Source organism: Netta rufina, assembly GCF_964035555.1.
Source record: "Netta rufina genome assembly, chromosome: 4".
Classification (NCBI taxonomy): Eukaryota; Metazoa; Chordata; class Aves; order Anseriformes; family Anatidae; genus Netta; species Netta rufina.
In genome coordinates this window covers 62,439,053-62,511,141 of record NC_140127.1, presented here as the reverse complement: position 1 = coordinate 62,511,141, position 72,089 = coordinate 62,439,053, and the positions used below count along the sequence as shown (strand labels likewise).

At 42.0% G+C, this 72,089-nt stretch overlaps 2 protein-coding genes across 4 annotated transcripts; both read right to left on the bottom strand.

Moving 5' to 3' along the window:
• Positions 1-5,651: 5,651 nt before the first annotated feature.
• NKX3-2 (NK3 homeobox 2) lies at positions 5,652-6,837 on the bottom strand (the record flags this gene model as incomplete). Its single annotated transcript, XM_084285553.1, has 2 exons — positions 5,652-6,130; positions 6,426-6,837. 2 exons carry the CDS (start codon positions 6,835-6,837, stop codon positions 5,652-5,654), a joined length of 891 nt encoding a protein of 296 aa, XP_084141679.1.
• Positions 6,838-23,689: 16,852 nt separating this feature from the next.
• BOD1L1 (biorientation of chromosomes in cell division 1 like 1) lies at positions 23,690-58,649 on the bottom strand. Of its 3 annotated transcripts, none has more exons than XM_084285559.1 (25): positions 58,126-58,649; positions 57,791-57,915; positions 56,326-56,516; positions 54,548-55,159; positions 53,965-54,114; positions 52,542-52,711; positions 51,943-52,066; positions 51,477-51,621; positions 50,280-50,355; positions 43,250-49,391; positions 42,263-42,330; positions 40,999-41,068; positions 38,433-38,479; positions 37,310-37,397; positions 36,144-36,223; positions 35,430-35,514; positions 34,374-34,450; positions 33,648-33,723; positions 33,533-33,567; positions 31,797-31,836; positions 28,824-28,858; positions 28,624-28,708; positions 28,024-28,177; positions 26,250-26,393; positions 23,690-25,062 (listed from the first exon to the last, which is right to left on the bottom strand). In XM_084285559.1, the coding sequence occupies exons 1-25, from the start codon at positions 58,348-58,350 to the stop codon at positions 24,954-24,956; spliced, it is 9,153 nt and encodes a 3,050-aa protein (XP_084141685.1). In that variant the 5' UTR covers positions 58,351-58,649; the 3' UTR covers positions 23,690-24,953. The 3 variants fall into 3 exon arrangements, with proteins under 3 accessions (XP_084141685.1, XP_084141686.1, XP_084141687.1); XM_084285560.1 differs by having other exon boundaries at positions 34,374-34,447; XM_084285561.1 differs by having other exon boundaries at positions 38,433-38,476.
• Between the last annotated feature and the right edge of the window lie 13,440 nt (positions 58,650-72,089).

Here is a 72,089-nt window from a genome sequence, read left to right as displayed (position 1 = left end):
CAGCGGGGAGCTCAACACCGACAGCGAGCGGGGTCGTCAAGCAGCCACCTCCCTCCGGAGCAGAAAGGCAGGGCTCGCCTCTGAACCAGCTTTTTTTTTTTTTTTTTTTTTTTTTTTTTCCTGAGCCATCATCGCTTGCAGGATTTGCTTTCCCCACAGAGCAATCGAGGAAACAAAGCCGCAACCCGCGCCGCCCAGCAGCCGCCTGCTGCCCCATGAGTTCTCGTCCCAGTTTAGCCCCAAATAACCCCCCCCTACAAACCCCGCCGCCCCTCTGCCCCTGTCCAGCCGAGCCCCCGCTCGCCCGCTGCTGCCGTCCGGCCCCGAGAAGCTGCAGGACAGGCACTTGTGCTTTTTCCCAGCCTTGCCACCGTTTTTCAGCTCGGGGCTTGTGTCCCAGGAGAGCCCTGTTCCCTGTTCTCTGGCCGTCCTCGCTCGCGGAGGGGGGGGGGGGAGCACTGGGCTGCTGTGCAGTCGGCCGTGCAAGAAAAGGCTGCGTGGAGCCTTCCGAGCCCCCGCCTTGGGTTCTTTTTAAAATAAATAAGAGCAATAATAATAGTTGAAAAAATGTTTGAATTATCCACGAGCCCTAATACATAGGTTTATATTCTATCACCAGCGGTGTCCCTAACCGGCGGAGATTCTGGGGAGCCCAAACGCCGGCCTCTTTTGCTACCGAGCCTCACTTGAGGCTAAAAGCCACGGGCGCACCTGAGAGCCCAAGGGATGTGAAAGCCGCATCTCCGCAGTCCCCGCTCTTATTTCCAATGAGCCCACTGCTAGTGGCACTGCTCTCCAGGATCCCTTTTGGGACCAGCCATGGGGTCACACCTCTCGGCGAGGAGGCTGGGATCCTTCTTCCCCAGCCTCTCCACGGACTCTGGGCAGCCAAGAGCTCCCAGCTCCAGGACTAAAGCTCCCCTGGGCTTTCTGCTCGGTCCCTAGGGCCCCGGCCGAGCCCTGGGCAGGGTGGGAGGGGGCAGCCCTGCCCCCCCACCTGCCCTACACCGGAATGGTGCCGGATCGCGCCGGGCACCGCCACTGTCGCCCCCCGGCCGTGCCCTCCCTCTCGGCTCCGTGGGCTCCTCCCAACAGCTCCAGGCTCCTTCCTTTTTGCAAAGAAAATACCATAAATGCCAATACTTAAAATAAAACTAAATAAAGGAATAAATAAAAGAGCAAATCCCACCTGCGGGGGACATTCCGCCCGCTCCTCGCCAAGGCACCGGCAGCCGTCGGGGGGAAATGCGGCACCCGGGGTGCGCAGGGCCCTTCAGACATCTCCAGCCGAGCCGGGAGGGGGGGATCCAGGTAGAGCCCCCTCGCCCACCGGCCTCTCTGCTAGCCCCCGGGGGTGGGGGAGCTCTGCCGAGGCTGGAGAGCGCTGCCCCGGCGCAGTGCGGTGCGGGGTCCCGGCGCCCTGTGGCTCAGCAGGGGACGCGCTGCTTTTGCTCCCTGGCTGCTGGTGCCGCTCCCCCTGCAACAGGCAATGGCAGGACACAGCCCGCATTTCATTTTTGGGAGACTTTTGGACAGGAGAAAGGGACTCGTCAAGGCTGGCAGTGGTGGCGGCCCCGGGGATGGGACGAGGAAGAAGCGCTCAGGATTTGTGACATCACCTCGGCCAAAACCAAGCCCCCCGCTGCCACAACCGCTGTCACCACCTCTGGACTCCCCTGAACGCAGGGCTCTGGCTTTGTACCCTCCAATCTCCCTCCAAGGGCTCGGCTCTGCCCGGCGCCGGGGCTCCCGCTCATCCCCGTCTGGGCCGCCCCGGTGCCCAACGTCCCCGCTCCCTTCTCGGGCAGAGTCCCCAGCGCTGCTCGCCCGCTCGGGCACCTTCAACCCCGTCTCACGGAGCCGCTTGATCCTCGCACCTTCGCAGCTGCAAGGCGGTGGCGAAGGGTCCCTCCCGGCCGGGCACCCCGCCACCCTCGACGGCAGGCGTGTGGCCGCCCTCGGGGCTCCTCTCTCCCCTCCGACGGGAGAAGCGGAGCGGAACGGGGCCTGCAAAACCCCTCTCCGGCCGAGAACAGGCCCTTAACCCCCAGGCCACCTTTGCCCTCCGCTGCCGGTTGCCGCCGGGAGGCCGGGCAGGTGCCGCGCCGTCGGGAGCAGGCAGCGGGCACGGCGGGCATCCGAGCACCCGAGCCCGGAACCTCCTTCTTCTGCACTGATTTCTACCTGAGAAGCGCGTGTGAGAAGGGAAACCTACGTGGTTTCCTGTTTTATTGCCCTGCGAGCGAGCAGGAGGGATCTAAATATAGGCAGCCTTCTGGGCGCAGAGCTGGTCTCTGCGCCTGTGCGAGCGTTTCATACACAAACACGAGCGCCTGTGGAGACATATGCAAAGATATACACAATTTACATTACATTTCAACAATCGAATTTCTCGTAGCTGCGGTAGTTTCTCTCTCTCCCTGTTGCGACTGTTTTTTTCTGACCGTAGCCTGCCGGTGGCCGGATGGAAAAGTGTTCCCACGGCTCCCGCACCGATCCGGGCTCGGGGAGAGAGGCTGGGACATATCGATAGGGAGGTTACTGTCGTGGTGCAGCAGTGGATGTGCTCTAGAGCCGAGTATGTGGTCGGGGGGTGGGATGGAGAGAGCATGCTAAAGCCCGGGTTTTGCTGTGAACTGAACCGTCGAAAATCCGGACTGATTCCTTTGGCCTTGGTAGAGTTACGCGCAGTTTACTGGGGGGTTTGTCATTAAGAAAAGAGAAAAAGACTCGGAGCGATTGCTTTATATTTCAAAGTGTAAAATTATCGGTAGAAGCAGGAATAGAAAAGCCTCCAAACTCACGTAAAATTGCATTAAATTATCAGTTAACCCTCCTCGATGTAAAACACTGATGTTCCGCCAATACCGGATTTTGCCAACGCCAAACGATTGCAGTAACGAAACCGAAATATTCGATATCGAACCTCATCCTATCTTCCTGGCTAACTTCGCCCGGATCACCTTGTTCAGCGATCTCTGCCTCGAACAAAACGCATCTTAATTTTACTAGATTCAAAGAAAAATAGCTTGCGGCTTTGTCCCGCGACTGTTACCCACTGCCACAACCCGAAGGGCCCTGGGGAAGTTCTCCTGACCGACGCTTTCTTTTCACATCAGGCGATTCCCTGCAGTGCTCCATCCGTCAGCGAGCACGGAGAAAAATAACAAAACCCGGTCACCTACGGGAAAGGCTTCGAAATAATCCCCCCTCTCCATCCCGGAGCCCCAGAGGGGCAGTGAGCAGCTTCTTCGAAAGCCCCCCCCGGTCGCGACAGAAATTTCGTGTCCCCCCCCGGCCCCTCCGCTCTTGCAAATTGTCCCCTCGGAGCCATCCCTGCTCCAGCCACCTACAGCTTTCGTTTTCCCAGGAGGGAAAGCGGTGGGAAAGGCGGGAGAAGATGGTTAAAAAAAATAAAAAATAAAATAAAAACAAAAATGGAAAGAAGGAAAAAAATATGTATTTCAGGATCGGGGCTAATAAATATCGTTCCTCCCGCATCCGTCAAGATTTTCGCTGTAAACCACCCTTCCCTCAGCTCCAACCCACCCGGTGGGGCACAGCTAAAACCCCAAACTCAGAGCAGAGCCCTCCGTGCCACAGACACCGACAGCTTTAGGATCGATCCGCTCGCCCCCGGCCCCTCTACCCCTGCCCACGCCGCGGGGAGCCTGTCTGGGAGAGAGCCGCAGCCCGCAGCGCTGCTCTCAGAGCCTGGGCAGAGAGAAATAACAATTGGGGGGGGCGAGGCGGCTGCCGAGGAAGCTGCCCGGAGGCCTCCTGGGGCTGCTCGAAGGACTCGAGGCTCGGCAGCAGGGCGGTGGGGCTGCAAATCCGCCCGGGGCTGCTCGCTGCGGGGAGCCGGGGGTGTGCCCGGGAGAGGGGCAAGGCAAAATCGGGTGGAAAAACGAGGGGCTGCGCATCCCTGCCCTGCCCGTCCCGTCCCCCTGGGGGGGAAGCTGCCCCAAGCAGAACGCTGCCGGCCCCGGGATCCTTGTAGGGCCGGCTCCGGCTCACTGTAGGGCCGGCCCCGGGAAATCCTCTCCAAAGCTGGAGGCTGCCCCAAGCGGCTGTCGTGGCCGTGCGGCCTCGGGCCGCTGGGACGAGCCCGGCTGCAGGTTCCAGCAGAGAGGGAATAACCCGCAGACGCGGAGGAATAATAATTATGATCACTATCCGCTTCCCCCAGGAGCTGCCTGGGTTTTCGAGGGATGCGGGCAAGCCCCTTGCACGGGAAAACCGACGTGGCGGTCCCGGGGTGCCCGCACCGCGCCGCATCCTCCCCGGGATACGCTCGGGAGCCTCCTCTCCGGGAGCTGGGGGGTTCTGGGGGCTCCCCTCTGACCCGGACAGACCGAACAGCATCGTGTCCTGCACGCCCGAGCCCCCGGGGGGGATCCGGAGCCACTGCCGGTGCCCTTGGAGCAGGGCACGGAGGGAAAGGGGCAGAGCTGAGAGGGAAAAAGCTGCCGGGGAAATCCGTGCCAGCCCTCAGAAACGACACACGCGGCAGAGCGAGGTGTTAAACTAAAGTTTATAAATTAAAAAAAAAAAAAAAGTACAGCGGGTAGCTTACAAACATTCACAATTCATTTGAAGTAAATACTCTAGTTGAGTGCACAGTGCCATTAAAAGAGAAAGGGAGGAAAAAAAAATAAAGAAAAAAAAAGCGATGAGTTACCTTGAATGAAAGAAAGTGTAATTACATTGCTGAGCAGATCAGAAATCCCCGCCCCTGAAGGAGAGGGCTGCAGAAGAACTGTGAAAGGCACTGTTGGTATTAAAATTTCCCGTTACATCGATTTTTTTTTTTTAAAGCCTGACTAGAAATATTCACATTGAATATAAAAATAATAATAACAACAACTTTAATACAACTGGAAAGTGCGAAAAATCCGTAACTCCTCCCTCCCCGAACACGGAAAGATCTCAGGAAAACAAAACAAAACAAAAGAAAAAAAAAAAAAGAAGTCTGGAGTTGCGATATAAGTCTCACCCTTTTGTGACATATTTATCCTTTGCCAGGGATCATGGAGTACAGGAATAACATGGGCAACAAGAGCAGGGGGGATCTGAAAGAGGCTTCCTTACATTCAGCACCATACAAGGCACACTCAGTTTGCAACGAGTCGGAAGACCAAGGACTCAAACAGACGTCAAAAAAAAGCTTCCTTACAATCCACCGAGGGAGTCCTTGATCTCCTCTTTGGAGCTGCATTTGGTTTCGTGGCGTTTTGTTGTTGATGGTGTTTTTTTTTTTTTTCCTTTCCTTTTTTCTCTCTCTCTCTCTTTCTCTCTCCCACACAAGATCGAGTCTCTACCGATCCGAAGCGAAATCAAACAAACAAAAAAACAAAAAAGTCTACACCAAATACACTGACAACATGGATACCATGAACTAGTCGTGCCGAATTGCAAGAGTCCTCGGCTGCCGGGGTGGGGACGGGGCGAGGGGGTGGCCGAGAAGTCCTACGCTGGGAGAGGAGCGGGTGAGGGACCGTCCAAATAATATTAATAATAAAAATAACAATAAAATAATAATAAATACTGTCCAAGGCACCGAGAGCTGCGGCGGGGGCTGTGGATGGGAAGCAGGGGGAGTGGGAGACGGGCTCCCCGGGGTGCTGCGGGGGGCGCACGCTGGGTGCCCCTCACTGGGTGCCGGCGGCTGCGGCGCAGGTGGACAGTGCCCAGCCGGGCAGGCAGTAGTAGGGATAGTAATAGGAGGGCTGGAGGGAGAGCAGCGAGGGCGGCCGCAGCACCTCGCCGGGGTGGTACTGTCTCTGGTCGTCGCGCACCAGCACCTTGACGGCCACCTTCTTGGCGGCGGGCGCGGCGGCCAGCAGGTCTGCGGCCATCTGCCGCCTCTTGGTCTTGTAGCGCCGGTTCTGGAACCAGATCTTCACCTGCGTCTCGGTCAGCTTCAGCGAGGCGGCCAGGTCGGCCCGCTCGGGCCCCGACAGGTAGCGCTGGTGGTTGAAGCGCCGCTCCAGCTCGAAGACCTGCGCGTGGGAGAAGGCGGCCCGGGAGCGCTTCTTGCGAGGCTTCGGCGCCGCCGCCGCCTCGTCCTCCGCCGGCAGCAGCTTCCCGCACTTGCCCGCTCCGTCCTCCTCCTCCGGCGGGCTGCGATCTGCGGGCAGGGCGACAGCACGGCGGTCACGGCGGGCAGCCACCGGGACGCCCCCATCCCCCGGTCCCCCGCGCCCCGGGAGCCGCTGCTGGGGTCGCCGGCTCCGGCCCGACGGCACCGGGGGCCCGACGGCACCGGGGGTTTTTCGGCCTTCTGGGCTCGAAGGGGGGCTCGGCCCCTCTCCGACCCCTTCCCCTCCATCCCTCCGGTCCGGGCCCTCGGCACAAGAGCCCCGCGGCCGCCTCCCACCGGCGACCCAGCGGAGAGCGACCCCTCCTCCCGGCCCGGCCCGTACCTGAGACGGCCGCCGACATCTCGCTGTCACTGAGCCCGGCGTTGTCCCGCTCCGCTGCCTCCGGGGGCTGAGCCTCCGCCGCCGCCGGCCTCCCCCCGCCGCCCGCCGCCTCGGCGGGGCGGCCGCTGCCCCCGGCGCCCTCCTCCTCGGAGCGCCGCTCGCCCTCGGGCTCCTCGCTCAGCGCCGAGTCCGAGTCCCAGCTCGCCGGCGTCCTCGGGGCGGCAGCGGGCGGCCGGGCAGCACCGGCCCCGGCCCCGGCGGGGAGCGGCGGCCCCTCGGCAGCCCCGCAGAGCCTCCATCCCCCGGGCGGCCCCGGCGGCCGCCCCGCCGCGTGTCGGGCGCGCTCCTCCTTCTTGTTGAGGATGGCCTGGATGGAGAAAGGCGTCAGGGCGTTGCCGCCGCGCACGGCCATGGCCCGGCGGGGCGACAGCGAGCAGCGACGGCGCCGCGCCTTCAGCTGGGCGACCGCATCGCCGCCGCCGCCGGCCGCTCCGGTGCCGCTGCCGGTGCCGGGCCTTGGTGCGCCGCCGGGAGGCCGGGCAGCAGCGGGGGCAGCAGCGGGGGCAGCCTCTCTGCGCCGCTACCGGCCCGCCCGCCCATAGGGACGGGGCCGCCGGGGCCGCCGCCGCCGCGCTCCGCCGCGGGTCCCTGGCGGCGCGGGCGCTGCCTCCGCCCCGCTCTGTCCCGCCCCCGCCCGCCCTCTGCTTTTTCTCCCGCCGGCGCCGCCGGCCCTCGCCGCCGCGCGACGGCGCCGGCCCCGCGCCTTCCCATTGGGCGGCGGGCGCGCAGGCCGCGCGCCGATTGGCTCCCCGCCGCGGGGAGACGCGCGCCGCGGGGGTTAACCCCTTGCGGCCCGCGTCGGGGCCGGGTGTGTGTGTGTGGGGGGGGGGTGCAGCGGGACGGGGCCGCGCCGTCGGGGGGATGCTGCTGGGCGGGAGGACGGCACCCAGGGATTTTGGGGCAAGGGGGAGCGGAGCAGAGCGAGTCCGCACGGTGCCCCCGGGCTCGGCTTCGCCCCTCGAAGCGCACCCACACGCCCTTGACCTGCTCCTGCCCGGCCGTGCGCCCACCTCCAGCACCGTCCGGCCCCGCTGGAATCGGTTCTCAACGACTTTGGCGAGAGAGAAATGTTTTCCCACATCGTTCTTAGCGGAAAAAAAAATAAATGAAGACAATAGATAACCCCGCCTCGGTACGCAGCGCCTCGCCGGAGATGGTCTTCGCCTGGCTCAAGGAGCAGAGGGCTCGTCCTTCCCTGCCGGTAACCCTGGGGGGGCTCCTTTCTTTTTCCCGTTTTCCCACCCAGGTATTTCCCCTGGAAGCTGCCGGCTCTGCCGTCTGTGCCACGATGCAGCCGGAAAACATCCGAGGGGATTTTTTAAGAGATGGAGGGAAATAAGAGGGGAGCCTTGATCGATCCTCTTATGTGTAGGAAGGTGCCTTGTGCGGGTAGTCTAAGGGGTGATGGAGAGACGAGGGGTGAAATTTGGGGCGTCAGAGGGGACGTGTGGGTGCACAGGGGTGAGAACGAGGAGAAGGGCAGGCGGGGCAGGTGGGGGAGCAGGGCCGGGGGGAGGTTTTGGGGCACGGAGGGGACGGGGAATAGTGGGGTGCGCTCCTTCGTCCAGGCTCCGCTCAGGTGTAGGGGCAGAGCCGCTATGGGGCCGGGGAGCGGCGAGGAGGAGGAGGAGGAGGAGAAGGAGGAGGATGAGCCATCTTGCAGCCCCCCCAAGCCCCTGCTTTACGGGGCTTCGCGTCCAAGCTCTTGGAAATACCTGCGGTTAGCTCACAGTGGTTGCGATTCTTCGCTGATTTACCGAGCCTCCCTCCCCGCCGCCCCTTCTCTTTTTATCTTTCTCTTTTTATTTTTTTTTTTTTTAATTTTATTTTTCACTCCTTATCCCCACCACCACGACCTCCCTCAGCCTCCCCGGGCTATCTCTGCGCCCTCTTCCCGGACCAGAAAAAAAAAAAAAAAAAAAAAAAAAAAAGAGAGAGAGAAGGACATTTCGGGGGAGGAAACGTCTGGGGAGCGAGCAGCGGCGGGGGGAGGCCGGCGGGGGGCTGCGGAGCCCGGGGGCCTGCTGGGTGGTCCCACCGAGCCCCCCCCGACCCTCCGGGAAGAGGGGCAGCGGGACGGACGGACGGATGGACAGACAGACCGCCGGGGGGATGCACAGCCCGCCCGGCTGCGGCGGAGGGGAATCCGAGCATGAAGCCTCCCCTCTCTGCCCCATCCCTGCCTCTCCCCGGGGGGGACCCTCCTTGGAGACCCCCCCGAGATACAGCCGAAGCCCTGCAGGGGACCCGGCTCCCCGCACGCCTTCCGCAGCGCCCGGGGCCGCCTGCGGGCGGGCTGCCCCATCTAGAGGCGTCCCGGCCGCACTGCCCGCCGCCGCTGCCCCTGCCCTCGGCCCCTTTTCCTATTATTATTATTTTTTAATTTATTATTATTAATGCAATCAGCTGGGCCATCCTTCTTTTCAGGTGCGATGCAACCCGCTCGCTGAAGCACTGCCAGGATGCCACGACGCTTCAGGAAAGAGTCGACGGCACACACGCAGAGGAAAAAAACGGCTGCAAAACCTCTCTCAAGGGCACTCACCCTATATATAATATATAAAAAAGGTCTCCCGGGTGGGATTGCCTCCCACGGGGAGAAGGCGATGCTCCAGCTTTTCCTCCAGGGTAGGATTTGCTCCTGCCGGGCAGACTCGCTTCTGTCCCTGCCACCCGCCCCAAAAACCTTCCTCAGTTTCATGGCCCAGGGCTGCCCCACAGTTGGGACACAGTACCTTTGCTGTATTTATTCAGATTTTTTTTTTTTCTTCACCAGACTCGTCCCTATTTTACCTCCCGACGTGCTTACAGAAATACAGAGCCTCCTGCCGGGTCTCGCAGGGGCGCGGGTGGAAGATGGCCATGGCACAAACGGGGATTCCTCCTGCAAGGGGGTTTCACCCCCCTCCGACCCTGCTGCTGGCGGGGAAGATGTGGTTCGTGGCTTTCACCTCGGCCGTGCCTCTCCCTGGCTGCGCACCAAACGAATGTAAAGGTGCCCTGGCCAGCTCGCTGGTTTTGCAGGAAAATCTCAGGTCGTCTGCTTTTGAACGGGTTTCGACCCAATTTCTTAAATAATAACAGCCTATTTCCAGGCAGAGGTAACCGCAGCTGTAACTGCGTGCCTCTGAGACAAGCCCCAGGCAGGATTTGTCCATATGTGCCCAGGAGACCTCGCGTAAGCCTCTCCTGCAGCACTCAGCCCCCAAATCGTTTTGTAAATTACGTCAGGAGCCTGCTGAGGTGTCGAGAGTGAGATGTTTATGGACTGCAGGGACAGAAGGATATGCCACCTACAATTTGGTGAAGAAAAAAAAATGATTTTTGGAACCCAACCGAATATTAAGCCCGGAGAATGTGCAAATATAACGCTGACAGCGAAGGGTTTAATTTTACCGACTTGACAAACTCTTAGCAAATTAGCTCAGAGGGTTTTAATAGCTGGCAGGCAATCCCCTTCTTCTCCCATAGTCCTTTTATGGGGAAAAGCCCGTGTCCTTTAGGGCTGGGAGGCTGCGATGCGAGCATTCCTGTAGCCTCTTACAGCCGAACGGGAATAAATGCTCGGGGCTTGGGTCGTGTGCGCGGGGTGACACAGTTCGGCCCACTGTTATCGCTCAGAGCTGCTGTTCCGGGGAAAACCGGCCCAGATACCCTTCTTGCTGCTTCACCTTTAGGATAAAAAGCCAGGGTTTGGCACGCCCGGCACCGAGCAAGGAAGCAAAGCTGCCAGCGTTTCGCTGTCAGCACCGCGTGGCAGCATTTCTCCCGAGCTATCCCTCCTTGCAAGACCCCCAGAAGGAAAAAACCGTACGGATTATTTAATCCTCGAGATCCCCAAAAAAAGAGAAGATGCCTTGTCGATGCCCAGTGCCGTGCCAGGAGGCCACCGCCAGCTGCACATACCGGGAGCAGCTCGCAGCTGTCTGCAGGCAAGACCATCTCCTGAAGTCAGTCCTCTCCTAGACTCTTTCCTTGTTTTTACGCCGATTTTCCTACTACTCAAGTAAATGGTCATATATTCCTCGCCTTCTGACGTAGTTAAATGCAGCCCGGGCAGGATTAAATTGATTTAGTAATAAAAAACAAGCCGTCGTATCCAAATGGCCGGATTCGTCTTGTAGGCATTAATTATAGCTTTTGAATTTTTCTGGGAAATAAACGCCGTGATTTTTTGTTCCTGTATTTAGCTTCTCATCCGTTTTAATAAAGTTAAATTCAATATGTATATTCAAATTATATTATATTCAATAAAAGTGGAATTTACTTGCACTCTGATAGAAAAATAGATGCAGAATGACACGCACAAGTCACGCATGAGTCACCATCCAGTGTCTGGTCCATCTATTTGTTTTGATTTTTTTTTTTTTTGCTTACTATTTGCTGGAGCATTTTAATGAATATTTACCAAGTCACACTAGATGCATTTGTGGTGTGCAAGTCTTTAGGCTTTTAAGAACACTCAAAGTACAATTAATCATTTGATGTTTATTGGGTGCAACATCACGTGAAGTTCAGGTTTCCTTTACCATTGCTCCTCAATGTAGAACTAAGTAATAATTTTTCCCATATTTTTATTTGTTGAATTCACCTCTCACATATGACGGACTTTTGTTAATTAAATTAGCGGGGCAACATTTAAACAATTCTTGTTTCTTCTGGTACGTAAATCAAACAAACCTGGACGCCTCTCAGGATACTGGAACTGTTTATAATTATAAGGTTATTACCAATCTTTGTCTAAGGGTCATGTCTTTATTGGTAGCAAGTCAATAATATTTTAATATTATTTTTTCTATCCTTTTTTTATTCTGCACCAATTAAAGTTAATATCTGAGACTGTTTGGGGCTTATACATTATACATTTATACAAAGCACCAATTACTCAAAAAAAAATAGTTTAAGATAAACGATTCCCTCTTTTCACACCATTTTCATTCAGTTAAAAGCCTAAGCTATGGGGACAGATTTTTTTATTATTATTATTATTTTTATTTATTTATTTTCATTTTGTGGTCAGATTCTTGCTTGTAATCAGACTCAGCTTGCAGTGCTGGCTGTTGTGGTGCCTGCTCTGAGGAGTAGATCAGACTCGGGAGCCTGGATTCCAATAGAGAACTTGGGTGCCCAAACATTACGTGTTGCAGAGGTGAGAATCACTTTTCTGTCGTCCTGTTTTTGATCCAGGTCCATGCAGTTACCTTCCAGAATTAATTTTTATTTTATTTTATTTTATTTTATTTTTTTTTTCTGGAGAGAGGGGTACAGTCTCCTATCAAGAGCATCTTTTGTAAACACTGATCTCTGTCAAAATGAGGCAAAAGGAGGAGCCCTGGCGAGTCCTGACACTTTATGCTGCCATGGCCTGGTGCACCCTTGGTGCCTGATGCCCTTGAGCCACCTCACCTTGCAGGAGGATTTGGGCAGGCAGGCTGTGCTATTCTACTCCTGGGCAAGCATCTGCAGCCCCCAGCCCCATGATGAGCACCAGCAGCACCTCTGGGAGTGCACCAATCCCTTTGCCGAGCAGAGGGTGAAGCCAGGTTTTTCAGACCAAACATCTCACCCTGCAGTGTCTCAGTTCTCCAAAGGGATCCCAGCCTGCCTGAGGGATTTCTGACACCTCTGGCTGAAAGCAGGACACCCAGCTTGACACGCCGTGCAGCAGGGGGAGACGGGCAGCTCACTCACGCAGTGATCCACACCCCATAACCCACCATGGAGCAGCAAGGTCAAGCTGTTGGAGCACAGAGACCTTGGATCCAGTGTTTGGTTCATGAAGTTAGGGCAATTAGCAGCTCCACGGTGGGAGTTGTTTCCACTGGCAATCATTTTGTATGAACAGTGACTGTACATTTCATTTAAACACAGCTTTTACATTAAATCATGGATTTCTTTGGCTGGCTCAGTGATAATACAAATACTTACATAAACTTCATAAACGAATTAATGGCACTGGTTTGTTCAGGTCATATGCAAATTTAATTGGCTGCCAGAAAATTAGCGAACATGACACAAATTGTCAGCAGGCAGTACAGTTATTATCCGTATTTTCTGTGTGAATCTTAGAGAATAGAGACTTTGAACATGTCAATTATGGATGACTGCAAATATGCATGTTTCCTTGTCCTTATGAAGCTCATTCTACCCTCTCAGAATTCCTTGCTCCATTTGTTTCTTAGTGCTTTCTCAACTGAAATTAGAGATTTTGGGCTTCAAGCTGTCTCCTGCTGGGCGTTATTATGGCGTTGAGTGACCATAGCATGAGTGGGTCCTCCGGGTGTTGCTGCCATAGGAGTAACAGTTTCTATAATTTATTAGCCAGGGACATTTGGGGCTTTACCTAACAGAAGAAAAAAATGCTAAGACATGTGACAAAGAATAAAAATGAGCAATATGACAAAACCAGTTCACACCCAATTCATTATGAACTGAATTCAATGACTGAGTGTAAATGAAATGGTTGAAGAAGTCCCCAGCACTACAGGGGGGCTATGCCTAAGTGGGACCAGACATGTGGGTAGACAAAATGTCAGCTGTGAATCCCTTGGAAAACCAAGAAAGTCCTTTTATTTATCCAGGAGGTTTTTTAATAACAAAAGGACACAGAAATCTGCCTGAGAATGAAGCAGGGAAGGCAGAGGAGTGCTGGCTGGAAGGACATTTTGGTAATACTTTCAAGATGGAAAGTTGTGATTTCCTGCGCTATGGATGAGGTTATTTTTGGCAGGAAGAGTGAGAGCTTTCTGCTTTCCCTGCTTGGGAAAGAGGGCAGTATGTGGTGTGGCATTCTGGTGCTTTATAGCATTGTCTGTTTTTTATGAGAGCTGATTAAAAACCCACGCTTTTCTCTACATGCTCTCGCTGTTCCAACCCCACATAAGACCATCAGAGATTGCTGCCTGTAGGAAGCGTTAAAACCCTGTCTTCAGCCAAAAATGCTGCTATCATCTGTCCTTTCATATCTCTGGAGGACTTCTGATGAGTTTGTGTTTCTTTCACACAGTGTATATATACTTTGTGCAACACTTCTGTGTCAAAGGGACTCTGACCAGAGAAGGGTAATGCAGGGGCAGTGCATTCATCACTCAGTCCCTATGCTCTTTTGTGTCAGATGTGCTTCGTTTGCAGGAAATGCATCTCCTAACAAAACAAAGTTGTTCTTCATAGCTCCAAAACAGACCACTGCCATAGTCTTCTGCAAAATACACAACAACATCTTTGCAGTCTAACCTCTTTGTACCATCATGATTGCTCCTCTTTGTGAGGAGGAATAATATGAACACTATTAGTTGTGCCCATGGTGATGTTCATACTTTGCCCATAGTTATAGTGGAGGGAGCAGAAACCATCTGGAGGTAAAGGATCTTCTCATTACAACACCATATTGCCCACAGGATTTAATTCAGCTATTTTATTGACCCCTCCAGTTATAAGAAACTTCTGTGGTCGTGAGGTGTTCTGACTTTCTGAAGCCCTGGGAACTGCTGGCAGATGCTGGGACAGTGGCAGGAGGCCTGGAGAGGAGACTTGACAGACTGGGGAGGCTATGGCAGCACGCGGCATGGAAGAGTTTCCAACTCCCAGCCTGAAATGCCTTGTTCCTGGGTCTGCATTTGGCCAGGTGCACTGCTATGTCTCCTAGAGCTTCTTTCTCAGTCATGGTGGTTTCTGAGAAGCAGGCCTGGGCAGGTCGTGTAACTGCTTTGGTACAAGGTAACAGGTGCTTTTACAGAGAGCATATTAAATGTCAGAACACCTGGGCAGGAAGATAATGATGCAGCAAGACCCTTTTGGTGAGGAGAAGACAAGGCTACCAGCTGTGGAGCTGAAAAGTAGCCTGCCATCCACAACCAGTGTCACGACAGGAATGTGTGTGTGTTTTTATTTCAGCAGCCATAGTGCTCTGGGCAGGGTGTGTGGTAGTGGCTTTTGTGGTGAATATCACAGCCCCATGCTCTTGTATTTTCAAAAAGTGTTATTCCAAGCCCTGTGACAAGACCAGCTTATGAAAATACTGTCCTAAGCTAGCTTTGATACTGTGTGCCTTATCACGTGTCCTAGCACCCAGACCCCAACTGACATACCAAAATCCCCCATGCTTTTCCTCCAAGATGCAAAGGGAGTGTTTGATGGCTTCCTTCTAGAATGGGCTGTAGTCTTCCCTCTTGCCTTTCTATCTGCTAGCTCTGCTGGTGCTGGACATTGGCTCCAGCCCAGTTCTTGCTTGCAGGGTCCTGGGAACCTGGAAGGTGATTCTGGTCGCATCAGAATTATATGAGAAGTAGGGATGGCTAATGAACTGGGGATTATAATTGCTCTGCCTGATATTTCCACAACTTCTCTTATCACCCTACCTTTGAACAGCTATTAAGAGTGAACGTAAAGTCTTTTTAGCCCATATCTAACCTGTTTGGATGTCAGTAGGTCCATGTACCAGTGATTCAGTACAAGCCAGCTGCTTTACAAAGCCGGCTGATCAAGTCATGTGTCCCTTGAATCTCAGTGTCTTGCTGAGCCAGACCCCTGTGATCCTCTTTTTTGTTCTTTTTTTTCAAAGCACCGAGGCACAGAGGAAGAACTTCTGCCCACGCTACTGACAGGACTTTCTCCAAGCAGCGCAGAACATCTGCTGCCTGTCACCAAAGCAGTCCAGGCTTCTGAATTCTCTGATATCTGTGGATTACTGGATGATCGCATGCCTCCTCCTTCACATCTATCTGCACCCCAGGCTTGTGGGTCTGCATATGTTCTGCTTCCACAGGGTTTGGGATCTGTGCGAAAGCCCGGCTGCTCCCATAGCTCAGGTAAGTGTTACACTTGCTTATCAGGAAGTTGGCAAGCATTGCTCCAGGTATGCAAGAGGAGACCAGTCGGGCTTGTTGCCTTAGAAGTCATGCAGTAGTGATGATAAATAATATTTATCTGGTTTCTTTTTTTTTCTTCTTTTTTTTTTTTTTTTTTTTTGAATAAAGAGCAGCTTGGGTGAAAATGCAGAAGCTTGATGTTTGGGGGAATAGGACTGGGCTGTTTCACCTGTCTGTGGCTTCCCAGGACTCTTGCGGCTGGTTGCAGAGCTGTGGGTAAGGGCATGACATGCTCGTCCAGCTGGGAGCAGCCACCAGTCTGCCACCTTCAGGAGGGCCACCAGGGCCTTCTCCTATATAATGAGGCCAGCAAGTGAGCATTGGGCCAGGACTTGTGGCCCAATGAGAGCTTCTGTTTTGTGGAGTACGAGTAGCGCCAGGCCTGTTTAAAGCTTGGGGTCTTAGCAAAGCCTCTTGCTGAAGCTAGTGAAAGAGCAGTAATTGTCCCTTCCAATAACAACCATCAAAATGAGAGAGGCTACTCATAAAAGTTCTCGTTTGTGGCAAGAAGAATGGCAGGAAGGGAAAATTGAGCAGAAAAAAAAAGGACTTTTAAGAAAAATAAAAGAAGGACAAGGGCAGAGGGAGTGATCAGGACCTGCCTGGCCTGAGAGAAGGTAACAAGCTGATGACAGGAAGCAAAAAAAAAGCGGAGAGGACAAGAAGGGAGAACTGAGAGGGGCCTGTGTGAGACATGGAGGGGTTGAGCAAAGGAGGGAGAACAGATGAGAAGTGAGGGTGGAAAAAGAGAGGGATGGGAAGATCTGGGCAAGGAAACGGTGACTGGAGAAGAAAGCTATTGCCAAACCCCCAAACCCAACTTGCCACACTTGAGGGAACGTGCTGAATGTGTTGCTCCTCCAGAAGCCCGAAGTGCCGATAAATGCAGAGCCGTGATAGATACGGGATTCGCTATGCTTACATTGCACCTCGAAACGTGGTGGGGGATGGAGTGGGACCCCACAGCCCGCTGTGCCCTGTACTACGCTCACGTGAACGGGGTTACAAGTGGCTGTGCTCCTGCAGAAGCACTTCTCCTGCGGGTGCAGGGCGGTGGGCTTGGAGGGCTCCGTGTTGGTGTGGAGCAGGGCCCCGGTACGGCCAGGGGGGGCTCCCCTCGGCCCGGCCTCCCCCCCGCACCGGGGCCGGGGGCGGCGGGCGCTGCTGCCGGCGGGCACCCGTTGCCACCTAGCGGCTGCCTGCGGCCATCCGTGCCTGGGAAGCACCTTTCCGGGGGTTATTTATTTATTTATGTATTTATATTTCCCCACCAAGCCGCGATTTTGCCGCAGCAGGCTGTGAGTGCGGCTGTTGAGGCCGTGCGGGGCCGGGCTCCCCGTCCCATCGTTGGGCCGGCAATGGGAGCCCTTGTGTGTGTCCTTCCCAACACAGCACCCGGGGACATGCTGGGCACCAAGGGACATGGTCCCACTCCACATTCACTGCGATAAAGGATCCCGGAGGCTCCCATCGGAGGAGAAATCCCCCCAAAATCCCAGCCCTGCAGTTTCTGCCCTGGCAGAAAGACAACACTTCCAAGGTATCCAGTGGGACAGGGATTCTCACCTTTCACTTGTAAGGACTTTGGCCTCTAAACTGTTAGAATATGCTTAAAATTTTCCCTATTATGTCAAAATACATTCACCTTTACCAAGTCCCAGGCAGATGAAGACACAGCGTTTTAGACATTGGACAAACAGAGCCAATGTTGGCCTAACGCATACATCGTGGATCTTGGCTCTACACCATCCCTCATCTTTGGTCAATGAACGCTGAAGAGCTTGTGCAGATGGACAGCTTTGGTTCTGATGCCCTTGGTTGGAAACACAACTGATTGGAGCTCTTCCCCTTTTTTAAAGGCTGCTGATCACATTCCTGTTCTTCCTATCTTTCAGAATAAAAAGAGGTGATAAAAGCTGAGACAAATTTTAAGAAAGGTGTGAGAATAGGGAGAGGAGCAAAGGAATAAGAGATGGCAAAGATGCCTGCTCACTGGCATTATCTTCAAACAATCCCATTATCATAGAAAATCGAATTGACAAGACCCAAGAATTGCTTAGAAAAGTGAAATAAAATAAAATATTATTTTCTTAAAAGAGAGACTGCTGTGGGGGAATGGAGAAGTTTCCTACCTCTGTCTTACGGCTTATCTCTACACTACATCCACTGCTGTGGTAGCATTTGCTTGTCTTTGTATTCACTCGTGATGGATTATTCTATTTTGGATTATTGCCATTGTGGTATATAATCACAGCAGCAAATATTATCCCTTTGTACTTTAAGTACTTTGCACTTGCACCCAGATCCCTTTGCTGTTGTCAGAAGCAGAACCTCCCTAATTCTGAAAACACAATAAAATTGTCTGAACGTCTATTACAAAGTTGTAACGGTGACTGGACAGTGTTTTGTTCGTGCAAGAAAAATGAAGCTAGCAATGTGTCTGTAACAGTAAAGCTTTGTGGATGTGTTATATGGCACAGCTGCCTTTTTCCTTTTTTGAAGGGGCTCCTGGGTCTGTTAGCTCCAGGCTAAAGCAAACGAATGTATATCCACAAAGCCTGACTGCAGGGCAAAAACCAGGAGATTTCATATTTCAAGCTGGTCCTCCTTTTCTCTTTCATTTTTTCTTCAGTGGAGAAAGAAGTCATAGGAGACACTGAAAGTGGCTAACAACTTTTGAAAGCAGAGAAGTAACAAAACCAGATTAGGCAAAGGAAAAAGTTCCAAGGGGTAGCGCCCTGCTGGAGAGAGAGATGGTCACAGAGCAAACAAAAAAGGCATAAATTACAACAGGGAGCTGCAGGTTAGAAAAAATATTTGAAGTCTAACCCAGGAAAAGGCTTCTGCGTGCCAGCCAGTGCTGCACCACGCAGGGGGAGGCTGGAGGTGAGGGCTGAATAGAGTGTTGAGTTCAGAAGTAGATGAAAGATGCTTCACCTTCAGTGTATTTATTTATTTATTTGTCTATTTTAAGTGGCCTTATATTGCCTATTTACTTAGCCTGAAAAATCCTGTCTGAATAGAGTTAAGTAAGCACTGTATTACTGAGCAATTCTTAGCACTTGTTTATAGAAAAAGCAGAGTGAAGCTCTCGTTGTCTGAAAGGAAAGTTGCATTCCAGTTCTCTGCTTGCTTTGGGCACCGAAGCAGGAATGACTATTTAATTTTAACCTCTTTAAGTTTATATAATGGAATTGGTGCTGGGGTATCTTTCTCCTGTATTCCTTAACATTCTCATGTACTCCCTAGCATTTATTTTCATGAATGTTAATTGACAGACATTATGGCATAGCATGTGTGACAGGTCACAATAAAATCTAGAAAAGGAAGGAATGGAATTAGAGGGTTAAGCTGTCTAGCTGACAATAAAATCAATTGCTTTGATATTTCTCTGTTATTCTCAATTACATCCCCAGTACACACACAGGCACAGTCAGTGCTCCTGCTGACCTGTTGTGTGATCAGCAAAGGAGCTGTGTTTAAAATGTGGCTCAGTCTGGGAGTTGTTTGCTAATAAGAGCTGTCGATGGGCAGAGATGCACATTGACAGTACGGCTGGGTCTTACATTCACTGTAATTCTCAGCAGGGTTATGCAAGTGCCAGTGAGCACTCAACAAAGAAAAGCTAACAGCAAGCATGGGGGTGGCACTGTAGCTACGGGTCCCCCCAAACTCACTTGCTGTACTCGACTTCCTAGTCTCTGTCTGCTCTACCTGTCATACCCTGCCTAAGATTTTTGTATCGTACTAATAAAGATCAAGATCTCAGGGCTAGCAGAGACTGGCAGAATAACCCGGTCTGTCCTCCTGCACAGTCAAGGTCACCAGTTGCCTCTCATCATTTCTACCTCATGCCCACACTCAAGTTGCAAGTTTCAGTGGTTGTGAGATGTTGCCAAAAGAAGTACATCAAAAAGTCTGTAACATCTCCCCCTTGCTGTTCCCACCATAACTCTGGGGGCCTGTGGCTATTAGAGGGCTTGCACAAATATTGTGGTACCTTTCTCAGCAGTAGATACCTGCTGGACACCACACCACCTCAGCAGGCAATTTGGACAAACAACACTTCAAAGCCTGTTCTAACACCTAACTTGGGGTGGACGGAGATGCTTCACCCTGCTCGAGAGTCACAGACGTGAAACTTACCTTGGAGATAAAAGCCTAGGCATTGCTTTGTGACAAACATCCTATGAGATGGTGGAACATGCATGCCTTTGAGACCCATTTCCTCAAATCCTCTGGAAGGGAACAGTCATCTGGAACATGGACAGTGAGACCTGGTCTCTAGCTCCTGCTTCAAGTACTGACATGTCATTGGACATTAAGTATCTTAACAGGAGACAGAGTAGTACACACTTTGATACTGTACAGCCTCACCTTCCATGACATGAGGGCTTAAGTCCTCCAATGCTCTCACTGCAGCACAAAAAAAAAACTTTGTGCCTTTGTAAGGAAGACCAATGAAGGTCCACCCTTGGTGAAACCTAAGCAGATGGAAGTTATCATCCAGCACTACAGGCACGTCCTACATGTTTCCTACAGGCCAGTGCCGTCACCTTCCAGCACAGCTTGTTCAGTGTTGTAGGTCACATCTGAGGCACCTACCTCTCCTAATACAGAAAGCTTTGAGGCTTTGCTTGGATTCCTAACTTCCTTAGGAAGCCAGTTGGCTTAAATTCAGATGTTTCAACACTAGATCCAATTTCAGGTTTGAGCACAACCCTACATTTTACATCAGTTTTAGCAATGGGACTTTAGTTCCTAAAGAACCTTGAAAAATCTTTTCCCACATCAGAATTTAAAGCATCCTACTAGGGGGGAACCCACTGTGACCCTGCAAGTCATCCCAGTGCTGAATTACCCACACTGCCAAGAAGAGACATGGCAGGTTACAGCCAGACTAAGTTTGTCTTCAGCTTTCAGCAATTGTGTAATCTCTTCTTGAAACATGGATCATTTGGAACATGACACATTGGAACAAGGAACCCTTACTAGGTTGGGTAGATAATACACACTTCCTACAAGAAGCCCCTGTGCATTGTTACTAGGGGAGCATACAACCCACAAAATAGCTCACTGTCCATTTATGCACCAATTATTTGACACAGAGCTACTGTAAATACATGCTAGAGCTAACTAATGGTGCACTTAGATGACCAACTGCAACTGCACCCAAACCTATAATACAGAGGAATGGTGATTCCACACCCCTATTGGCCACATGGCCATCTTTGTGCAGGCAGTAGTATCTGCACTAAACCAACAGCTGGTTTAGTAAACAGACCACATTAAAAAATAACCTGCAGTTTTGTAGAGCAAATTTCAGGCTTCCTTATCCAGCAGTCTGTGGCTGTACAATTCGGTGCTGCCATGGAAGAAAGTACCGTCCATGGGGCAGAAGAAGACAGAAGATGAGAGGTGCATTCTAGTGGCAGCCTGACTACTCCGACCATTAAACCACACCTTTGGCTAATTAATTGCACACTCAGTTCTAAAAATCTACTCCTGCTCTAGTAAGTTGTTCCCATTTCAAACTATATTTTTCTTCCACATTTGTTTGGCAAGCGTTATATTCCTAGCTTTAAATCTTTAAACTAGTTATCTAAGGACTCCCTCAGAGATGTTTATATTTTTATTATGCTTTCCTTTTTTCTTTTTTTTTTTTTCTTTTTTTTTTTTTTTCCCCCCCATAAAGCCAGTAAGGGTAAAGAGCTTAAGAGCTGAGATTTGAAAGAGAATGGATTTAAGTCAGAAATAACCTTTAGAGGAATTTTGGTGAAACACTGGAATCTGGAAATAAAGACTAGAATGTAGATGGAATTTCCTTGGTGTTTAAACTTTGATGTTTTAGTAGAAAAAACACCCTGCTTGAAGCAGACCCAGAGTTTTTGAGAAGCTGATGGAAGTAATGGAGTGTGACGTACACAGCTGGGACAAGGAATCTCTTGGAAGAAACAGGCATGGTATCTTTAAGATGTTGCCAAAACCTGCAGAAGGCTGACACAGGCAATTTCCTCTGAACTGCAGCTACAAGCAAGTGAAATAGATGGAAAGCTGTTGAAGTCACGAAGATAAGAGTCTTCTGAGCTGGTATACAAAATGACTAAGCAGCAATATCGATAATCCCCAAAGGTAATATTACGAATTGCCAGGATTAAGAGCTTTGATTAATTATATGGAGTATATGAATATGCATTCAGCTTACTTCATTAAGATGTCTACATCAGATCTTAAAAATGAAAACATTTCACATGGAATGACTTCAATGGGAAGAGAGCTAAAATCCACCAGTTAAATTCACTCTTTACAATATAAACAGGTAGAGCTCCAAGGAAATCAAACACTGCTTTAGAAGGAAATGTGGCAGTCGCTCAGCACATCCCAGCTTCGGGGCAGTGACTCACTCAGCACCACAGAGGTCCCACTACCTCCTCCAAAAGCAAGGAGCGGTAAAAGTCTGGAGTGGCAAATGATCTTTTCCCATTGCACAACTCAAGGCAGGTATCAGAATTTGACCACTTTTAGTATTGAGACACATGAGCCTGTGTTGGACTTGCGTCAAGTGGACATCTGTTGATACTGTCACCATGGCCAGAAACATTTGCTGCTCTGGATTGCAAAGTTTTAGGGTAAAAAGTTTTACTGAGGTTCTGTAGGGAATTCCTCAGCCTCTGAGGGAATGGAGCCAGAGCTACAGATCTGAACATGTGATGCCTCTAGAACATACAGAGATAAGAAACAGTGAATGTCTGTACTTTGGGTTGATGTAGCAGATTAAAAAAACAAAACAAAGCAAACCACAACTAAGGAGAGATGTTACTAGAGATGCTGTTGGAATAGAAAAATCGAGGCATTCACAGATCTGCCAGCATCAATAAAAAGTTTGCTCCAGCTGCTGAGTGCACCTACTGACTTTGGATCAGGTTCCAGATGGAAATGTCACCAGCTGCAAGAGTTACTAGCTTGCCAAACCCTATCAAAAAATGACAACTGCAACTGACCTTTTACTGATGATCCTTTAGGTGGTTAAAACAAGCAAACTAATTCCACCCCAAATCTACACAAGTGATTAAAAAACTATATAGTAGGTGAATCCATAACATTTTAGGTTTAAGGCAGTAGAGAGATGTAAAGAACTTTTAAGTAGCTTGCACTAAAAAAAAAAAAAAAAGAAGAGATACCGACAGCTAGCCAGCAGTCCATCATGAAGCAAGTGGAGTTTGCCAAAGTTAAAATAGTTGGGGGAATTTGCACTTTCTTCCTCCTCTAGAGATTAAGTAAAAGCAGCCCTCTTGCAGGAAGAGAACTCCTTTAATGCCTTCAGACTATGAAATAATGTAATGAATGATCAAAGATATACTCCACAGACGAGAGGATTTTCCTAAATATTGACCTAAATATATAGTGTGGGGAAGGACAGTAAGAAAGCTTCTAGGTTAGCCCTGAAAGGCTGTCATTGATCTTCAAGGTTGTATTTCTCTGCTCAGATTCTCTTGCTCTGTCAGGCAAAAGACAGTCAAGAGGCTCTGACACTTTTAAGCAGGAGCTTCATACCCATAAGCCACAAGAACAGATGTGCTTGTGAAAAAGGCAAATGTAACCTGCATTGTGGCAGAAGTATTACCAGCAGAGAGAGAGCGAGCAGCAGACATTCAGTGTAGTGGGAGGTTTGCTAGGAACCTCACGAGCAGCCTCACTGCTGAATTCAGGTGTAAGGAAACAATATCAGGAAGAGATACAGAGAACTCCAGCTATGATCAAAAGCCTAGAAAGAACTGATCGGAAAAAAGAGGAAAAAAAAAAAAAAAAAAAAGATTACAAACAGCTCAGCTTGTTTAGACATACAGAATGAAGGCTGAGAAGAAGCCTACAACTTTAATTTATGTATGCTGCAGGGGGAAAAGGGAAGAAAAGGAAGACATTCAACTCCTGTGAAGAAGTGGGTATACATTACACTTAGCATACATTAATGTATACATCACTGTTAGTCATGTACAGGGATATATTAGTAATATGTTAGCAAGGTATATATTTCAGCAGAGTTGAGGTGGAGATCAAAAGAAGTTAACTTTCAGAGCAGAGGGGTTTTGTATTTCAGACTCAAGTTTGCTTTGGGGAAAAAAAGTAAAAAAAAAAAAAAAAAAAAAATGTGCACCTGCCTCTATAGTGTACTAGGCCTGGTAAACTGTCCCTACCTGAAGGTCCTACCTGTAGGACACCAATCAGGTACAGCATTACTTACAGACATGGCTCCAACCAAACATATTCGCAAAAACAAGTTTTCAAAGTGATGTGATTAAAAGATAATAAAATATGGCAACTCAGGTTTTTGGCAAACATTTTATAATTTTATATAAAAATCTCAGTAAGAAACCAAGCAGAATATCTGACGGAAACATCTGCCTTACAACAAGTTCAAAAAAAAACAACCCACAAAAGAGAAAAAAAATAAAGGAAAATTCCAACCCCCCAGAATCCTTTGTAATTATAAACCAGAATATGAACAGAACACTTAAAATAATCTCAGATTGTTTGGCAACTCATCACATCATTACAAGAGACACATTTGATCATAAGAAAAGTTTAACTTTATATACAACTTCACTTGAACATTTGCTCTTACCAGAGTTAATATACATTAAAAAAAGATTCTGGCAATAATACCAGGTTCTATTTTTAATACCTGTGTATAAAACGTAACATAAAATGCTGAAGCTCTATCGTTAGGAGAAGTGACATTTGATTTCAATGGGTTCTTCCTTGTTAAAAGAGACAAATACTGAAAGAACAGGTGTTTACTTGCAAAATAAAACAATTTGTTTCGTTTCAGGGTAGAGCTGGCTGACTGAATAAATGTAACCTAGTACAATTTATTTCTTGAGGTTGATAGTAAATTCACGAGTGAAAATATAATCCAGTAAGATTACATTTTAAGTTTTATACTTTGTCACAAATGTGAACCGAAAGGAGCCAAGCCCCTTTCACTATGCTAAACTACTTCAATGCATGCGAGAAAAATACTTTACCAACTGTCTGAGCATATTTTAGAGAACTTCAGGTTTTAGACAACCCCAGTAGAGTGGAGGGAAAGTTTCCTACTGACATCTGCATAGAATGTAAAATATATAATTAAAAAAACCTAAGGTATATACTAAAGTTTACAGACCAATGCTTTCCATATAATAAATAAAATGTCCATCATTGATTAGATTCATACACAGAGTAAAATACAACCTATTTTTACAAGTTTATGTACAAAGTGTATTAGTAGGCCAAGGGTGCCTCGTGGGTTGGAAGCATCTGCATTAGCATGTCACATTGGGTATCCCCAACTTTCCAAGTCAGTGATAAAATATATAACTACTTTGTTTTTCATTCAGATACAAAGTAAACTTATTTTTCATCTGAAATAAATGTACATAATATTCTGTATAAACAATAGTTTATAAAGCTGTTTAAAATGTAACTTAGAAGTACTGCATCGATTAACTTAGAGCTCTGAAACAAGCACGTGCAAATCCCTTTGCTTTAAAAAAAATAGAAGCACAGATTTTTTTCTCTTCCTTTTGACTCTTCCACAAAGAGTACTAGTTGGTAAAGATTATCGTTTAGCTTTCTTTACCGGTGTCTCCTCTGTTTTCTGCTGGCCTTTTCTCCGTACTGCTGTTGGGCTGCCTTCCCTTTTACGCTTGGTAGACTGCACCTTTAACCTAAAAAAACATCATAATTATTTTAGCAATGGTAGGACCTGAAAAACAAGAAGGGTGGTCAGGCACAATCCTGGACAGAACTTAACTGCCCATCTCTGATGAATTATCAGGATATATTGTTTAAAAGCTTACTAATATAACATTACAGTTTTAGTTGCACAGACCCGAGGGAGTCCCTGCACAATCCCATCACATCTTAGCAGGGTACTGCATACTAGTTCTATATGTTGGAGAGTGCTCCAAATGGAGAATCTAGGGCTCCTTCCTCTTCTCTTTTGGACTGACTGGTGGATTACAACAGAATATATAACAAACTACACTATCTGCTACCATCTCACAAAGATAGAAGAATAGTAATAATGGCTCAAGCCTTGCATACACAATAGGGAATAAAGGGCTGACACCACGTATCCTTATCTCTGTTGAAGCATCTATATATAAGCCCACCATATTTCAGCGGCAACCAATTATAAGTGCAGCTTAAACTCTTGGCCATTCATAACCATCAGGTGAACTGCGACACCTATCAGTGCATGATACACATCTGCCACTGTTCTTGATGTTTGGTTTGAAAACATAACTCATACGCTTCATAGTGGAAGACAATTGAATGTATTTGGCATATAGCCTGTTTTACAGGTAAACTACAAGATGAATAGCAATGTTTGTTGCTCCCTTTGGATTGTACACAGTGATCTCAACTTCAAAAAAAGTGCACCAGGGAAGGAGGGAAAGGGAAGTATTTTCAGAACTTGGTATAAGGCCTCAAAGTTTCTTCTTTCTTACCAGTTGTTCTTAGAAATATCTTCAAAGTTTTAGATCCATGACATAGCATGTTGCTTTAACCTGAACTACAGCTGCCCTCCCCTCTCCCCCACCCCATTCAGGAAAGAACCAGAGCTCAAGTTAAAATATTGCTTAACAGCATATTCAAATTCTCCCAAGAGGTTTCCAAGGACACACACACACACACACAAGATCTAGTCTTGCAAATGTTAAAGAAAGGAAGAAAAAAGGAAAAATGTAAACAGAATAAAAAATCCTTTGAAAGCTTTTATATAAAACAAAAGACCAGAACTGAGCAACATTAAGACTGCAGTTCAGATTTTGAACCAGTATGTTACATACAAAGAAAGGATCGATATAGTGAATACCCAAACTAAAGTGGCTTTAACTTTCATACTTACTGTGTCAATGGAGGAGATTTAGTAATTTTTGTATCACTTGGAGATCTTTTTTTCACTGCTAGCTTCTGTTGTTTTCTGGGAGAAACTGAACTTGGACTGCTGCCTTTAGAAGTTGCACGTGTGGTTGGCTTGCTGGGCTGCTTTCTGTAATACAAAAGAATGATGAATGTATATATAACAAAATACTTTTACCAAGTCACTTTCTTCTTGCATTCCAAGTGTGGAAAATTAAGACCGCACAGCATTTGCAACAAGTAAATCAAAATTGTTGAAAGAAACTGAAAAAACATTTGCATGATTTGAGACAAAGTACCAACCAGAGACATGTACTTTTGTACCAAAACATAGAATCAAAAAGACTGCTTTACTGACAATATTTAACAAATAACCAAGTAAAAAACCCTAGTTTCAAATCTACAGTAATTCTGGTACATAAATGCCCATGTACGAAAAAAAAATCTTTGAGTACCAGCATAACAATAAAAGAAGCAAGGGGAACAAGCTGTGAAAGGAAAGGTAATTATCTTATCCAGTGTAGAGAAAGAACTCATATTAGCCTTGATACCCATCAGTTCAAAACACGAAAAGGTGGTTACTGAAATAACAAAAATATCGATAAATTAAAGGAAAGTGTTTCCAAAAGCAATCAAAATGAAAACACTGATATCTAAACATTTATTACAATTTTAGAGTTAACTGTTAAGTGAGATAAAAATAAGTCCTTTTACCTTTACCACAACAGAACTGTTGCTTGCAAAGCAGTAATCTTCACAGGTTTATATTAAAAAAGAAAAGACCACGTAACTACTACCTAAAATTATAAATTCAAGGGAGTTTACTCTGTGAACAGTGCTTCAAGTAAGCCCCAAAGGCTAACACCTAATACAAAATACTCGGGAAAGACATAAATCTGGTGGATTTACAGAAATCTCACCATGAGCACAAAACAATGCCTGGAATCCAATTTGTTCTGGAAGGTATCTATGCAGATTAGAACTTCCCAAAACTGGCATGCTTCTATGATTCCACAAAGCAAAGTCAAGAGGATGACCTCTATATAATTAAGTTTGCCAACAGAAAGGTACATATACTAAAGAATGACTTCTTGAAAGCATTCTTGGTACACCAATCTTTTGCAGTAAGATTATTTTCCCGAGCTTGGAGATCGCTAACAGATAAATTAAGTCCTACAGTACTGCTGATTCATGTATTTAACTTGGGTCACATTTGGAAATAGAAATGGACATTGAAAAATGTATTTCTGCCTTGTTCAACTCTGAATACCAAACAGTAAAAATGGCAGATTCATATCAGAGGTCCCTTTTTACCTTTTGGAGTTAAGTGCTTTCAGACACATCTTCTGAGACATCCCTAGGACGAAGATTGCCAGCAGGATCAGTTCTCATCTAGCAAATTCAAGTGTGTCTTTTGTGGCCCTAATAGTTTCTTGTCTCCTAGTAACACTGAATCAAGGCAAAAAACCTTGCCCCTCCTGATTTGTTATTCACTATTAGAATGAGAGCTACCCTCTGCCATACTAAGACCTGACTCCACTTCCAAATAAGACTTTCCATTCTTCATTATCAGAAGAAACAAGAGGCTCTTTCCCCTTACTATGAAACCTCCCCTTTTGTATCTACATCCCTAGAGAAATGGCACTGGAATTAGATATGGAATTATTTGGTAAGTTCAAATCAATTAAAAAACAAAAACAAAATCTACAACTGAGAACAATGTAGAAACAAGAATCTGCTATCAGTGTCTCTACAGTTACCTTTGAGCCTCTAATCTTGTGGCTGGTCTAGTTGTGGACCCAGAATGCATTTCATCATCTTCCTCCTCCTCTTCTTCCTCCCCTTCCTCCTGCTCTCTTACTTCCTCTTCAGAAGATGTTAATTTTCGACGTTTTCTTTCTGGCTCCAGCGTTTCTGCCCATGTAAAATTTTACACATGTGCTATAATTTTCCAAAAGCCCTCCAAAAGGATATGGACACTTAGTTTAGAAAAGGTATTCTATTCACAAATCCCATTTTAAGTAAGTATTTTTCCATTTCCTTTATGCTTCAACATTTTTAATTCACACTTGTTTGACTTAATCTTGCTAACACATTCACAACAGTTTACTTATGCAGCTCATAGCCAGAATTCATAGAAAATTCATGAGGCTTTATAGAAGCATCTGGGATGTAGCAATTTTGACATGAGATTACAGCAATTTACACATATTTACATAATATTTACACTAGCTGTAACTCAATGATTTTTCCTCAAGAAAGGAAAATTGAATAAAGCTTATCTTGTTGCTATCAGTATACAGAAAAGCACAGTAATATCTCCTCATTCTGTTAGGAATAGCATGGTTTCATGTTTTTACCAGTTTCCTCTGACTGAACCAGAGAACGCCTGGGCTTTCTCCCTCTTTTACGCACAGTCATATCTGCTTTCCCAGCTTCATCTTCCTGAAGAAATAAAATACAATCAAGTAAGGCAAGAACAATTTAATTTAAATAGAAGACAGACATTTTTCATTACATACTGCTTACAGACTTACAAAATTAAAATGCTTGCACTTACATTTGTTGTTTCTTTCTTATTTGATAAGTCTGTACCTAAAAAGAAAGAACAAAACTGAATCCTGAACTTCAAATCTTTTGCTACTCAGTTAAAAACCACAAACTTCTTTTGAACTCTGTCAACTTTGCTTAAACAACACGATGTCAGAAAACATTTAAAGTCTCTAAATTAGAATTTGGCTTGGCTTTGTTGTATTTTGTTATACACAGACTGGGACAATGATTTATTAATATTTTTTTTTTAAGCAGTAAGGCTTTTATAAGACTGATACTATATTTATTACTTTGTTGCATATGCTTTTTTTTTTTTTTTTAATTTTAATGGAAAAACTGAAGTTACTTATCCCTTTTAATTACTGTCAATCAGTTACAGCACCACAGAAAAATTTAGCATGGAAGGGGCCTCTGGAGGTCATCTAGTCCAGCCTCCTGTTCAACGCACAGCTAAACTGAAAACCTGATCTTACTGCTCAAGATCTTGTTCAATGCAATTCTGAAAGTCTCTAAGACCACAGACTACATATATAGTCCCTCTGGGCAACCTTGTTCTAGTGCTCAACTACACCCATGGTGAAGCACCAAGATGGCTGTAGCTCAAAAAGGCAACACTGAAAACCTGTATATATAATACCTAATAGCTAGCAAACAAATTAGGTGACCTCCTCTGTTGAAGTGGCCCAGCTTTTCAACTCAGTGCTTCTTACAGACTGGCTTGTGCATGTTAAAATACATTTACAAACCCTATGAACTGTGTTGTCCCAATCTGCCCTCTCTCTATGGTATATGGCTACTGCTTCTACTCTAACTCTGTGGTAAGAAAAATAATTTTATGAATTTTGAGGTTTGCCAAATGGAATTATCTGCAATACTGCATGGGTAAAAATCCACAGCTGTGGAAGGAGAGTAGCAGCCTAAACAAAAGCATGTTTTTATACCTTTTTTTTAATGCCATAAAATTGCCTTTTTTTTCCTCCAAGAAAGCTTAAAAAAAAAAAAAAAAGAGACCACAAACTCTAAATCCATCACTAATTAGACCAGATGCGTAAGAACAGAAGAATGTCAACTCAGGATCAAAACCAGATCTCAAAGCAGAAACATATTCTAAAATTCACACAATTTTTTTTTTTTTTGAGTTGTGCTGTTAAAGTTATGAGGAAAAGCTTTTACACAGAAGCAAACAAAATGAATTGCAAAGATGTGTAACTATTTGATGAAGAAGCATAATAAAACATAGGACTCTCCACTGCATTAACTGTTTTACATAAACTAAGTCTAATATATAAAAAACATTTTGTAATTATTTTGTAATTCTGTTGTGTACTGAAGACAGATATTTAAAATTCTGGTAAGTTTTGGCAAGTTTACAGCAAAATATTTCGTGATTGAAGAAGATTTCATTTAACTACAAGACGCTCTTTTTAAAAAAAAAAAAAAGAAACAATCTTCCCTTTAGGGTGACAAAATGTGGTACTTTTACCTCAAAGTAAGTATAAAAATGATTAGCAATAACAAAAAATCCTACCAACTTTACAGCAGCAAGCATTAATTAGTGCAAAATAATTTTAGTTTCAAGTTCAGCATCAGTTACTTCTCCTTATTCAAGAAGAGTTTTCCAGAGAAGCTTTTCTGCTGCTGAGCATGTACAGAGGAAAAGCACACTAAGGAAGGACGTTGCGTTCAGAAACCAGTTGTCTCCAACTGTACGAGTTGTCCTGACTGAAAACGACTTCTCTGCTTCCCACGAATCCATCTCTGTCGCAAAACCTTGTACAGAACATCCCAAAATTACCAGACTAAATGGACTGCACAAAGGGATTCCACTGTTTTCCTTTCCCTGCCAAAGGTTTTCCAATCCTCACGTGAATGCTAACATATGATGAAAAGTTTCACAAGATATTTCATCCACTTCATACACTTTATATTGCCTGTGACATCAACAGCCTTTTACCTCAAAAACAAAATGTTACTTAACACACTAAATTAAGTTTTAAGTACACAGTCCAAGTGTCTGTCCTTTTTAATAAAAAGCAAGCCAAAATGTAGTTTTACACCTTTCTCACATTCTTGTCTGTTCTTTTTGCAGTTGACAGAAACCAAGTACCACACACCAGCTAGCCCTCCAGAGACAATTCCGAAGCATATGGATTAAAGCTGACATTTAAGAAATGCAGTGAAAATAGGAAATAGTCCATATGTACAGTGCAGCAAGATTAATGTCTCTGTAGAAACCTAGGCTTTTGGAAAGTCCTGAAGGTTTGTTTTGAAGATCTGCTTTCTCAGGTTTCTTGCATGAATGTTTGTATTTGTCTACAAACTTTTTTTTGATTATCTGCTTCATGAATAAATTATTAAAAATATTCAGAAAAACTGCAACATTTTACTTCTTACATTGCAGGTGTTTGAATAGGGAAGGGAAATATAAAAATATCTCACTTTATATTTGACTTTAGTTTGAAACACTAGAAGCATATTACCAAGTAAAGTTAAGTGATCATCTTAGAAAATGTTTACTTTTTTTTTTTTAAGAAAAGGAAAAGAAGTACTCCTTCAAGCTGCCACTGACCTTTTCAGACTCTTATTGACAGATAATGTAATTAACTGAACGTAACTTCTTTTTTTTTTTTTTTTCCTACAAGCATTCTAAAACAGTTAATGTGAAAACTTATTTTGATATTCATTGTATGATAGAAAATAAGTAGAAACAGCACCATGTGCCACACACAAATGCTTGGGTAATATTCAGCAATGCATTACTCAACACTTGAAGCTGTAGGTGCACTGCTGAAATTAATTCTCGACATGCTGTTCTTTTCTTAAATTAAAGCCTCAGTAGGAATTAGGGATAAGTCTTCACTGTCCTGTTTACTCAGGTATTTTCACAAGTTGATAATACTGACTGCGAGAGATGATGTTTAAGAAGGACCCATTTGATGGTCTTGAGCACCCCCTTGCATTTCTTCTATGATTTGCTTACCTGTTTGAGGACTTTTCCCTTTACTTGCTGGAGGCTGCAGCTAGAATTTATAACAAACAAACAACACACAAAAAACACACACACAAAAACAGGAAAATCCAGGTTTGTATTACATAAACATAGAAATTTCCATTCATTAGTAAAACATAACTGCAAATCCAGAAAACACAAACATTCTAACCAATATGCAGAAAGTTTGTACCTAATTGCCCACAAACAAATGAAATGACAGTAGTTTCAGTAACCAGATGTGGTAATTTACACTGGAAGTCATTACAGTGAAATATATTTATGAAAACTTAATTCTCAATGATACATAGAAAAGTTTAGTGCAGTCACTTTATGTAATCACACACAGATTTGCAAGTTGTAGTCACCAGAATTTTGTATTTACTCAGAACACAGAAAAAGCTATATAAAATTACATAATCTCCTATGATGAATGTCAACAAAATCCAGTTGCTTTCACTGTTACATGACTACACTAAGATGTCTATACCATCTTTGAAGTAGCAACAGATTCTCAATGCAACCTTGGAAAAACTGCCTTGCAAAGCCAGTTATTCACTTTACAGAACCATTATCTCAAATGGATGGCAAGTAGCTGTTCCTCCTGCAGCCAGCCTGTAACTGACTGACACATCTATAGGTCATCACCTGGAGGTGCAAGACAGTTCAACGGTTGAACTAGAACAAGACAACTCAGTTCCAGTACTGAATATGCTAGGGTATATATATCCCAGAGGGGATTTAAAATTAGTTTTAATTCTCATTTGAAATCAAAACAACACTTCAAATTACTTTTCATTAAATTGATATTGAAAAATAATGATTAGGAACAAGATTTACTATAATTTTGAAACAAAGTTTTACCAGGCCTGTAAAAGGGACAGGACCCTGAAAGGGCTGCCTGAAACACTGCATGGACAGGACAAGCAGAGATGAGAACACCTGCTAAATTCCCCAAACTTCTGACAACCATCCCAGTTCCTGCCTCACCAGGCAAGCAGGCAGAACACACCAGCTTCACTAAGTGTTAATTTTTATTTTTTTATTTTATTTATGTTTTTTTAATCATCTCTTTCCAAGCAATATTTCTATCCTCAATCCATTACTACCCTGTGCTGTAATCCAACTGGACTGCAGAAACACTTTGAACAGAAAAGTTGGCAGTGGCTGCACGTCATGTGGGTCAAGAAATCAAGATATTGCTGAGCTTTAGTAGACTAATGTTTCAGGAGCTCTTAGATTACTATCAGCACGTCTCTGTATTCTGAGTTTACTGTACACATTGTAATGTAGATAACACAACTGGATTGCACAATACTTTAAGATATTAATAGTTAATATATGCTATTATTAAAACAGGCTCATGTAGAGAAGAAAAACTGAAGTTTTCTTTAGGCCAAAATAACCCTCAGCACAAATCAAAAGGCATGTAAGCAGGATGAAGTTCTGATCACATGCACAAGTATACTGCTAGACAGTGTAACATTTATATTATTTACGTTGTACTGTTTAATCCTGTTATTTAACATGTTCAGACATAAAAGTATATTTTGCTTACCAAACTCAGTTATATCAGGATATACTTTTCATAGTTTTTGTATGCTTAGACTGAAATCAATTATCAAGTTTTCCATAAAATGTTTCTGAAATACCATTAACTATTAAACAGAATAATGGTTCTTGAGCTAATATGTTTAAATGCACCCAAACAAAATAAAGGCACTTACATTCCCACTGCTCATATCAGCTTTTGACTCCCCACCTGAGGGAAGAAATATGAATTCAGAACTTGAACATTACTATTTTCATTATTTTCCCACACAGGTGTTATGAATTACTTACCACCAGGCTGCGCAGCTTCAAGAGGGTATTTACGAGGCCTTCCTCTTTTCCGTTTCACTATGACAGGCTGATTTTCCTATGAAAAATAAAGGACAAAAGTATTTTAGTTACTGTAACTGACATTCAGCATTTGATCAATATAATATAAAGACTGCTGCTAACACAATGTGCTAGCTGCAGAAGTAAAGCTTGTCTGTTTAAAAATATAGGCGAGGCAGGTTCTGTAAGAGATGCTGCTGTTTATAAAATCCATAGCTGAAAGGAAACAAGACAACTCCTGATTGTATTAAATTTTCTGTGGCTGTAAGGAAGTGGTATTTAACAGTCCTAATTATCCCAGTATACAGGTTGGTAAAGTTCTTTATAAACCTATACATACATACATACATATATATATATATATATGTATATAAACACACACACCTTTATATACCTATATACAGAGGGTCTTTAGTTAAAAAAACAAAAACTTTTAAGTTTAAACTATGAAGGACATCTACAAGTAATAAATACAGGCTGAAAACCTCTAGCAACAGACTCTTCCATTTACAAGAAAGGAGTGTACAATCCCTCAGTCTAGAGGTGTCCTGTTTTCTTTTCACAGCTATTTATGGTGTTGGTGAAGTTGGTGAAAATTTTAATATTGCTGTCAGCAAAATGCGAAGTACTTGTTTTCAGCGTGAACCTATATTATCCCAATTAGTTATCACGAATAACACCACTCACCTCTACAGAATTTTCATTTGATTCTAGACCCTGCTTCATCTTTTCAGACATTTCCTGCTCGATGCTGGATTCATCTTCTCACAAACACACAGGAAAAAAAAAAGAGAAACTGTGCATTTTTGTTTTGTTAGACAAAGAAAAAGGTACAAGCCAGTCTCTGGACTAAAAGCATTCCGTTGCCCCAAATTCAGCTTCCCTATCAACACTCATTGGAAATCAACACTTTGCCTTGAAGCAACAATATGTTGAACTGCCAAAATGCTTCCCTAACACTAGATGAGTTAGAAGTGACTTTTAATTTAAGGTGAAAAAAGTTCAACAAACCACTGTATAATTTTCTTCCACATCCCATGAAATTGGAAGCTGTATACAGCATAGTGAGGATATAAGCTCCCTGCAAAAACAGCTTCAGATTTTTTTTTAAAACATGCTCACTGGAGAGACAAAACTATTAGCTCAAACTGGTATTAGGAAAGGTACATCATTCACACAAAGGCAGACTCTAGTTACATCAAAGTCACTATTAGCCCTGTGGACACACTATTTTTATTACTTTTTTAAAAAGCGTTATTTAATGTGTCAATTACAACAGTGTAGCTTGTAAGCTCTTTCCTTGTTGTTTTTTCTTTGTAAACAGACAGGACTGTTTTTGATTGTGAACGTGTTCCACCCCCCCCGCCCCAATAAACCCTTACTTACTTTTGGTTAGAGTTGGAAGAAGCTATTCTTTTCACATGTTCTGAACATGCTGTTCCCCCTGTCCAACTATGTATTTGCAATTGGCTTCCCTAGTCAGGCTGTATACTGAAGTGGATGCGCAATATCCCTGTAACTCCTTATCTGGGTCAGGCTATCATCACCAGGAACATGAGATCTGCACTCACCATTAAAAGAACTGAGAATAATGTAGTATTTGATAGCACTAATATTCTCTAGTTGCTTTCTGTTCTATATGCAAGTATTTGACTGGGACTGAATTTCTCATTGCTCCCAGAATCATTCAGATGAAAGTAGCATTCAGTATGGGTTAAATTGCAAAGACTGTATTTTCATTACCTTTTACTTCCACAGCATTTCTAGGAAGTGTATGCGTTGCATCAATTTCTTTGGACACTTCTGCTGTATCACCTGAAGTAACTTCCTGCATTGTTTTGAAACAAAGAAAAAAGCAACTTACTACAAATTAAAGAAATTGTCAGTTACCTGGATTTAAAAATAAACAAAAAAAAACCAGCTATTTTGTAATCTCTTAAAAATGTTGATGCTGAGAGCCTTCATTAAAATCAATGGGCAAGATAATCCAAAATATTCTGTATGTACTCTTACAATGAACACCCGTTTTTCCTTAAGTTCCTATTCTGACCTGGAGGGGATTTGTGCAAATACAGGACTTGGGTCAAGGACTTGCTGATCTCAGATCAGTACAAACATAAAGATGCTGAACTGACTGGAGAGCTGGCCTCCCACAGTGCTCCATGGGATCCTAAGTTCTTAACTATTGGGCAAATTGTTTCATCACAGATCAAAAATATTTGGTCACTACACTGTGTACAACAACAGAAACCTCTGCAATTTTTTTTTTCAGTTGACCCCATGAAAGAATATAGAATTAGTATTCTATATTCATTTTGCGTTCAACACAATGCAAAATTAATTATCATTTAATAATGGAAATACCTCCTAAAGTAAACTGCTATAGAAATAAAAACTTAGACTTAAGTCTTATTTACATTACAATTACAGAACATTAAAAAGTGTTCTTGAAAATACCTTGGTGTTAATAGGTTTTGTTTCAGAACACTGACTTTGTTCATCATCTTTTCTCACATCCTGAGCAATCGGCTCGTTGCCTGAAAAACAAACAACAGTTCAAGCATTAAAAAAAAAAAGTATTTGTCAGATTTTGATGTTGCTTTTACACCAGCAATACCATTAGTGCTATTGGAATAATATTAAAAAGCAGCATCTTATTTACAGAACTATGAACAGGAAGTTATGCTGATCTCTCTTTGAACAGGAACACAAAATAATTACAACAAAGAATTCCATGTTTCTTATTTTTTTGAAGTATGAGCTCAAAATTGAAATTTTACTGATACCATATCAAAAAATTAAACATCAACCATAACTTCAATCCAACCAGAGAAATCTGTTAATGAAACGTGGGACACTATCATAAATACTGCCTGGCTTCAAATTGCTTCCTTCATCAAATCAACGTTCTTAAAAGCAGAAAGAAAACAGTTATCAAAGAAATGACATAATTAGTTAGCCTAATGTACCTTTTTTTATTGTTTTGTTGCAAAAAAAAAAATCAAAAAAATTTAGTAAGCTTTTTTTGAAGTAAGTTTTTGCTTCAGTTGAAGGCAGAGTTTAAATAGCTATTACTGTCTCATTAAATAGCTATTATCATCTCATTATTATGTCAACAAAATGGCTGAACAAATGTATTAGCTTAGAAATATTTATGCCGTTCAATGGACTAATTTCCTTCTCAACTTTTGCTTCTAGACACACAAAAAGGTTACTCTAGAACTTTGGTTTTCCCAGTCTAACAGAAAGAAACAATGTCCATTGAATGGCCAGGTATTTCCTTGATGATCAGCTCTCCTTAGCTTTATTTTCCTTCCATTTTTTTTTTGTTTAAGGATAAAGTCAGCAATTATTTTATAGATTAAAGAAAGTTTGTTCCCCTATGATCAAAAAAGCTACAATACTCTTCTGTATACTACTGAATTTGCTACCCTATTATTTTAAAGTATATGAAGCTATTTCAAATATGTTGAGCTGTTTTGGAAAGATGTATTTTTTTTGGATTTTGTAATTCCCCATTCCAGTCTTTCCTTCAAGAGAGAATTTTATGGCCTGATCACAGCAGGACTTTATTTTGCAACAGAAAAGCTTTACACATATTTGTGCATTTCTGTATCACTTACATTTTCCTTTATCTACTGTTCCTGAAGATTTACATTGTATTCCTTTAGATCTATGTTCTTCAGTTATCTTGGTATCCATGTTTTCCACCTATGCATAAAATACAAAGAAAGACAACTCTTTACCTTCTTTTCCATCTTTTTTCCTCTCCCATAAAGTTTATAAACATAGAAGGGATACAGTTATTCCTATTCACTACTTTTAAATACAATATCCATTAACATGGTAAGTAGTGGAATTACAAAACCTGTCTCTTTCTACAGCACAAAGAATGTTACTACTATTATGAAAGCACTTCTGGCTTGCAGTATTTGCACATTTTTTAATCGATCCTTTTAATTAAAAAAATGCTTAGTTTTAATTAGGCATCCTACTATGTGTTTTAAAAGCAATGTATCATAGCAATATACTCAAAATATATTTGGATTTGAACGAAGGACACTCTCCAACAAGCAGAAACAAAATCCGTATCTCATTAGAACCAAAACATGATCAAACAACATCGTAATATATATATATTATATATAGTATAATAATATGTTTTATATATATTACTATATATAATATATTACAAAGTTTAAAAAAAAAGTTGAATATTCAAGTTCAAGAAACTATAGACACATTTTTTAACCTGTCACCTATGTAAACTGTCTTGCTACTGCTCCATAAGAAACACTTCAAAATCTTCTCAATTATCCTTATTATAATTACAGGTTCCACGTTCTTGTGAGATCACAGTGGACTGCACTAAAAGAGCAGCTTTCTAGTCCCAATCAAAGGCCCCACTATAATCCCTATTTTGCCCTCTTTTCTCAAGAAGAGGAACAAGCTTCTACCTTCTAACAGTTAAGAACACTCTTGAAATATCCGTAAAACGTTAAACAACAATAAAAGATTTATTTAATTGTAAATTCAAAAGAGTAATGAGGCATCAACCTACACAGCTGCACAGTCTCCATATATACACATATATAGGCTCTGCATATACAAGAAATAATATTTTTGTTTAGAGAATATTTAATGTAAATAGAAGTTTTAATGTAAATAGAAGTAATGCAAGCAAGAAGAAAGCAGCATAAACTGATAGTAAACTTTTTTAAAACAAAACAAAACAAAAAAACTTACATGAATAGTTTCTCTTCCTGTAGCAATATTCCTCTGCTGCAAATCTACTAAAAATAATAAAAAAATAGAAAAAAGTTTAGCAGCAAAATATCTTCATATCTTCTATTTCACCTCTCTGAAAGGGCTCTAAATAAATACGTGACACTATATAACTTGCTTTCAGTGTTGAAAATACCATTTACCCAAGCACCTTACCCTTTAACAGTATATCACCAAACAAAAATAAAGCAAATGGATTTCTAAAGCATAGATAGATGAGAATCATGTTAAGACTAAAATACAGGCATTCACGAGGCTGTGTTCTGTGAAACATACAGGAACCTTGAAGTCGCAAATACACTTCTGACATTTGAATGAGTCAGTCACCAACATCGCAGACCTAGATGCTACATCATGGGATGAAGTAAGCTATGCTGAAAACTAAGCTGTAACATCAGGCTTGGCAGAGAACTAAAGTCTGCACAATTGTAGCAGTGAGACAGCGCACATACGGAAGCTGTTTGATTGCTAGACTGTGCTGTACTCCAGAGCCAAACCTTACATATCACAAAAATGTGGAAAATAATTACGTATTATGGAAACTAATGAGTCCTTCGCAATTTGGAAAAATTCCATACCTTTCAAAGTCACTTCATATAGATATAAGTAGAGAAAAAAAAAAAAGCTGCTCTGTGAGAGGGTTCAAAAAAAAACCAAAAAAAGAACCACCTTTATATCTGATTCACATAGGCAAATGAATTAGTATTTTTATTTTAAAAAGCTGCTAACACTTTCCAGCCAGCTTTTCTTTCAGCTAGAACATAAACTCACGATCCAATAAAGCCATTTTTACATAAAACTCTATACAGTTTGTAGCTGATTTCTTAAACCTGTAAGTTTTAGGAACAATTTATGCACAGCTATACTGTTTAGTTGCACAATATCTTCCAATTTTTAAAGCAGTGTCAAATGAAGAGCTAGATCCTACCCACTCAAACAGCAATGATTTGTTTACATTCCAAGGAAGCTTGGACTACTAAACTACTGTGTCTGCTGTTCATACTGATGACAGGACACACATTTGTCTTTTAAACAACTTCCTTTTACGTACGTTGAGCTATATGTATATATATATATACATAAAAGAGAGATTATTGTGTGTGTGGGGAAAAAGCAAAAAAAATCTCTACCAAGAGCTACAAAGCATTATTCTTTCTTCAGTGTGTGTCATATCCAACATGATTTACACAACAAATGGATTTGTGTTAAACATTTTACATGGAACAAGATTATTGCAGCCAGTTCAATGTGCACATTTTAAAATTTAAGTAGTGTCTGTCTGGGTGACTGCGTGATGTGAAGTGGCACAGATCTGGTGTCCTGAAGACCACATTCTTCTAAGCCATTCTTGGGATTTACACTTTCTTTCTTGTGAGTTGAGCATGTCTCTTAATACCTGGATGAATACACTACACCATTAAAGCAGGTATATGAATTTGACCTACCCCAAGAATAAAAAGGAATCTAAGGCTTCACAAGGCAAATTTTTATGGTAAATTTTTATGCATATACAAGTAAGCTTTATAGAGCACCCTTTCAGTTTATGCTTTCAGCTGCAATTTCCATAAGAGGAAATGCATCTTTAACCTCTCTGGACTCTATACAGCAATATCACTGGTACCTCCTGGAATTCATTTTAGTTTTGCTTGTTACTCCATTAACTGAAGATTAACTCTCATCTGGTAGTGTTGTAAACATCTTTGTAAAGCATCTGGAGCATGCAATCCATCAGGATGGGAACAAAGTTGGGGTGTGTTTCTGCTTTAATAGGAAAGCCAAACAACTGCAACACATTTGAAAATGTGTTTCTAGGAATGAGGGATTTTTTTTCCCCCTGCATTTAAGACTAATTTAATACATTGAAAAGGAATTACTGAGCACAGATCTAGAGTTGACTGAGATTTCTAGCTAGGTGACTACCTACTTATGAATACTATTCAAATTTTAGTGGATGGATAGATTTCAGTGGTTAGCCAGAAACGTTTTAATCTGATGGAAGGCAAAACAGACTAAAAAAATTCCCATTATTATATATATATATATATATATATATATATATATATATATTTTTTAACTTTCTGTAAACTCTCCGTGGCTTAGTCATACATTACTTAATTGACATCATATCCCCAAGGGGCTGTCATGACACCAGAAACAAGGTTGTTCTAATTTCAGAAAGAAAGCCACTCGTTGCGGAAGTTTCTGTTCCTGAGCATCAAACATTATTTTATTTATTGAGTGCTAACATTCTATTGAAATCCACATTTTTTTTTAATTTTTTTTTAAACTTTAAGTGCTTTCCACCTTTCTTTTAATGTATTATATTGGAAGAAAAGGCTGATCCTCCCGCTCTCTCCTGTAAACCAAATGCAAAGCCACATGAGCTCCTAAGAAGCATTTAGTGACGATTTCCACAGGCTTTGCTTCAAGACCTCTAGACAAAGTCTATATCAAATCTACAAAATTCCCCTTATGAGTAATAATCAAACCAGTATGAAAAGTAATGTACTATCAGCATAAACATCACCTTTTTGTAGCTCTTTAACATGAAGATCCACACATACTTCTTCACTCCTTGGACTTTCAGGTTGTTGCGGCTAAATGCAAAATCAGAGAAAACAAAATATTACAGGCATCCAGCACAATTTTGTTTTGCTCCCCTACCTCACGTAGTAATTACTATTGCCTTTTGACTGATAAGCCTTCAATAGCTAAGACAGCAGTACAAATATTAATAGGAGACACTGCCAGAGCTCAGTTACATTACTGTTGAACACTGCGGTGCCATGAGCTTGACATTAGAGTTAACAATGGTATTATAAGAATGGATTAGTTTAACAAGGAGATCCCAAAAGAAATCTCAGGAAGGTGCAAATTCTTATTCCAAAAGGAGCTCTGGTCATGACAAGTACTCCAAAAACATACACACATATACAGAAAAATACATATCTAACCAAGTTGAGTGAACGTTTTCCAACTCATGCCTGTTTTCTTTGTTTCTTTTTTTTTTTTTTTTTTTTTTTTTTTAATAAAAGCTGCAGATCAGCTGTATATTACAAATGCATGGGTAAGTACACTTATGCAGCATGCAGTCAGATCCCAACACTGTAAACTCAGGTACACTGTCATGTGAACATAACCATACTGCCTGTAGGACCACCATCTTACACTGGTAAACAGTACAGCAGGCGGTACTGAACTCAACTCTGTAAATCCCACCAGACTGAAGCTGATGTGGATTTTCACAAAGTGCATTTCAATGCATTGAAACCATTGCTCAGAAACACTTAACTTGTCTGCCCTGTGCCTGGTGGCCTTTCCAGAAATGCTTGCAAGTCTCTGAGCCATGCTCTGAACCAAGGGATACAATAAAATGAACAGCACTGTATGCTTACTATTTTAAAACACTAATTGACTGCCACCTGTGAGTGTTAAGGCATATATGAATACTTTACAAGGTATACATGAATACTTTACAAGTAATATCAGAAACAACAACATACAGTATAACTAGTTCTGAAGGAAACGCAAACTCGGATGTCACTGTCATGGAAGGAATACGGCTGAGGAAGGGAATTGGTTCTACCACAGAGTAACATGGACATCACACAATTTATATGCCAACTGCTTAGAAGAGCAGCTAAATATTCCAAAAAAGTGACCTTCTAAATGTTTTGAGGTTCAAATGCAATCCTTGCTGCACAGAAATCAAATATTTAGTAAGGAAACCCTAGAAAATTTATGTAGTCATACAAGAAACGGCCAAAAAAAAAACAACAAAAAACACATACCTCTTCAGTTTTCAAGTTAGTTTCAAGTTCGACTTCTTCTGCCAACTTTGGTAAAGCTGCATTATTGCCTAATGAAATACAAATACGTTAAAATTATTAATTACATTATGCCATAGTTACCTCATGCTACAGTAGGATGCTATCCCTCATGAACCAGCACATGAATTCAACCCCCTCCTGTAGGCAATGGAAACAATAGTTGCCTGTCTGTAGCAAACCAGCTTAAAAGAAACCTTGACATCTGCAAGAACACAAGTACTTCTCTGTTTTTCCTTAAATACAAAAAGATTGCAGAATAGAAGTTACCAGGATTTACCACAGCTTATTTATGGACTTCAGACTTCAGCTTTTCTTGCTTTTCCTTTGAAAACATCAACAGATTTTCTCACAAAATTCCAAACAGCAAGTTACCTTTGTATTAAATACAAACTACTCCTTATTTAGGATCACTAACTCCTCCAGAAACACGAAAGAGGATAATTTCAAGTCTATTAGTGTAGAGACAAGACAAAATTCAGCATAAGAGAATGAATTGAAGTATTACCATTAAGAAACTACCCTGAGAAAATCTGCAGTTATGACTAAGAATAGTCGCTCAATCTTCAAAACTCAGTAAGTTACCATTCTTAGAATGTTGAACATATGTCTAAATGAAATACATTCTCTTTCCTATAAAAGTACTCCTGAATTTCAGAACATGCTAGTAACAAAACCTATTTGTAGCTCCATGATAATTATCCCTTGCAAACATCATCATAACTTAGATCATAACTCAATACATTTTATCTTTCTGCACTATTTTTTGTTCAGTCACACCAACGCTCTCAGAATCACATGCTTAAAGTATTTGCCACCAATTCTTAAAGATAATAGAGTTTTGCAAACTACACAGAAGTCTGGTATATTTGAACAGAAGTTACTAGTAATTCAGCATTTATTAATGACAACTATAAACTCAAGAGAGGAAAAAAGCACACAAATCCTCACCTGAATTAAATGTTGTATTACTTTTCTGAAAAGTAACTTCAATTCCAATATCATCTATTTTGACCAAGTTCAATTTGTTATCACTGCCATGTAGTTCTTCCACATGCAACACAGGCAGGTTCTTTTTTTCCCCTAATTCTGCTTCTACAGTCACTTCACCGTGGTCATTATTTACAGTTACTTCACTTGCAGAAACTAAGGAAAGAGCCTGTGGCCTAGGCAGTGGAGTCCTTTCAGAAAAGTCGCTTTCTAAAAGCAAGTTTGAGTTAAATTTACAGTTTACATTCTGTAGAGTTTCACGCTCTACTGCTGCTTCTGAAATCATACAAGAGAGTTCTGATGTATCATCTGCCTGCAATACATCTTCAGCTTGCTCGTCATCCTCATTTGCCTCTGAGGAAGGACTTGCACTCACAGCAGTCTCTGTACTAATCTCCACACAAAGAGCTTCATCTACACTCATGAGGTTCACCGAATTTTCATCCGTTTCTGTGACTTCACTGTCTACAGCAGTCTGAGATGCTGCTGATTCTTCCTGCACAATACTCTCAGGGGCCTCATTCTCTCTACCAATGACAAGCAAAGAATTATTGCTGTTTTCTGGGCCTGTGGTTGATAGGATGCATTCAATTTGGTTAGCAGTATTAAAGATGTCCTCACTTTTGTCTTTTTCTTCTGTACTCTCAGCAGCAAGTTGACTTTCTTCTATGACTGCAAAAGTGAAGAGACTATCACATTCTTCCATTGTGCTTAGAGTGATCACTGCCCCTTCCTCTTTATCTCCCATACTTGAAGCAGCATGTTGATCTTCACTGTTGGTGGCAACCCTCAGCACAGGAGCTCCACATTCTCCCACAAAAATCACAGAACCTTCGCTCTTTGCATCTGTATTGAAAGCAGCTAGTCCAAACCCTTCATCTACAGTTGCAGTGGTCTCCACGATCTTGCATTCCTCTGATGCATTTGGAGAGAGAATGGTCTCTTCATCTCCTTCTGCCACAAGAAGCTGACTTTCAGCTTGTGGTGCTGCACTGATCAGGACTATCTCACATTCTTCTGTCATACTTGTCGTGATCATAGCAGCTTCGTATCTCCCTTCTGTTTCTGAAGCAGTGAGTTTATTTTCATCTTGCACAGCTACACTAGACATAGGAGCTTCAAAACATTCTGCTGTACTTGTGGAGATCATTACTGTTTCATTTTTTGATTCCGTGTCTGAGACATGCTGAACTGCCTCTTCTGTGACCTCACCTGACATTAGGATTACTTGTTCTTCTACAACACTTGTGGAGATCATAGCACACTCATCCTTTTCTTCTTTACTGCTAGCAGTTGGTTGACTTTCATCATCATCTCCTCCCACACTGGATGCACTGGGCATGGGAACATCATATACTTCCATATCTATAGAAACCATAGTATTCTCACTTATTTCTTCTGTTTTCACAGAGGGGAGCTCACCATCGTATTCAATAGTGGCACTTGACATAGGAGCCTCAAATTCTTCCACGATACTAGTGGAAATCATCGTGCACTCATCTTTCTCCTGCTTGCTGCTAGAAGCATGCACACTCTCTTTAAATTCTGTAGCTGTACTGGGCATGGGCACCTCTGTGTCTTCGGTGTCTGCTAAGACCATAGAGCTTTGCCCACTTTCATTTGCTCTTGTAACAGCAAGCGGACCTTCCTCAGCATCCATGGCTGAATGTAAGGGAGCATCACTTTCTTCCACTGTACTGGTGGAGATAATATCACCTTTAACTTTTTCCTCTCTGTCAGGAGAAATAAGAGAGTTGTCATCTTCCTTTGGAATGGCACTACTTATGGAGCCATCAGGTTCTCTGCTACCAAAAGAAGTATTGGCGTTCTCATGTCCTTCTTCAGCACCAGGCTGACCCTTATCCTGCAGTGCCATAGCACTAGTCATGGGGCCCTCACACTCTTCAGCATCCATAGGAATGAGAGTACCTTGATGTTTTCCTGTATGTGCAGCCATGGCACCCTCATCAGCAGCACTTGCACTGGTTACACTACTTTCAACAATTCCTTTGGCATTTTTGCTGGTTGTGCCATGACTAGCTTCTTTCTCGGCACCCGTCACGCTGTCAACCATAAGCTTATTTACATTTGTGCCAGCCACTCCTGACTCAGCTTCCATTTGTTCGGTAACTATGCAGATAATGGAACTTTCACCTTCTTCTGCACCTATACAGATCAGCGCATTTTCACCTTCCATTCCTGTGCAAGGAGAAGCATGCTCAATTTCTTCATTTCCTCTTCCAGTACTGGTCACAATACCCTCATCTTCTTCATCCTCTTCTTTTGAGCCTGTACTAGTCACAAAACCTTCATCATCACATGAACCAATGCTAACCATAGCGATACTGGCTTCCTCTTTTGTTCTTGTGCTATCCATTAGACTTTCACATTTTTCAGCATCTAAAGAAACCACACACCCTTCATTGCTGTCCTCCAGTCCAGTGCAGACTACTGAAATTTCAGCATCATCTTCTGGAGTTATGCCTGTGCTGGTCACTGTGCTTTCACCATTTATAGTATCCTCAGATTTGTCACCATTAGTTCCAGTGGTAGCCTCATTATTTGTGACCACTGCAATACATGCCCCACTTACAGTGCTTTCTCCTTGGGCATCTGTACCAGTCACTGAGCACATAATGAAGTTACGACCTCTTTCTTCTGCACCTGTGCAAGTCACAGTACCTTCGTGTTCTTTTACTCGGCCAGCTCTCTTACTGCCCCTGAATTCTGCTGAACTGTCACCACTTGTTGATCCTTCACCTGTTTCTGTCCCTGCACTAGTTACAGCGCCATCACTCTCCACTTCACCTAAGCAGGACACAGAACTTTCTAATTTGCTTGCATCTCTACAAGGTGAGGTCTTTCGCTTCTCTTCAGAGCCCGCACTAGTCACAGCATCATCTTTTTCTTCTGTCCCAGCACTATTCACACTATCTTCAATTTCTGCTCCACTTGCATTGACTGAATCCTTACCACTTTCTTCTGCATCAACCATGGTACAGTCACCATTTTCTTCTTTTGTACTTGTTAGGAAACTTTCACTTTCTGCTAACCCTTCAGTGACGACACTGCCACCGCCTTCTTCTGCTGCTGCAACTGTACACTCACCGATATCTGCTCCCGTGATGAAACTGCCTCTCTCACTACTTTTTACCCACACACCCGTTGTGAAACCTTCATCAGCTTCTATGCTTGTGCAGATTAACGCCACCTCACTTTCTTCTTCTGCGCAAGTGGTTGTAGCATCACTTTCCTTTTCAGAATGTGATGCACTCTCAGTTCGTTCTTCTCCTGTACTAGTGGCCATTACAGTGCTCTCAATCTTTTCTGTGCTAGTTCCTATCACAGTGGCTGGAGTTGTTTGCAGGCTGCTGTACAACAAACTAAGTTTGCTGCTTCCTGCACTGGTACCTACTGCATTGCTTTCATTTTTATCTTCCATGCCAATCACACCATTCCCTTCTTGCCTAGTGGCTACAACAGAACCTTTGACTGTTTCTTCAGGAACTCTTTTAGGCACTAACACAGAGGAAGATTGTATCATGTCATCAGCATCATGCACCTCATTCTTTTTCGCATTATCCCTCATTGTGCTCCTCTCTCCCTTTGTGGAATGGTCTGTTTGCAAACACTCTCTTTCTTTTCTTTTTATTTTTTTTAGGAGATGTCCTTTTGTTTTTACGCCTCCACAGTCTTCAGTCACGTCAGTCACCGAGCTTTCCTCTTTTGTTTTCAACTCTCTTCTTTGAGTGCTTTTTAACTTTGCTGATTTGTCATAACCTTCTTTAATAGGTAAGCCAGTTGTACTGTCTTCCATTGCCTGCTCATCAGGCTGTGGTGCCTCGTTGTCCTTTTCTCTACTGTTTGTCATAGTGTTGTTGCCATCACCATCTTTCATGACAGAACTCAGCGTTGCGCTATCTTGTTGTTCCATGTATACAACCTGTGCTGCATCATTCTTCAAAATGAAAGCATCTTCAGACAAAGAAGTCCCATCTGAATTATGGCATTCCTCTTTAGACATACTACCCAAGGAATCTGTAAAATCTGAGATATCAATATCCATGGACTTTGCATCAGCAGCATCTTCTCTGGAAGAATTACCTGCTGAAGAAACATTATCTGAATTAGAATTTATCACAGTTTTAAAATTCTTTGGTTTTCTGCTGTCTTCTGAAGTTTCATCTTTACTGTGAGCATTCAGTGAGATTCTACGACTTGTTTCACGCACAGCACTCATTTTATAAGCTCCTTGTTTATTGGGTCCTTGATCCTTGGAAACTTGTTTGGACAAAGCGTCTAAGGCACCATCTTGCTTATTAGGGATATCTTGTTTAACAGTTTTTTCAACTGCAGCCAGAAACTGTGGTTCACAAGCTCCAAGATCTGCCATATTGTGTTTTAACTCCTTACTTGAAACAGAGAGCGCAATTTTTTCTTTTGCTGTGCACTTCGCATCTGCAGCTTGGAGTGAATTTAGAATGCTTTTTCCTTCAATTTTAGATGCTTCTTGTACTTTTGCTTCTTCCACGTCAAGTTCCATCATCTCTCCCTCATGACCAGAATACACACCATCAGTATTCACACTTGACTTCTGAGGGGCTGGAGTATGGCTACTTACAGTTGTGCCAGCTGACTGCTTTTCCTCTCCCAACAAATCTTGGTTTGATACACTGCCTTTTCTGTTTTCACAGGGTATCTTTTTACTTTGTTTTTTATCCATTGCTACTGTGATGCCCAACACCTTTTCATGCCCACTGTCCACTTCTTTAATATCTTTATCCTCCGATTTGACACACTCTTCCTTCTTCTTTATTTCCTTGTTGCTGTGCTTTAAGCTTCTGCTTTTGTGACCTTCAACAGAGAACCTTCTTTCTAGTTTGGAGTTACTTAAATCTTTATCACCTCTACATTTCTCTTTAACAGATCCTCTTTCTCCAGAATGTAACTTAACTCTGTGACTGAAGTCTTTTTGTGATCCCTGAGTTGACTGTATGCCACTTTCATTTTCAGTATCAGCACCACTCTCCTCAAAAACTTTTTCATTCTTGGATTTGTGTTGCTTATCTGAATCATTCTCTTCCATGCTCTTTTCTTTGTCCTGTTTCTGACTAGTCTCTTGTTTTGCTAAATTTTCCTGTAATTCAGTTTCAGATGCTTTGAGTTGTTTATTATGACTCTTTGACTTAGACTTTAACAATGATTTGTCTTCTACAAGGCTCTTAGATCTTCGTCTGTCTTTATGAACACCATCTTCTTGTTTCAAATTACATTCAGAATTAGTTGATTTTATTTCATGCTTATCTTCTGAGTAACTTTCACTCCTTTTTTGTGATGCAGAAGAAAGTTGCTTTGAGGCACTTAGGGAATCCTTCTGTGGCCTAGAATCACTCAGTGACCTTTTGGACTTGTATTCTGCTCTTGATTTTTCTGTTGAGAGATGCTTGTCTTTTTTATTTTCCTTACGCAGCAACTCTTCAGTTTTTAAAGTGTGTTCAGAAATATTTTTTCCATCTTTTCCAGTCACTGATATTTTCCGCTCACTTCGGTGTTTACTTTTTCTTTCAGGTTTGTCATCTGCGGAAACCTTTATTTGTTGATTATGTTTCTGAGCACCATCCTCACCTTTCAAACCTCTCTCAGAAGAATGGAGTTCAACATCTTCACCTGACTTATGAGCATTGTCTCCTTTATGTTTGTGCTTTAAAGAAATTTTATCTTCTACAGCGGTTATTTCCTTTTCATTTTTATCTCTGTAAGACTTGGCTTCTTTTCTGGCAGAATTTCTTGTATGTTGAATTTCTGCGTCACTATCTTTTTTGGGGTGCTTTTCATTTTTAAATGTGGTTTTCTGCTTTTGTGGTTCTTCGGTATTAACTTCTGCTCTATCCAGTTTTTTTGGATCCCTCGTTTCACTGTCCTGCTGGGTTCCTTCAGCCTGAAGAGAGGTAGAGGTTTTTCTTTTGTGTTCCTTTTCCACTTTAGAATCATTTTTGCTTTCCTCAGTTGAATGCACTGATTCTGAAAGTCTTCTAAGCGGTTTAGAGATTTCACTTTTCCCATGATTATGCTTTAATTCTTTTGAAGAATTTTTTTCACAAGTCTGTAAAAGAAATTTAAACATGTTACACAGTTCCTCCACTATATGCCTGACAGAATTCTAGAAGACAAACTATCCATAAGAGCAATAGAGCAGGGGACCCACTTTCTGTAATAAAAATTAATTTAAAATATTGTTGGCAAGAAAAGGATATTTGTCGTATTTATTTCCACTGATTGCCATTGTGGGAAAGCCAAAAGAAACAGAAGTTAATGGTCTGCTTGACTTTGAATATCACTTCTTTATAAAGTAACCTTTCTTTCTAAAACAATTTAAATAGACTTTTAAATGGACAATTTAAAACCCTTTCAAAATATTAACCCTTTCAAATGTTCCATAATTTATTTCAAACAGCCATTATGCTGTTTAAATAAAAAATAAAAACCCACAAAAGATAGTTTTAGATTGCCAGCTTGACTTCCAGCTATCACTTTTTTGGTAATAACATTGTTGATAAAAACCTCTCAACCTAAAAGCTGTCTTTTCTGTACTATTCAGACTATATTTAGTTTCTCTATAAGTTCCCAAGGATAAATTTATATAGATCAAACTCCTCAAGTCTTTGCATGTAAGATGTACCTCACTCTTTTAGAAAATCCAACATGTTTTACAGAATACAGCTCAAACTCTCTCTTTTCTCCTACTACAAAATAGGCCAGCACCATACACTATGTAACCTAATATTTACTAGAATTCAGAAAACACTACCATGGTAATGTTGTATCACTAACCCAACTCAAAGTAGTAGCAGGAAAAAAAAATAATTCACAGGAATGAATGGAGTAGTATACAGTTTGGTATGGATGTATGAACAAGCCCTATTATAATTAAAAAGAAATATCACAAAATTCATTTAAATAAACGAATGTTAATAGCTTAGGAGACACATACCTCATTTGTCTTTTGAATTTCCTTAGAATCCTCCTCAGTTGGCTCATATTTCTTTTTCCAGTTATCTTCAACATGCCTGAAACAGGAATTTGGACAAGAAATTAAAAAAGGAAAATAACAGACTAACATTAGTTTGTAAATTTTCTGCTTTTAAAGCTGAAGGCGAGAGACAAACACACTAAAACACTGAACACAGTCACACAACTTCTGACTAAATGGTATGCCCAAGCTTTTTTTTCTTCTTGGAAAACTATGTGTACTAACTTCACAGGCACTCTCTGGACAACCGCGCTTTAAAGCAGAGAATGTTAGTATGACAGTATTAGTACTACAGTTGTCCCTGTAAAATGAATAAGAGACCCTACCACAGAGAAAAACGCATTCTCCCTTTATCACAGGAAAGGGAACTTAAAAAAAAAATAAAATACTGTTTTTGTCTTTCAGAAACTTGTCTTATTTAATATTAATACATGTGTATCTAGATATGTATGTATATATCCACTTAAAACACCAAATTAAAGACCAGGGCAAGCTGAAGACTGAATTATTTAAGTTACTCATATTGAAGGACTGCAGGGTATATCTCAGCTCATGCTGCTCTGCATAATGTATTTCCGTATATCTACAATATATACACACAAATTGTATTTTTTTTTTTATGTATTACCATAAATACATACACAAGCAATTAGCTTAATTACTCTCAATCTGATAAGTTTCTTTTTTTTTCTAATCTTCATTTGTGAAGTCAAGAAATGATGTATTAATGGAAAGTTAGCAAAAAATTATGACAGAACACAAAACAATAAATATATACTAGGAACTCAGCCAGATAAGAAGAATAAAAGTTAATGGAAATACATTACACTAATTTTTTATATTAGGCGCACAAACTTTATATTAGACACACAAACATCTAACAACTTTCCATTCTCACGTCTTTATCATCACTGTGTGGATGAGAAGTCACACAAAGGTTGCTACTGCAGCCTGTCTGAGCTGCACTACATTATGGAGATGTAACTTTTTTTTTTTTTTTTTTTTTACCTCAACTTGATGAGGTATTAGTAACAAACTTCACTGCATGTCTTAGGATAAAACTGTTAAAATAGGTAAGGCTAACTGCAAAGTTGAAGAGAACATCTACAGAAATGAAGTTCTAAAAACTTCATTCCTTTTGAGCAAATACATGAATACCTTGAATCTCTTTTTCTTTTTCTGCTCAAGGCTACTTTTTTTTCTAAGAATTTCTGTTCCTTAAGCACATCCTTAATGCTGGTACCAGTAGTTTTTGTGTCGAGACTTCTTGCTGAAGGTTCTTCTACATTCAAGCCACTTTTTCCTAAAATTATACACAAATGGTGAATGGCATAAGTATGTCTTTATATCACTGTTTGAGCTATAAATGAGATTGAAAGTGGGAAGTACTAACGTGTAGCAGAGAATGCTAATGTATATGGGTATTCAAGTAAAATAATCACGGATATATGAAAAATTGGAGACATTTGTATTAATAATTTGCATTATCCATTTTCCTATCACATTACTATTAAAACAATGGGCTTTCAAGGGAGAAGACAAAAGACCTACTGACATTATTTTACTCTGAAATTATTTTCCCTTAAAATAAAAGAAATAAAAGGCTAATGTGTAATTTTCATACCTTTAGCATTCTGATTTCCACTTTTTAGTGACTTTGTTTTTTCTGCAGCTTTCTGTTTACGCTTTTCTTCGAGTCTCTCTCTGTTAATTCGTCTTCTTAGGAGTCTCTCTTCTTTTTCTTTGGCCTAGAGATATATAAACAAGAGAAAACAAATTATCATTAGGTCAAAGAGTGTTCTTTGACTACAAACATACATCTAAAACCTACACTTTTTTTACTCTCCACACTGAATGACTCAATTAAGGAAAAATCTACCTATCACCTATTCTGTGAAGAGGCTGCATGCACTTAGTAAATCCTGTCAACACCAAAAGACCGTTCCTTTGAGAGTGAAGGAAAAGATGTCAAAACCGCAGTGTGCTTTTTTCCCCAACTGCTAGAAGCCTTCTAGGTTCACCCAGTAGAGTACTTCCCTGCAGTGTGGTGTTCCAGATCATGCAATACTGATTGAAGTATGAAGGAGGGACACAAGCAACAAAAACAAAATGAAAAGAAGCAGGAAACTCCCCCTCACAAACCACCACTGGTTATAAGTGAAATTTCTGTGCTGAATAGTTTAAGGACTTATGACAGCGAGCAGTAACAAAACTCACACTTACAATGGATTGTCGACGTTGCTCTACAGTTCGCTCATCATCAGAGTCACTGAAGTACTTGGAGTACAAAAAAGGCTTTCGAACATAAGCATGACGAACAGGCTTGGCTTTCCCATCACTCATCTCATTAGAATGAGGCTTTGTCTTACTCTGATTGTTTTTCGCCTCTTCATCTGGAAAGTTGGTGAAATGTAGAGATATACTGATAAAATAGGGCAGTACTTTCACCATAATTTTTGTAAAAGCAAGACACAAAATTTAGTAACTTACTTTCTTTAAACATGGAAGCAGTCAAAAAAAAAATCAAATATTGTGCAAAGTACCACTAGATTATGAAAACATGAAATGAATATTTGTGTACATTATTCAGCCGAAGAAAAAATCCAAGATACTAAATAAGAAGTCGGAATATACCTTCTTCTGTGTATTAAACTAAGCTTCATTCTAACACCAAAAATGTGTACAATGTTTAAGACCTTAAAAAATAAGTAGGCTTATTGAAATATATAAACGGAACACATTTGTTTATACATGTAATTAAAGTAAAACTGAAATAGTTTGATTTCTATCATGATGATTTGCAATAGAGCAAAAATATTTGTACTTCAAACAATTCAAAGTATTTGTATGCTTGAAATATACTTAAGGCTTATTTCACTTCATGCAATCTGTCACATTTACAGATAACACCAAAGCCAGAGAATATGCAAGTAATACAGTACTGCCAAGTAATATTAGAGCAGAAGAGAAGCTCAGAGTATACAAGAGACAACTCATTCAGGTACTAAGACACCGTCTTATGAAGTGGTTAGTTATTAATGAACGCAGAAGTCACATATCTACAGAAATCAAAAGAATCTGAGGTCTGCTCAAGGAGAACTCAAAAAATGAACTGCAGCCAGTGAACAGGTTTGGTGTTCCCAAACTCTTAAAAGTTAGATCCATTCATGTTCCTTCTACTGTAGCCAGGTAGAATTTAGAAATCCCAGAACGCTTAAAGCTCTGAAAACAACCTAAATTGACAAAGTCTGCTACACCCACTACTGCAGGATCACAAACAAAACACTCCAATGATATACTGAATTTGTGGCAGAAGGGAGGGTGAAAAGCTCATGGCAAAGCCACATATCCATCCATATCCAAATGCTATGCGTTTCTGTTGCCTTTGGAATACTGTAGTACAAGTAAGATTCACAATCCTTAGAATACATCATGCTGTTAAAAAAGGACTCAAAATATGTTTAGTGCTCATCTTTCATGATTGCACAAACACTACCACTCCACATTGAAAGTCTTTCCTCAAAATAAAGACAATAGAAAATATTGCAAAATGTCAAATTTGGGATAGGATGCACTCAAATAACAGAATTATTGCATATTCTTTCTTGCCATTTTACCACCAAAATTAACATTCTAATTGTTTTACCATCTGATGTGATCTCCCCTTCTTCAGTACTGTCAGAAATTACATTTTCCTCTTCACTCTCTTCTTCAAAGGAAGAAAGGTCACTGGTATGGACAGAGCTGACAGTGATGTCACTGAGTACATCCAAATCCGAATCTATTGATGTATGTTCTTGCAAAGGAAAGAATAGAGAGAAAAGGCTGTAATACAGCATACTATATTTGAGAATCTTTTCTTACCAAAACAGGTGGTTTTTTTTGCCACTGAAAACAAAGCTGTCTTAAGAAATAATAAATAAATAAATAAACACCTTAAAACGCAGACTGGGAAATTTGAGAGATCTTACTGGAATAACACAAATGACCAATAATACACACACTTGAAGAATCAAAAATGATCAGATTGCTAATTTGGGTACCTTGGTTAAGGGTAATGAACCAAGAGATAACTGTGGCTAGCTAGTTAAGTTTGCCAGAACTAGCAGAGAACATACATTCCCCACACACTTCTGATTCAGCTCCTGAATACATTTGAAAAGAACAAAACAAACACACATAACAAAAACAATTTCATATTTTAAGAATGAGCATTGTCCACATCATACCTTCCTTATTGCTTTCAGTTGTTTTATGTTTATTGCTATTTTTTTCTGGGACTGACTGTTTCGCTGGTTCCAACTCTCTCCCTTGCTTTTCTTCTTTTGCCTTGGTAGTATCATCACTTTTCTTTGAATGGTCAGACTTCTTGTCAGGTTTCTCTTTCTTTTCTTTTCTTCTTTCAACTTTTTCACTGCTGTCTGGTTTCTTGTCACATTTATCTATTAATTTACTCTTTTGCTCTTCACTTTCCTGTTGTATTTCTTTACTTGTATTAGTCAAACTATTAGTATCCTTTGCTGAATTTTTTATTTCTTCACTTTGGCTGGGAAGCTCATTTGAATCTTCACACTTGGCAGGTGTTTCAGTTCCTTCTCCAGAAACATCAGAAGTTGCTTTCTCTCTCTCTTGCAAGTCCTCTGTGTTTTTCTCTCTCTCAGCACCACCATCAACACTGTGCTGAGATAAGAGTCTTTTAGCAACTTTGTCATTGTTCTTGGAATTTGAGTTCTCTGTTGAAGCCCTGGCAGCACTTGCTTCTTGGTTAAGAGAAGTTATTGTTTCCAAAATGGACATTGCATCATTAGCTACATTGCCACTAGGAGTTGTAGTAGAGACACCTTGAAGAGTAAGAAATAAAAGTTTTAGTTCATCTCAGTTTCTGTGATTTTCCACAAAGGAAGCTTTTGAAATATTTGAAAGGAAGTGGACATTTAGACAGAATGACTTTAAGCAAGTAAATGGAAAAAGAGTGATTTTTATTTATTTGAAACAGTAATAACTAAAAGGTTTAACTAATTTTGCATCTGGAGAATGTCGTTCAGAAAAAAAAGTACCAGTTACACTCCTCAAGTGAAAGCAGGGGTCGTTTACGGGAGGGATGCTCAACTCTACCATCAATAGGCCTTGGACAAGCACAAAACCGAATACTGCAGCAAGAAGTCTACATTTGTACCCCTTGGTATCTTCAGAAGTGACATCAGAAATTAACTCAGTGTATCGATTATATAAAAACAGAGCTATCAAAATGCCAGCTATCACTTTCCCATCTTCTTAGAAACATCTTTGAAGATGGATGAGAAAGGGTTAAACAGACTAGTACTGGGAGCTGCAGCTGGCTTGTTAACCCACTTACATTAAAGGAAGTGGGCCTCACAGGAAAAGGGCTAGGATTTAAATAAAGGCTCTGGTTACAAATAGATGGACTGCTGTGGAGTCTCTTAGGAAGGGAAAGAATGGACAATTACCTGCAGGAGTGTTTAGAAGCTGATACCAGGCAACATAAATGAAAATCATAAAGGAAGTACTGCATTTATAAACAAACTAAGGATTGGCTGATTTACACCAGAACTTAAGCTCCTGAGAGAATCTTAGCCATTAAAGTTTCACTGTACACTGCAACAGCATTAAGACAATTAAACATCTTAAAGACAAGCTTTATTCATCTATGAATGCATAAAAAAAATAAATCATTTTTCTTTTACACCCATGTCTCATCTGATCACATAACACATGCAGGGCTAAACCCTGAGGTCAACTTTTCTTCTTACAGTAAACTGATCCCTTGTAATCTCAGATAGAAGTGACAGAGCAGTACACGGCACCTCTCTTGCCTTCTAACTTTGTAAAAACAACAAGAGACAAGTATTATGGTATGCTGTCTGGAGCTCAGCTTACTAGCATGGATGACAACAATTCTGTGCTAGCAGCAAACCCAACTAATGCTTCTTCTCCTGAAAAAAAGAAATATTTTGGTAATAGATTGCTAAGAGAAATGGTAGAATACCTTGTACTGTAACAGATGCATCTACTTTGTCCTCACTTGGAGTTGTACTGGGGCCTGCTTCCTCTTTATGATTCAGTGTAGCTAAAAATTCATGGACAGCTTTTTCCACCTGAGGTCTGAATGTATGGTTGATCTTTGGGTCCACAACCTGAGAAATAATTCTGTCAATTCCAGATTCCAACATTCCAGACCTGGAACAAAGTTACATTAATACTTAATAAAAAAAATGACTTTTTTGAGAACATCTTAATGATAAATGCTCATTTAAATAATGTAAACGCTCTTAAACACTTCAAGAGAAGCACCAATGCTATTGAATATTGCTGCAGGAGTGCACTTAGCCAGCTACCTGTAATTCCACAGCTCTCTCTATTGCCTTATGAACTAAAAAAAAAAAAAAAAAAAAAAGCTAAAGAAACAAAGTGATCCAATCACATGGAATTAACATAACAAACGGCCCGTGGTTACATCACTAGAGGTGATGCCTACAGGTATTAGCTAATTATAAAAGTGACTTTTGTGGGAAAAAGGAAACCTGATCTTATCAACTCCCTTAGCATAAAACAAACACATTCTAGAAGGCATGAGGGACAGATGAATACTAGACCAGTCATCACTGCCCTAATTTACCTTTTGCACAATACAAGGTGACACCTCAGAGTTTTTACAGCTTTATAGAACACCCTTAATGCTAAGTAAAAAAATAAATGACAACAGAGAACTTTTTACCTGAGTGTTTTCTCTAGAACCCTGTATGTTCCAGGAAAGACTATGTTGCCTTTTAAACCCATTGTTTATTTAAAAATCCCCAGATCCTCTGTACCTGTCACCAAAGGTATCACTATACCTAACAGAACACACTTGTTCAGAAAGACCTTATTTGACCCAGTTCAGTGGCCAAACTCATGCTTCCTTGAAGAAACTTTCTGACGATTCTTATGACTATTTTATAACAAGTAAAACTAAAGGGACTCTAATGAAATAATCAAACATGAGGTAAGCGTTTGACATCAGTTTGATATGACAGCCGTCCTGCAAAAGCTCTTCTCGTAACAGATTTACATCCCATTTCATATTTTGTGAATTTAACTTTGCACTCTGCAGAGCTTGATCTGTCAAATCCTATTCACCTCCTTCGCTCAAAACCAGATGACACTAATAATTTTATTAATTTCTGACTTAAAAGAGACAGGGAAGTTAATCTTTAGCTAGGATCTTATACCCCAAGTCAAAACGAAGCTTTCCATCCTTGGATCAACTTGGACCAGGCAAAGTAACATTCGCAGCCTAAGTCTGGCTAATGCTGATGGTGAGCTGTTAACGGAAATACCACCACCTTTAACGAACACCAACAGAACCTTCTTCGGGGGTCCCTCCAAAGAAAGGGGACAGTTTACAGCTGACATAACGCCTGAGCCACCCACCACAGAGCACCGTTTGTGTCCGGCCGAGCGGCACCACTTACTTGAGCACCTGCTGCCTGATGTTATTCCTCAGCTGGTTCTTGTTGAGGTGCGGGCTCCAGGTGTGCGTGGCCAGGTGGTTGGAAACGAAGTTGTCCACGCGCTGCCTCAGATTCTGGTAGGCGGGCTGAGGGGGGGAAAACGGCCCGACAAGACGGGAGAGACAAAGCTGAGAGCTGGCACACAAGGCTCCGACACACGGCCCCCGCCCCGAGCACGGTGTGCTGAGGGGAACATCAGCAGAGGGGGCAGCCCGGCGGCGGGGCAGCGCCCCTCGCTCGCTCTCCCTGACCCCCCCCCCGAGCCCCGGCGATCCCCTCAGCCGCCTCCCCGTTACCTTGGTGTCCACGTCGGCCAGGCAGTCGCGGCGGAACTGGTCGAAGAGCCCCTGGCTCTTGAGGTGGCTGACGATCATGGAGACCAGCTCGGGCTCCGCCGCGCCTCCCCCCGCCGCCGCCGCCGCCGCCGCCCCGGCCCCCGGCAGCGGCGGCGGCTGCTGAGGGGGCGGCGGCGGCGGCGGGGGCGGCGGCGGCGGGGGCTGCGGCTGCGGGTTGCTGGCCATGGCGGCGGCTGCCGGCGCTGCCGGCCGGGCCGCGGGACCGGGCTCGCTCCCGAGCGGCGGCCGCGGCGGCTTTGACCCCGGAAGCGAAAGGGAACGGAGGGAGGAAGCGAGAGGCGGCCGCAGGGGAAGGGAAGGGAAGCGGCGGCGGCGCCATGCGACCGCCGCCGGGCCCTCGGAGGGGGCGGGGCCACCGGCGGGCAACGGCGGGGCGGGGGGGGGGAACGGCGGCCCTCAGCCCCCCCGCCCCCCCGCCCCATTCCCGGGCGGGCGCTGCGCGCGCCGCCCCCCCCCCCCGCCCCGGCCCTGCCGCCCGCCCCGCGCCGCGCTGCGCGCTCCCGGCCGTGCCCCGCCCCGCCCCGCCCCGCCCCTTCCTGCGCCGGCCGCCATCATGGCGGGGGCGGCCGTTGGGGAGGGGGCGGGGCTAAGGGGGTGAGGGAGACGCGTGAGGGATCCGCGCTGCGCCTCGGGGTTTTAAATTATGGATTTTAGCGGTTTTGTGTGAGGGAGCAGTAAATACGAAGAGATGGGGAGGGTGACGTCCTTGTACCTGACGTGGGAACGGAGGGAGAGTGCCGGGTGTGCTTTGATTCCTCACTCTTTGCGTAAGAGGCTAATCTGTCCTCCCCACGATACGCAAGAAAAGTACAAAAAATACATAAAAGTACACCAGAGATCGGCTTGCAACCTAAAAAAAAGGAGACTTGGCAGTACTAATACTTCGCTTACACAAGTTTTGTGGTGTGAGGAGTGGAGCTCTCGTGCAGATGGTAGAAATCGCCATCTGTAATAATCGTTATAAATCTGACCGTAAAAGCAAGAGCCTCAGGACTCTTACTGCACACTTAGAAACATGTCAGAAGTATAAAACTTGCCCCTAGCTTCCCTGCTGTGAAATATATACTTCTAGATGCTGTAGAACTCCACAGAACAAACTCTATCTAACATGTTTAAGAGTATTGTGAGACTTTTATCTATGGGTGCTGGAGTAATTAAAATCTGGCTTTTCTTTCTAGTGTCATGCTTCATACATGGACATCGGGAAGGATCAAAGCACCAAAATTTAGGAGGGTCGAGAAATCTGCAGTTTGGCGCCTGGTCCAGCCCCTACTCACATATGCCTATGTGAGGCCTGCTGGCCCTGTTACATCTTTTCTCAGTAAAGTTTTGTCAGTGGTGGCTAAAGGCCATGTAGTTGTCAGCCAGAAAGTGCAGAAGTCAGGGGTATCATTTTTGTAAATGCATTACTAATTTTAGAAATTGTGTGTGACCATGAGAGTAGATGAAAAATTCAGACATCACCAGGAGGTTAGCAACATTTTCATGTTCTTTTTTTTTTTGTTGTTGTTGTTAGGAAAAAAGCACTGCAACTTCCATTTAGTTATTTATTTTTTAAGTATAATGCAGAAAAAAAAAAGTATTTTTACAGCACAAGTAAGATTCTTGCTTCCTAGAACAGCATACCATTCACACATACTTAACAGACAGCCTGGAGTACCTGTGGCCTTTGTCTCCAGCTATGTCAAGGAATGTGCTGTGAAGAATACTAGAGAGCAGGAATCCATTAATAAGATTTGGGAATTTAAGGGCTATTAGGGATCAGTTATGCCCAGTGGTCTGAAACTATTGCAACAAGCAGTCCATACTCAAATTGACTCAACAGCTGAATGTGAAAGATTGTTCTGTGCTATAAGTTAAGTACTATCCCAGGTTGCATGCAACTTACTGACTTTTGCAGGCTTTTCAGATATGTTATTTACCAACCTCGGTAATCCAGCACTCTAGAACTTTAATCCTAAATGGCTTTGTTGTTGTTGTTGTATGGGTCCAATTGTATGTTGTCCTTTGGGCAGACGCTGTAAAAGAAACTGGAAGACTCTTGAAAATAGAAGTCATTTGAATTAAACTGAAGTTAGCCTTCATTTGTCTCTTAGTTTTAAGAATGCTTTTTGTTCTTATATTAGCTGAAAAATGGTTATATAAAGTCTTGAATGCTAATGAAAAGGTACATTATTTGTTGTCTGTGCTATAATATAGCCATACCGTTATTTATGAATGCATGAATAAAAGTTAAGCCATCTTGCCATTTGCAGTGGACTCACAAAGGAACTTATGTATTGAAGTGTAATTGTTTCAATTGTTCAGTATTATCCAGTACTTGTAGATGTTTATTTTGTACTCCGTATTTATTCTTGTAGTTTATTGTGGTTACTCACTTACTGATTCCTGATATCCAGTGCTAGTAAAAAAAATTTATTTGTGAGAAAATCGGAAAAGATCAGGTAACATCAGGTAATTAAGCAAAAACAGTTTGGACTGAAACTGAAAGATAAAAGTGGATTTTTTTTTTTTTCTCCAGTATTTTGTTGTTCTGAGTTGAATGATCTTGTTTACCTTCAAAGTCCCAGCAAATGTTCCTAACATATGTTTGTATTACCATATGAATTTCCACATGCTTAATATCTTTCTTTATGCTTGGAACAATTATTTTCTGGAATAAGAGTACCTCTCCTTAACTTTTGATTTTTCCATATTCCCCTCATTCCTCATATTTTTACGTGTTTAAAAAGTTTAATTACATGTAATGTTGTGTTTGGCTTATGCCTTGCACTGTAATTTTTTCTGTACATTGAATTGTACTTTTGTCTATTTCTAAAGTAATTTGGAATATTATATATAATGTTAACATCTGTGATCACTAATCACAGTATGAAGATCTTCATTTTATGCTTTGTGTTCTGACTAGTACATTTTACCTTATTTTGAACTTTTAGTGAATTGTTCTTCTTTGAAAAAATCACTTTACTTTCTAATTTTTACATATCCTGCAACATGCAAGCCCCATTGTGGGAATTTACAAAGCAGCAATGGCTACAAGTGCTTTCTCATACAGTCTCATTTTAAAATGTTTTTTTTTTTTTTACATGTATTTCATATGAAAAGTCCTAGCAAGTTTCTTAATATCTCCTTACTCAATAAAGTAGTCCACTTAACAAATATTTCTCAGTTCCAGCTGTGGTTCATAAAGTTCTGGCAAAATTTAAGTGTTGAAGAAATACTGAGGTTCAAGAAAAATGACAAGGAGGTGCGTGTGATATTGCGGGAGTAAAAAGTTTACATGGCTGCAAGAGGAGACTGGACAAATGCATGAAAGCCACTTGTTGAAAGTCACAAAATCCATGGAAAGTGCTTCCAGCTCAGAATAATGGAGTAGAGTAATAGAATAAGTACACAAACTCTGAAGCAGAAAATCTGCTCTTAAATAGTAATAAAATAATGCGTAGGGTTTGGAAGTACTGTTTTTCATACTAGTATATGTCAAAATAAAAGGCCTGCAATAGGTATCTTTTTTTTTTTTTTTTTTTTTTTTTTTTTGACAATGCTATTCTGTGAATGACTTTAACAAGCATTCAATGGCCAACATCTGAAACTGATTCACGAGTTAATAAAATTAAACTACTGAAGTCAGTTCATAGCATATCTGACAAAAGTGATAAGAGAACTTGGCAGGCTAGATGGTATTTTTTTCAGTAAAACAGTTTTTTTGTGCAATTTGTTCATCTAAAAATTTTTGCTTATGCAGTATATGCAGATAATTAATCTAATTTTATGAAGTAGCTGAAATCCAGGTGGCTGTTGCTTGTATACATTGTTAACATGAGAAAATTCTTTGCTGATGTAGTTAGCTGAGGGCATCTTAAAGCCTTCCTTCCAAAGGCTTTATCCAAGACTCAGAAATTCAACTCAGAAGAAATAACCTTAAACTGTCCATGTAAAGGCTCTGCACAGGAACCTAAGTTTCAAAGGTAAAAATCCTTATGGTAAAAATTCTCCTTTACATAGGAGCAAACTACTGATCTGAGCAAGTTTGTTTTTGCAAAGATACTTCATTCCTATGTGAAGAACTTTATGTTGCAAAGTTCTGTACTCTGTAACGAGTTGGTGGCAGTGTTGAATTATGAGGCTGAAAATCTTATAAGGATAATAATGTTCCTGTTAAATCTCTGTAGTGTGAACGAGGGTATGCAGAAAGGGGAGCTGTTTAGAGGAATTCAGATTTTCTATGAAAAAGTAAAGACTTTTTTCATCAGGAATGACTGAAATACCTGAGAAGATTCTTGGACACTAAAACCTGTAAAACAGTCTAACACCAACCAGAGGTCTGCCCTGGCTGAATTGCCCAGTTCATCTTAGATGTATGTGGTAATGTCTGTGCCTTGCACCATCTGTGTTACCACTGTTGCTCCATTTTGGGAGGCTTATTTTCTTTTGCTGTGTAATTTATATATTGTTTATTGTGGTACAGTGGAACCCTGAACCTACAGTGATAAATTACTCCCGATGCAGATTTCACATTTACTTCTCCCTGCGCATAAACAGTGTATTTCATGATTTTCTCTAGTTAAAGAAAATCTCATTTTCTGATGCTTGCCGATGGTGAACTTTATCCAAAAAGTCAAAATTATTATGCCTGCGAGCAACACTAGTAATCACAGTCTAGTCCGACCTATTTTGAAACAGCAGAGAAATGCTGCCAGCATTGCTGAGGTTTTATGCTTGATACATAACAGCAAATGTGGCCTCAGCTGAGCTGCAGCATGAAGTGCTCTGCTTGTAAGACTAAAATGTAGCCAAGACACGCTCTGTACCTCTAGCTGTGATGTGATCAGGTAGATGTCCTTCCCCTAATACAGCAGTAGTTTTGGTGTGTCAAGTGCTTGTGGACCTCCAAGACTGGAGGATATTATTTTGTCATCTTTTCTGCATAAATAATATACATTTGGATAAACTCTGTTGTTTAATAAAGCATAACTGAAATGCTCTTTCCTGCTTTACAGACATGTTTCTTCCCAGGTGTTATTTGTGTTTGTTCAAGTACATATATAAACATATTAATACATTTATCTTTTTCATGTGGCACTGATGAGTAGGTCCTCTGTAAAAGGTGAAGTTTAGTGAGTTAAGTGTATTATCCAGTGGAATTTATTTAAACTAGCCTGTCATGACCTTGGTGATGACACCTTTGATACTTTTCAGTAACTTGTGAAAGATCCCTAGAACAAAACTAAAACTACAGTGAAATCCTGGCCCTCAAACTGGAGCTGAGCAGATTGACAAAGGTCAATGACGGTTCAACAGAGACAGCACGTTGTAGCTCCACGGCATGGCTACTCCAATAGATAAGCTGAAATGTACTATAAAAATACTAAGGCTTTCATATTCAGTAACTGGTACTTTTTGGTTGTATTTGCTGGAAAGGTAGACTGGTTAAAGTTTGAAAAAAATTCCAAGTCACATTTCAGGGAACTACATTTTCTAATACTTCTTCATTGACGTGTAGAGAAATGAGCTCATCTTTATCTAGCTCTAACACGTAAAAGTGATTTACACTTCTGACTGTAACTTTATCTGAAAGGTTAGGATTATTTTTTCCAATTTCAAAACTTCAATGTGACATCCAGTTTGCACATGATGCTTTTAAAGTACATTATTTTGCAGGTACAGCTAGGCCTCTTTTCCATTTGTTCTCATTTTGTGTCTCTGTTAAGGCCAAAGAATGAGTTCCTGTGCCGCCAAGTTTTGTGACGAGATGAATAAAGCATGCTTAGTGGGTGACATTTGAGAGCAAAAAAAGATTACTGTCACAAATAGCTTTAGCCCACAGAGTTATTTGATTTTTTTTTTCTGTAACATGAAAGAACTCTTCAATGGCAGATGGAGTCTTGACCTGACTGTGAGGGGAGCACACATCCACGTGGCCGTGGCTGCGACTTCTGATATGGCTCTTTGTGGTGCACTCTTCCATGGTAATGAGGGAAGGGAGAGAAGCACTAAAGCTTTCTTCTTCACAATCAGTGACTAATTGATGCAATATGGTTGGGATTGTTATTGGCATCTAAGGGACTGGACATCTAACTTCTGATAACTTGATTGATGATCTTGATATATCTTTTTTTTTTTTTTTTTTTTTAAACCAAGGTTCCTGCCTGTTGAAGAAATCCTACTTTATTTCTCCATTCACATGAAAAATGTTAGATTGAATGACTGCACTCCCTGTAATGGGTTTCTTACTTTGCTGCTTGTTTTTGACTGGAAAATACGTGTTTTTGCTATTTGTGTACAGGGAGACAAAGAAAAAGTTAATGGAGGCTTTTCCTCCAGAGAGAGCACAAGAGATTATACACTCTTTCACTTTTGCCCAAATGTAATTTTAATGGTAAGGTAAAATGGTACAGCTGAAACATGAAAGCATAGTGAGTGGATACACAAAAAAGCACGGCACCTTTTATATCAGCATTCTTTGCTGACTGCAGCAAGGTGAAATCAAGGTGGAGGCACTGCTTAAATGGGATGCATGAAGCCTAAAGTAGAGCTGATGGACTGAATTTTGCTTTAATTTATACCTAGTGCTGCTCCATTGAAGTCAGCAGGGAGATGGATCAAAGCAGGACTTTGCTGCTAAATAATAGGGTGCTCAAAATTGGTCATGCCATCTTTTTTGCAACCTTAGTTGTAATCCTCAAGGGAAAATTAGAGTTACTGTATCTAGTACAAAATAATATTTTCCGTGGAAAATTGAAAATGCTTAGAAAAAAATAATTAAAAAAAAAGGAAAAAAATGGGAAATGGAAGTTTTGACTTCTGACTTGCTCTTTTGTGTTGGGGTGCCACCCGTTCAGATGGAAAGGGACTTTGAGTCATCTTCAAACTGCATTCTGCTAGGAGAGATGGGGCTGGAGGGGAGGAATAAGACAGGTCATTTTGTTGCTGTTGGCCTACTTTCTGTGCTTGGTTCACTATGCAGCTGTGCAAATAAGAGAGCTCTGGCCGAAACTGTTGGTAAGATGGGAGCTCGTAGAGAAAGGGCGGGTAGGAAGCGAGGCGTTAGGTAGAACACACGCTGGGTCTGGCTGACAGTGGGGGCTGTGGGTCAGGTGCAGTGGGTGGTGTGTCCCTATTCCCAGCCCACCAGCCACTGGGTATACAGACCCTGCTGGGTACCGTAACCTAGGATCCTTGCCTTGCTCTCCATCGAGCAGGGAGAAGGAAGCAAGTTGTTCATCTGAGGGTGGCCTCCCCAGGTAGTGTGCTTGGACAGGGGTCAGGTATTACCTGCCTTCCAGAGGTATACCCTTAGGTGTCACCCTTAAGGCTATGTGCAACCCTCAGGACTCATTCTGAAGTAGGTGGGACATGGGCAAAAAAAGTCTTGAGTGAAACAGCAGAAATAATATTGTTTCTTTTACATCAAGTTTAAGTCCTAAATTTTCCACTCCTTGTCTCTCCTGTACTCCCAGCTTCATACAGCCCTGTACTCTCAGCTTCATACAGCCCTAAGGCTCTCCTTTATCTCCCTTACAGAACTTATTTTTCTTCTGACCAAAGGTCTAGCAAGGATCTGTGTGCTGGCATGCATCCTGACGGGCTGACTGCTGTTGCTGAGGCTAGTACCTTTCCTTCAGCAGAGGCACTAGTTCAAAATCTGTCTTCCTCACCTATTGACAAAGGTGATGGGAATTTAATGTCTTTAAGATATGGGCTTTTCTTCTGGATTCCATTCAAATTGGCCAACAGTTTCAAAAGTTATGGGGCAGGGAGTGGAGAAAGACAGACAAATAGTCAAATAATTGTTTCCTGAGTAGAAAAGAAAAAAAAAAAAAAAAAAGAATGGAATCCTGTGTCTGCTAGGATATATTGTATATGGAGATAACTAGCTCTGAATACATTCAGAGACCAGGTGCTTTCTGAATAGGTACTGATGTAGAAGGCAGACAAGGGGAAACAATCCCAGACTAGTGCACCCGCTCACCGATGCTAAAGCACGGGAGAAATGCAAGGTTTTCTATTTCATTCACTTAACTACAGGGAAATAGAAAGTCAGGGAAAAGTGTTATTAGTGTTATGAATGGCAGTCCCAAACATTCAAGTGTTCCAAATTTGATCCTAGGGTAGGAAGTGAATATTTTTAAAGTTTACTCTCATGAATGTGTACAGGAGTAAGAAATCTGAATATATTGGTATTTTGTTGCTTTTATTTGCTCCTAAAAAGGTTTGAAACGTTCTTCAAATAGAGAAGTGTGATGTTTGCTCCAGGAGTGGGATTCAAAAAATATATTAAGCATTTTTGTGCTCAGTAAAAAGGAGCTATAAAGGCTGTAAAGAAGGAAAACAACTTTGCAGGAGCCTTTTTCTCCTGTTTTAAGAGTGCTGGCTGGAGGAAGGATGGGCTGCTGAAGCACAGCCCTCTGCTGGCACCTGGCTGGCTTGTCTGCAGCCCCTTCCAAGCACACAGAGCAAGATTGCTACATCTGCAGCCTCCTCTGCAGGTGTTGTCTCACTGACCTGTTCTGGTTTTGTTTTACCCCATGGTTTTTGGAGCTGCCTGTTGGTCATCATCTGGGTTCCTTTGTTAATGCCAACCACAGCTTGTTTTGTAAGAGTAATTCTTAAGAGAGCAGTGTTGCACTGCAGCTGATTTATTTTGTAGCTAGAAATGTCTTAAAGTTATCTTCATTTGCCACAGGCTCTTTTAACCAGCTATATGGTATGTTTTACATAAAGGCAGTTTAAATTTCATCTTCATTATATATTGGCTTAAAAGGCATATTCTTCAGGTTTTTATCAGTAAGGTGCTGGGAAAATTAGGGGCAAGGCCCCCCTCTCCTCTATGGTGTTATGTGACAGTGGATCAGTGAGAGAAAACCTGATCAGCAGAAGCACCTGCTTGCTCAGACATCTCCAAAACATCTTAGAAGTTCAAACTTCAAGAAAGGCAAGTTTAGAAAAACAACTAAAGCTTCAGGGAATTTAAATGGAAACCATATGCCAGTAACCCTCTGCTCCCCTCTGCAGCTTGAGTTCTCCTTGCTCCTGTGTCCTAAGGACTGTTGAGCAAGAGCCCACTCTCCATCTTCCATTTTTGATGCTGATATCAAAGAAAATGATCTAAAATGAAATGGTTTTCCCAGTCTGAACATGACGCATGGATGGAAATTTATTTCCTTGGCTCTCTGCAAGTCTTAAGTCCTTTCCCAGCTCTGTTTGTTTTCGTGTGTGAGAAATAGAAGTCTGCGGTTTTCCAGAATTTTGGTTGTATCTGCTTCTGTACATTAATGTAAAAAGCACCCGCTTCCATCCCTCTGCTGGGATAGGATGAATAATTGCCCACATTGGACAAGAATACTCTAGTCGCCTTTCTCTTCTTTTCTAAAGTAAAAAGAAGGAAGACCATGAAGCTGTGTAGCCATTGAGAGTGCTTCTCAGGACTGGTACCACAGAGTCTCTGCCTCCAAGCAAATCTGTTAGATTGTCCCACAGGGTCTGCTCATGTGAGCAGAACATCTCTGTGTTCTGGTTTGTGTGCCTTTCATGGCATGAGCTTGGGTTATTTTATCTGTGTATAATGAGGGATTGTTAAAGTCAACTTTATTTAAAAGCTAGCACAAAGATCTCCCTGGAAAGATCTGGATTTTTATTTATTTATTTATTTATTGGCATTCAATCAAAATATCCTTCTGTACCTCCTGTTTTCAGCCAAAATTCTGAGTAGTCTTGAGATACAGTTTCACGGTTTACTGCTTGTTAAAAAGAGTCCGAAGAGACAGGATTATTGCAAATAAGTTGTATGCACACTCTGCATAAACTAAAATCCTATACAACATAGCAGAACTTTCCTTATAAGAAAGCCTGCAATAAAATATCTCAAGAGAGGCAGGGAGTAAGGAGAAAGATACATGAACTTGCAGAACTCAATCAAAGCTGTTAATATTGAAACTTTGTGAAATCAACCATTCCTGAAAAATATATATAGCACTACATTATGCCTTGACTGCTGCAGTTCGATTAATTGTAGCAGTATAGTATGACATGTAAATCAGAGTGGGACTTTACCTTAACATATAGCAGAAGAGGGAAGGACAGAATTGCCATATGCCAAATTTCTCACTTTGCCTAGGGGACAGATTAAAATAATTTATTAGACAAGTAATCCAAACCTCCAGGGTAGGTGAAAGAATTTCTAGATTCTCCTGGGACATATATTATAGATTACCCCTCTGATATTAAAACAGAGTAAATGAGGGGAGGGAGGGAGCTTCCACAGCTGTTTCTTCTACAGAGCTATTCTCAAATTCTCTTCCTGCCACAAAACAGCAGAGAGTCTTCTGACTAGCTATTTCAAAGAGCCTTCCTTCCTTCCTTCCTTTCTCCCTTCTTTCTGACCAGGCTTCCTTCCTTCCTGCCCTGCTTACATCCTGCTTCCCTTTTTCTCTTTTTTCTTTTCTTTTTTCTTTTTCCTTTTTCTCCTTCTCCTTCTTTCTCTTTCTTTCTTTCTTTCTTTCTTTCTTTCTTTCTTTCTTTCTTTCTTTCTTTCTTTCTTTCTTTCTTTCTTTCTTTCTTTCTTTCTTTCTTTCTTTCTTTCTTTCTTTCTTTCTTTCTTTCTTTCTTTCTTTCTTTCTTTCTTTCTTTCTTTTTCTTTCTTCTTTCTTTCTTTCTTTCTTTCTTTCTTTCTTTCTTTCTTTCTTTCTTTCTTTCTTTCTTTCTTTCTTTCTTTCTTTCTTTCTTTCTTTCTTTCTTTCTTTCTCTTTTATTCTTTTTTTTTTTTTTACCAATTTTGTCTTTCTTATTCTTTTTCTCTTTCTTTCCCTTTCCCTTTTTCTTTTTCTCTCTCCCCTCTGCCCCCCCCCTTTTTTTTTTTAACTCTAGTTTAGCTGCACTTAGAACTTGCTTCTTACAATTACATTTTATTGAAATACTGCTCTGTGCAACTGCCATGCTATTTGAGCTGGTTATTTGCACTAGCATATGAGCAAACTAGGAATACGTAAATAGTACATTAAATGAACAGGGATTTTGGATAATTTTAAAATATTAATTTAATGCATTTTTGGATCATTTTGCATAGGCAGACAAAGGAAACTAAAATTATGGATGCTAAAATTATTCAATATATTCATCTAGGCTTGTTCTTTCATTCTTCAAACCAGCTCCCCACAGACACATTTGTATAAACAGAAGCATGCTAATTAAAATTGCCAGGGAGACACAATCTATTTAAAGTCTCAAAGCACATTTTTACTTTCAGGCTTCATATTGTGATAGTGCAAAAGAGCAAAGTTTGTCTTCAAGGTTTAAATATAATGAAGTGATTTTTTTTGTTAAGTATGTGCTATTTGGCTGCATGCTGCTCTTATCTCCACTAACATGCACCTGATTTCCTTTTCTATTTGCCTTTGTTCGTTTTTAAATCTCCAGTGGTCTTTCATGTTTTTTAGAGGACCGCAAAACTCATTAAAACTTTGCAATTGTTTATTTCCTTGTGCTTTCACATTTAACCTTCCTTTCACAGTTCCTTCAGCTTGACATAAAGAAATGAAGTTTAAGCAGTTCAGATATGCTACTGCCTATACTGACAGCATTTACATGTCTGTTTATTATAAACATGTTTATTTCTTGATCCATTACATATGCTTACACCTGGTATATATATTTTTTCAATATAAGACCTTAATTTTCCAAACAAGGACCATGTAATTTCATTCCTTCCAGATTTGTAACAATGGTCATCATGTGTTTTTTTTTTTTTTTTTTTTTTTTTTTCCCTCCCCTTGGGTGATAGCTCCCTTGTGGTTATTTTCCTTACTTTTCCAGGATGCTGTATTGAAGTCTTCCCTTTGGGATACTTTTATAATTCAATAGCTAAGCATATTTTAACCTTATTTTTCAGGTCTTCAGAGGAAGAGTCTTGCCTGTATTTATATGAAAGAACACATTCACTTCTGTAGCCTGAATGTTTTTTGAGCCAGAAAAATTTACTGTTTAGGAAAGTGTTCCCATATTCCCTGCAACATGAAGTGGGCAGCAATCCAGAGCTCATCTAACCTTCCTCAGCCCAAAATTCACGTACGTGACAAAGTGCTCTCTTTGTGCACTGATGTGTGACTTGTGCATTTTGGTTAGATTCTCTGAAGTGGGCAGAGGTTTTAGGCTATCATCAAAAACACATGCAACAGCCGATTTGGGATTTGTGTGCCACTTGCTGCAAAATGGCAATTCTGACACAAGCATCACCAGCTTGTCCAGTGAGTGATAAGTCCACTGGCCGGGAGGGCAGGAGGAAGCAAGAGAGCAGATGAATGAATGACTAATACATACCCGTCCAAAATAAATAACTTGCTTAAATGTCATGAACAAAGAGTCAGTGGTGGGAAGCCTTCAGGTACAGTACATACACTTATGCCTGGAGCACAGTTCTTTTTGCTTGGAGCATTATTGCAGTAACATTTTTCTAGCAAGAATAAATTTTCTGATAATTTGATACTCCTGGTTTTGCTTAATGTGTGTGAAGCTCATGGCATTGCAATGCCTCATTCACTTCCCTTTGGATTTGAGATGTATATTGTAATATAACTGATACGGATTTGTTCCAATTTACCTCATATGCAGTCTAAAAACATTTTTGCTGAAAGAGTTTATTGGTAGCCTCTACCTCTCTGCATTCCTAATTGAAATGCGGGACATATCTGATAGCATTGCTTTAGACTATTTGACAGCCCCAGATATTTGATCCCATAGTTTCATGATATTCTAGCTTTGGCACTAAAGCTGACCTACGGGATTTACAGAGTTCCTGCCAATTCAGGTTGCCCATCCCTCCATCCGCTTTGCTACTTTATCTGTGATCCTATCTGCTGATGGTTGCTGGAGTGGGCCGAATCACTGAACAGAGCTGGGTTAAAAAAAGTCTGCAGAAAAGAAACAGAAAAGAAACCAGATCAGAACTCTCTGCAGAAAAGAAGCCCAGATCAGTTTATTGATTCAGTTTACATTGCAGACTTCCAGAAGGAAAGACTGCATTGTGCTGCAGGCACAGAGTTAGGAACAAAAGGCTGAGAGGCAGGAGAGCAGAAGGAACAGGTTGGCCATAGCTCCTGTGGCATGGTTTAATGAAGGAATTAGGTGCTAATGGCTTGGTATGAGTCCACACAAGAGCTTGTGGGGCCATGCAACAGGCATGTCTCCCTAGACAGACTGTAACTTTATTTTTGTGGTAGTTGATTCTGGTTATCAGCTGTGAGACAGGCAAACTCCTATAGCCCTGACCCTGTGTCTGTCCAGTGGACTCTTGCAGTAACCGCTGAGTACATCAGGCTGGACTTTCAGTCTTGTGGAGAACTGAATTTTCACTTTCAGTTCAATCCTGAATGGAAAAAAAAATCCTGAAATTTGGATTTGAGAAAACAAAACAAGTATTTAATTGCTTATTTTTCTCTCTTGTCATTATGGAAAGGAATTCGCACCATAAAGTAATGATTGCCTGATAGCCCTGGTAAAATAAGTTGTTGTCTTCTTGGATATAATCTGCTTTCCTTAAAATGTACACAGAAATGGTTAGCTTTGGTGTTTAAGATGTTAGATGAGTTTTGAAGCTGCTTCAGTGGTGGAGGCATTTATAAGGCCCCTTCTCTGTGGATCCTCTGGCAGCTAATGAGCTGTGCAATGCTGCAGCCTCTCTTAGAGCTGAATCCCTGGGGGGGTCCTTGAAGGGTCCTTGAATCCCTGCTCTTGCCCTCTGTGCCTAGTGAAATAGGTGTGCTGTAGTTCAGGCCTTACATGTGCCAGCAGCTGTGGCCACACTGGATGCATTTCTATTTTCTCTGAAGCTTGGAGAGGAGCCTCCCTGCCCACCAGAGATGGAGTAGCAGCGTGCCTCCAGCTGCGGTCCAGAGCTGCAAGGTGTCTGC

Coding starts and splice junctions, on each gene's coding strand:
- BOD1L1 (XM_084285559.1), bottom strand. CDS start 58,350: ATGGCCAGCAACCCGCAGCCGCAGCCCCCGCCGCCGCCGCCCCCGCCG. Junction 37,398..38,432: donor CAGGAAGAGAAACTATTCAT/GTAAGTTTTTTT, acceptor TTTTATGCATAG/GTGGAAAACATGGATACCAA. Junction 33,568..33,647: donor TGAAGCTGCGCAGCCTGGTG/GTAAGTAATTCA, acceptor TTCTTCCCTCAG/GTGGGGAGTCAAAAGCTGAT.